Genomic DNA, 72,089 nt, shown 5'->3' on the forward strand with positions numbered 1-72,089 from the left:
TGAGTTACATGGCTTCATAAATGTTTAAATTTTCAATTAAAGATTAATAACTTCGGACTTAACTTTGAAATGTATCAAATAACTAAAATTCAGGCTTAAAAAATCTTCAGCATTAAGTATCTTATCATCATAATATCTAGATTATCTTCTAAATCACTTAAATTCTTAGAAAATTTTTAAAAAAAAAATTAAAAAAATTTGAAATTTTTTTAGGTCAAAAGTTCAAAAATTCAACACAAATGAAGATATTTCCACTTAGTCGTTTTGATGAGGCAAGACGTTGGGGAAATGGGGTCATAGGCATAGGCTCATGCTCTGGCTCTTTGTCATATGGAGCATAGCTAGTTTCACCATCATCATTTGAATCTTTGGATTCCTCAGGTTTCTCAACCTTCTTAGGAATCTCCTTGTTAATTTCTTTGCCACTTCTCAGGGTGATGATGGATTTAATATGTTCCACATATTGGGCTGAAGAATTGGGATCACTTATCTCGAATTGTCCCTTAGGCTGAGGTTTGGGTTGAAAAGGTCCATTTCTCCCTAAAATTTAGTTGTGTCTCAATTCTTGCAACCGAAGTTTTAAGTTCATTGATAGCTTGTGTTTTCCTTTGTATGAATGCATTCAATGTATCCTCAAGGATTCTCTTTGGTGGGGGTCCAGTAGATAGCCCTTGAATATTATTGGGTGCATTTGCAATTAGTCCATTCCTCAAATTGAAATTCGGATAATTCCGCCAATCGGGAGTGTACGTGTTAGAATTTGGTGCACTGAAGGGGTGTTAATACACGTTCATAGCATTCACTTGAGTATGCAACACCTTCTGAAAAGTAGGGATTATAGGACAATCCTAAGTTATTTGAGCATCGCTCTCGCAAATACCATATACGGTTTGAATGGCCTCAATGGGTTGAATTGCTTCCTTCCTAAGTTACAAGGCCTCAATCTTCATTGTGAGATCTGCCAACCTTGCACTAACATTATCCTCCTCTTTGAGCATGTTTATTCCCTTCGCTTTTGGTATTACCATGGGATTACTAGCTTGGTTGGATGTGTCCCATGATTGGGTGTTTTCAGCTAGCATGTCAAGGTAATCACAAGCATCATCTGGATCCTTGCTCATAAATTCTTCCTTACACATCATCTTTATGAATTAATGCATCTTTGAGCTTAGTCCATCATAAAAAAGCTAATCACCTACCAAATCTCGTAGCTATGGTGTGGGCAAGTGAGAAGTAAATCCCTAAACCATTCCCAACACTGGAAAAAAGTTTTCATCTCCTTTTTGGGAGAATTTCATAATCTCACCCCCGAGAGTGTTGGTTTTATGAGCTGGGAAGAACTTTTTAAGGAACTCCTGGGTTATCTCGACCCATGTGCCAATAGATCTTAGTCTTAAGGAGTGAAGCCATGCTTTGGCCTTCTCTATGAGAGAGAATGGAAATAACTTTAGTCTAATCACACCAGGAGGAATGCTGTTAAAGTGTGTGGTTGCGATAATTCCTTTGAACTCTTTTTTATGCGAGTATGGACTTTCTGAATCAAGTCCACAATTTAGGGAGTAATTGGATCACCCCTGGTTTAAAGTCCACATTTCCTTCATTGGTTGGGTAAATCATGCAGGAGGGGGTACTTGTTGTTGCTGGTTGTGTATAATCACGCAAGGTCCGAACAAGTGGAACTTGGTGTACCTCATTCTCATCACGCACTATCATAACTGATGGTGTGTTATGCATAGGATTCTCATCAAAGTATTGTTCAGTTTTAACCGTATTTTCATATGATGTTTTAGGAGTATTTAGGTGTTTTCTAACTAATCGATGGATTGCGAGCCTGTCGACCAAACCTCCTTTGCTCAGAAGTCTCAATGTATGGTCCCTTACCCACTTAGGCATGAACCACATAAAACCTAATTCTCACCCTAAGTCCTAACTCCTATAGCAATTAAGAAAGTATTGAAAATTGATGTCTTAAATTTGTAAATGTGTTACTCGATCGGTCGAGTGGACTGCTCGACCGGTCGAGGGGGCTGCTCGACCAGTCGAGGCCCGCTCGACTCGAAGTCCAGAGGCTATTGATTTTACTATTCCGCGCTGCTCGATCAGTCAAGGGGCTTGATCGACCGGTCGAGGGTCCGCTTGACCAGCGAAGCCCTCCTTCGACTAGTCGAGGGTTAAGTAGATTCTGCGCAGATTTTGTCCGGACTATGTAAATTTGAGGGGGTTTCGCAACGATGCGGAAGGGGAGTTTCCTAAACTATAAATAAGGGTCCTTAAGGCTATTCTAAGGCATGCTAAAGCTTCCTAAAGGGGTTCCAAAGGTTCCTAAAGGGTTTTAGGGTTTCTAAAGGGTGTAGCAAGGGTGAGATTCGAGGTTGTTCGAATCGGTTAAGTCATTTCGCTTTGTAATTTATGCTTTCATAGTGGAATTTTGTCGCTTTGTGCCATGGTTTTTTCCCGCAAGGGTTTTCCACATTAAATCTTTGTGTTCTCTTGTGATTGCTTGTTGCTCTTGGATTACTATCCTAGATCTAGATCTGTGTGATTCCGCAACACAAATCCCAACAAGTGGTATCAAAGCATTCGTTGGGGCACAGATCTAAATTTGAGGGATTAGCATCAATGGGAAGCACTAGGTATGATATTGAGAAGTACTCGAGGAAAAATAATTTTGAGTTATGGAACATCAAGATGATTAGTTCCTTAATCAAGCAAGGCGAAGATGGTGCTCTTGAAGAGCGAAAGTCTTCTATGACTAATGATGAATAGAATACTCTTGATAAGAAGGCTTTATCATCGATCCATTTATGTCTTACGGATGAGGTTCTCTACAATGTCATGAGGGAGAAAACTGGAGCTAAGTTATGGGCAAAGTTAGAGGATGTCTATGCGAAAAAATCTTCTAAAAATCACCTACACTTGAAGCGGCAGTGGTATAACTTTAAGATGGCAGAGGGTGGAGATCTGGAGGCTCATAACAGCAACTTTAATAAATTGGTTTGCAAATTACTGGATATGGATGAAGTGATGAAAGATGAAGAATAAGCTTGTATGTTGCTGAATTCTCTTCTGGCGTCGTATAAGTCATTCAAGGACACAATGTGCTCCACGAATAAAACCCTGAGTGTCGACACCGTTATCTCAGCCCTTCAAGGGAAGGCTAACGTCGACACAGGGATATCTTCTGAGGCACTGCTTATAAAGGGTAGGAATTTTGAACAAGGCACAGGTTCTTCAGGTTCTAGGTCCAAATTAAAGGGTAAGGGCAAAGGAAAGGTAAAGTGTTGAAATTGTGGGATAGAAGGACATGTGAAGAAGGATTGTACAAATCCTAAATCTGAGAGAGAAGATTATGGGGCTTCGTACAGGGAGGCTAATGCTGCCACATCAAATGGATCGAGTGGATGTGATGGTGATGTTTTGTCTGTATTTGCGATCAGACGGCCATACAATGATCGTAAGGACGAGTGGATGCTAGACACGGGCATCTTTTTACATGACTCATCATCGAAGTTTGTTCACCAGTTATAGGGAGTGCGATGGTGGACAGGTATTTATAGGCAATGACATTGCTTGTAATGTTGTGGCTGTTGGCACGGTGCGCATCAAAATGGTTGATGGGGTGGAGCGTACCTTGATTAATGTTAGGCATATTCCTGATTTGAAGAATAATCTAATTTCTCTTGGTGTACTTGAGGCAATGGGTTGCAAGTTCACAGGTATTGATGGTGCTCTTAAGGTATCTAAGGGGGCACGGGTAATCATGAAAGCGCAACGACTCGGTAACATATACAGGTTGATTGGGAGCACTTCAAAAGGTGGAGTTGCAATGGCTGTAGTAGATTCCACCTCTGCACGTGTGTGGCATGATGTGCATGGCCACAAGAGCGGGCAGGGCATGACGGCTGAGACGCGCGGACAGGGATACAGAGCAGGTGGAGCAGCCACCTATGAGAAGAATCACACGGCATAATCGCAGGATATCGACGAGGTACATGGACGACTCCAATATCGCAGGGGATTTATCTTCTATTCAGATGACTCTAGGTGAGCCTGACGCTGAGAAGTGAAAGGTGACTATGGGCGATGTGATGGACTCGTCGTATCAGACTGACATATGGGAGCTAGTGGAGCTTCCAGTGGGCTAGAAAGCGGTTGGATGCAGGTGAATCTTCATGAGGATACAACATAGATACAGAGCGAGGTTGGTAGTGAAGGGTTATGCTCATCAGAGAGAAGGGATCGACTTCTCATAGATATTCGCACCGACGGTATAGCAGGTGTTTATTAGATCCGTGATTGGCGCTGGTTGGCTAATGTGATCTTAAGCTGGAAGGATGGATGTAGAATCTGTACTTCTGTATGGGAAATTGGAAGAGCAGATCTACATGAAGTAACCAGAGCGGTTTGAAGTTAAAGGGGCTGAGAAAAGACTTTGCAGGAGGTCATGGTATGACTTATCGCTTAGGCAATTGTTTGATTCCTTCACGGTGGGTCAGGTATTGTATGTTAATGACATGTAGTTCACCAATTATGACATATCTGAAATCAATGTACTGGAGAGTCGGTTAAGTGGGATATTCAGGATGAAGGATCGGGGGGCTGCAAAGATGGTTCTTGGCATTGAGACTGAAAGAGGAGTAGGCTTTAGTTATCTCAGACAGAATACCTTGAGTAGGTATTGATTAAGGAGGTGATGGACCATGTAAAGCTGGAGAGCGTTCCCTACGCGTATCTCCTCAAGTTTTCCTTAGGACATGTCCCAAAATAGATGAGAAAAAGCAGGATATCTCATGAGCCTTATTCGAATGCGGTTGGCAGTGTATGCCATGGTCTAGATTAGACCGGTTATTTCACAGGCTATTAATGTTGTAAGCAAGTACCCCGGCAAGCAATATTAGGCAGCGGTGAGATGGTAAGAAGACTACGTCTTTCCTTTTGAGAAGACAGGAGCAAAGGTGGTTGGGCACGTGGATTCTGATTTGGCAAACATGCTCACCTAGAACGTTCCTGCAGAGAAGTTCAAGTTCTATGAAACTTCTCTGGGCTTGGCGATGACGAAAAAGAAGGACGGAGTATACATGAGAAGCTATGATGTGATGCAGAGATAAGAGAAGAGGTTAAGAAGCTACACAGTTGAAGATTGAAGACATGGTGGAGATTGTCGAAAATTGAATAAAGATGAAACTCCTTAAGTGTAGAGGTAGTCAGATTTGAGCAATTGAAAGATGAATACCCCATATGTCCTGATTTTGGGGGTACTTACACGTCGCTCTCTAGTGACCAGCATATTATGGGTGAATATGTTCTTAAAGATGGCTTTCTTTTCAAGGGAGACAGACTTTGTATTTCCCGTATGTCCCTTCGTGAATTCCTCATTTGGGAGCTTCATTCAGGAGGGATAGCTGGCCATTTTGGTCGTGATAAGACCATTGCCCTCGTGGAAGATCGTTTCTATTGGCCAAGCCTCAAGCGAGACGTAGCCAAAGTTTTAGGGCAGTGTCGAACATGTCAGCTGGCAAAGCAAAGAAAGCAAAATACCGGCCTGTACACGCCATTGCCAGTGCCATATGCTCCGTGGCAGGACATTAGTATAGACTTCGTGCTCGGGCTTCCCAAGACTATAAAAAAGCACGATTCCGTTTTTGTCATTGTGGTCCGTTTTTTCTAAAATGGCGCATTTCCTCCCATGTTCGAAGACGTCAGATGCGTCTCATGTTGCTCGTCTCTTTTTTTATGGTGTGGTGCGTCTCCATGGGTTACCTAAAACCATAGTGTCTGATCGTGATGTTCGATTTACTAGCTATTTTTGGAAGACACTGTGGCACATTATGGGAACTCGTTTGCAAGTTTCTACTGCTTACCACCCACAAACAGATGGTCAAACTGAAATGGTAAACCGTAGCCTTGGAAATCTTCTACGTTGTCTAGTGGGTGAACATGTTAAGACTTGGGACCTAATTTTACCAACTGCTGAACTTGCTTATAATGGGTCAGTTAATAGATCTACAGGGTTGAGTCCTTTTGAAATTGTAAGTGGTTATAAACCTAGAATGCCCATAGATTTCTTACCTATGTCTGTTACCCAAAGGTCTTCTGAGTCAGCCGATGCATTCGCACGCCATCTTCATGATTTGCATACACATATTAGACAGCGGTTAAATAAAAGCAATGATGATTATAAAGTTTCAGCTGATTCTCATCGTAGAGTGTAAGAATTTCAAGAAGGAGACTATAATGGTGCGAATAAGGCCAGAGCGATTCTCTCAAGGATCTGTAAAGAAATTACAAGCGCGTAGTGCTGGACCATTCAAGATATTACAAAAGGTTGGGTCCAACGCGTATCGGGTTGACCTTCCACCTGAAATGAGCATTAATCCAACTTTTAATGTGGAAGATCTAGTCCGTGCCCATACTCCCATTATTGATACATCGTCCCTTTCATAGCCTTTTTCTGAGTTTGCTACCCAACCCCTTCCACCCCCTCCTCCACCCATTACCCATAAAGAAGCAATTGAGGAAATCTTGGATGACGAGATAGTATCCACGAGAGATGGGGGTTTCCAAAGATATCTTGTCAAGTGGAAGAACAAACCATCGTCTGAATCTACGTGGCTGTCGGGTGACGCATTGCAGGGTATTGATCCAGATCTACTCGAGCGCTACAAAAGTTTCAACTCGTCAGAGTCGAGTTTTTCTCACCCGAGGGAAATTGATGCGGACACAAGCGCATTCAAGGTGTACCAACGAAGAAAGCGCCAACCACAAGTGCCGTCCTTATAGATAGGCGACTATTGAGGAGCTGATGACCTTTCACATGTGATTGGACATATAGAAGACCCCACTCAGGGAAGACACATGTGAAGGAAGATTGGAGAAAGAAGACCGAGCGCTCAAACTTTCTCGTACTTATGTTATTTGCGCGTTTTTGACTTAGTTAGGGGTCTTTTAGTAATTTTATACTTTATTTGCTTATTCTAGGGGTATTTTAGTAATTTTATGTCTTTATTTGCTTATTTAAGTGGGCTAAAGCCCTAAACTTGAATTTCAACTATTGATTAATGAAAAGCAAACCCTTTGGTTGCCTCCTTCCTCTCTTCTCTCTAATGGTGCTTCTTCTCTTCCCTTGATCTTCTTCTTCTAATTTCTTCTTGTGCCCCTCCAACTTCTTCAAGGTAATAATTTTCTTCCTTCTATTTTCCAGTTTTGGCTAATCCTTCTTCGATCAAAATCTTGAGAACCGATTTAAACCCTAAACCCCCAAATTCTCAAATCCCTAATCCGAGAAACTTCTTGGTTCTTCAGACTAGTGATCTTCATTGATCGATTGGGTGTGACCATGCAAGATCGAGAGGTCTCATCCCTCGCCGGATCCAACCCAAGTAGTAATTGAATTCCATAATCCATGGTTGTAGTGATGGCCCGCGTTGCATGTTTCCTTTATGATTTTCTCAATTATGATGATTACTGTTAGAATTTTAGATCATTTATTCATTTTATTTCCACTGTTTAATTATGTCCATGAGCATGCATCATAATTAGGGCTGTCCTGCGTCAATATTGAACCCATATTATTATATGGCTTGTATTGGACAAATTTTATTTATTTATTTTTTTGTGAATCCAATGGTGTATCGTGCTAGAGTGTTAGGTATGGCCGTTGATAGAGTGGACTGTCATAACAATATTCATGTAGACGACCCCATTTAATTAGGATAAGGCTTAGATGATGATAAAGATGTTTCAATGGTGTGTTAGACATTCTTTGATACGAGTGTTGCTTATCAGCTTATCTAGTCGAAAATCAAATAAATGAGGGTCTATTTGGTAAAACTTAATTTTGGACTTATCACTGAAATATTTTCAGTGATTTTGGCAATTCAGACCGTTTGGTAACTAAAAGAAATTAAGTACTTAATTGTAAATATCACTTGAAATTTCAGGGGTTTTTTTTTTTTTTTTGTAGCGATTGCCACTACACCTTAAACTTATCACCAAATACGGTAAGTCATTTCCTTTTAAATCTTTTAACAAATTTTGATGAAAATGTCCCTACCAACTTTTGAAAATGACAAGATTACCCTTTGAAAGTTTTTGTTCCCATCTTCTCCCACAAGAACTTGAGGAAAAAAAAAAATCTCTAAAGATCCGGAAGTGAAATCCTTCTCAAATCCCTCATTTCCTCCAGTTGATCTTCATTTGATTTAGAGTTTAGATTTCGATCTTTTTCTTTTTTTTAAAAAAGAAAAAAAAGACCTTCCTAGGCCCACCATGATGTTTATTTTCCATCCATATTGTTCATAAGGTCACATGGACCTGAATGAAGGGAAAACACAAATATTAGCTTGATCGAAAACTTGTGGCGCCCAAGAAGTTGTGAAAGGTAGAAATTTAATCCCATTGCTTTATGTGGTGTGGTTCCCTTAAGCTTTGGATTTGCCTCATCTTTGAGCTTGTGTGCTAAAATGATCTCGCCAAATGGATGAATGGTTTGGATATAACACATACATCATGGTAGGGCCCACAATACTTGGTGTCATCAACTGAAAGGGAGGTTGGTGGTGTGTGGCACACCAAACCAGACGTGGATTGCCTACTAACACTGGCTATTGGACAGTGCTTTGAGGGACCCACCATGATGATGTTGAGACACAAAAAACTTTTTCAAAGATGTAAGTTGCTCGACCGTGCAACAAGTATGAGTTGCGCGACCGAATAGAAGATAGAATCCAAGAAGGGAGATGAAGGGGAAATGGTTTGAGTTAATGAGAAGAAAACTATAGCGTGGCAACGCAACTAGGGTGAGTTGTGCGACCACGCAATCTTGGTAGAAGGTTGGTCCACCCACGCAACTTGGTTAAGTTGTGCGGAATTAGGGCATCACATTTACGGATGCCTGAGCATACCCCCTTCACCCTCTCATTTGAGTACTTTTTGAGAGTTCAGAGCTTCCTCAGAGATCTTATTTGAAAGGTATAAAGGAAAACTCATCAACAACTCCTTCCTGGGAGTTATGCACTAACCTTAGTCAGTGTATCCCAGGGTTGGAAGAAATCAGAGAAGAATTGAAGCAGAAGGAAGACTCCAGATGAGTTACATGACCACGCAACTCAGTAGTCTTGCGCGGCCCTACAACTGCTCTATAGTAACATTCGAATGGAAAAGCTTAATTGCATTTACAAACTTATAATGATTTTATTCCTATTTTGGAGCATGTAGGGAGGGTTTTAAATTGGACAACTCTTCTGTCATTTCGATGGATGCTCTACAGGAGCCGAGTGTTGCCGAAATTACTATCTTTAATTGTCATTTGTTATTGTACAATTGGTTGTATCCTGTTTTAGAATCAAGGGAAATGTAAGGAATGAAATAAGAACTCATATCAATAAAAATCTTTGACGATGAGCATTCTTCCATTTGATCTTTCTTTGTTATGTTAAAATATAGATATTCCAATTACCGAACTAAAAAAATAAAATTTTATTTTCCTAACAGTATGTGTTTTATCCATTCCGTCCATCCATTTTGGATAAATATTTTAGGGCATGATCCAAAAAATGATGCTGAACCAAGTCTCAGGCTGTAACGCCCCAGTTCCCGAAACTCGAGTATACGACTCATTTTCCAAAACCCGAGTGTTAACCTTTAAAGATAGCCAAATTTTAGGTTTTTTTCCTTTCTTTTCAGAGTGAGCAGTTTAGCAAAAGAGAAACAAATCAAACTTAAAGGAAATTTGCATACACATTCAGGATATACGAGCGGCTGCCTATAGGGCTTATACAAACCAATGTCTCAATACTTACAATTAGAAAATGAAATAATTTTAGCGTATGAAACAAAATAAATTGCAACTAGTCTTGAGTTGCAAGATCACGCAACTTCTCTTGGCAAACGCAGCCATGCATCCCTGATAATTGTACCCTGCTCCTCATCAATCTGGACATGAATATCATTTAAATCACCTTCACTACTTGTATGGATATATATTCGATGAATGAGTGGTCAGCTCAGTGTGAATTCCCCTCAAGATTATGATAACTGAAGAATTTGGAGATTTCTTCTTGAGTTTTTCTACATTGCTTTAATCCAAAGTTGGGTTTAAATAACCACTATACAAGTCTATACAAGGAAGCCTATTCAGAGCTTCTCTATACATAATATATTACAACTAACGATAACCCATGACAACTCATATACATAATGTTCTCACACCCCCCCTCAAACTAATGTGCGATAATGAACCAACATCAGTTTGCCACGGAGAATCCTATGACGGGATGAGGTCATAGTTTTGGTAAATAAATCAGTAAGTTGTAGTTTTAATGTCACATGAGGAAGAGAAATGATTCCAGCTGTGTATTTTTCTCTCACAAAGTAGCAGTCAACTTCAATGTATTTAGTGAGCTAGTGAAATACTAGATTGGAAGCCAGCTGAAGAGCACCAAGGTTGTCAGCATATAATGGAGTGAGCAAAGACGAATGAATCCCAAGATTTGTCAACAATCCCCGGAACCAAGTAATTTCACTACATGCCTCTGCTAGTGCATAGTATTCAGCTTCTGTGCTGGATCTAGATACCGTGGTTTGCTTCTTACACTTCTAGCTAACCAATGATTGTCCCAAGAAAATACAATAGCCAGTAGTGGACTATCGTGAAATGGGACAACCTACCCAATCTGTGTCAGAGTAAGCAGATAAAGGGCTAGGGTTGGCTCTATCAGCACCCAACAGCCGCTACTCTTTATCATTGACGGCTAGGATGAAGTGGCTGCACTTCTCATTTTTTTTTTGCATGGGAACAATCCATCATGTGGGATGGATTCCTATCATCATGGCCAACTAGACGAGTGCCTGAGATTGGGAAATGGGGCCCACATCATCATGGTGGGTTTCTCGGCTAAACGGAGGAGTTGTTGCTCATGGCATGTTTTTATCCACGGCCAAAACTGATGACCCAAACCATCTGGATGGACCGGATGGGTGCACTGACTTCTTTGGGGCCCACTAATCCCATCAAAATCGCAATGCCCTACATCTCGAGAGATCTCTTCTACCGCGGCTATTTTCTCGCGCCAATAGATTTTCGTGGAAAGTTGGTTGCCCTAACGGCCAAGGTAACAACTTCCCTAGCTTGAACGTTCGAGATTAATCGAACAAAACTCCATCAATCGTTGGAATCACGCCAGCTCGCGCACCCAAATGGAAGGCATCTTTCCTCCTTTTACAAGCCACGGAAAAACTTTCCCTCCGTGACGCCGAATAGAGGGCTGAGATTGTCGCTGCATGGAGGGTCGAAATCATAGGGAGGCGACCATACGCGGATAGCCAGCGTGGAGGAAGTTTCCATCCCTCTCTCGGAAATTAACCGCACGTATCCTTGGCTTGGGCTGGGTTCGTGTGCATGTACATGTATCTCATCGATCGAGGACGGGCAGGGTTTGGTTAAATCTCCCGTCCGATCATGATGGACGGCTTGGATTAATGAGCATTGATGGTGGGCCATAGATCAATGAAGACGAACGATGTCTGTTCGTCCACTGTGGCGGGAAATTTTGAAAGGAGGTAGAGTCCCTACCCTTTTCGCGTTTTGTGGGTCAACTAGGTTTGACTGAGTTGCTCCGACTGGTGCAACGCATGTGCACGCCTACTGGCTACACACAACAAATGTCGGCCCATCACGACGAGATTTCGAATCTACACCATCCATCCACTTACGAGGTCCCATCCTGGGCCTCTGATTAGAGCTGAGGCAAATACATGGTCTAGGTGGGCCACACTAGGTGATTTGGGTCCTATTTACGGATTTCCATCAATCTAATGGTCGGATCATCTCGAATTTGAACATCAACGGTTAAAAGGTCCTAAGGATCCTAAGGAATGTTCGAGTGTATTATAGAGGTTGATCTAAAACTTAGGGGGTTAAATTAGGGAAATCAAGTGTTGGGGTGATCGACGAAACATTGTAGATCTCTTTGTTCAGACTCCTAAATCTAAGATGAACGATTTGATGGTCGAGCTTGCAATTAAACAAGTTCCTAATCTGAACTAGTGATTGGTCTTATAACTGTATGGTTGGATTTGTACGAATTTGATTAGATTGTTAACGACCATGATATAAGCTGAACAAATAGTGGAGTGCGTGATCTAATGCCCGCGATAGACACTATGCGGTTCAATTGCCTAACAGGGTGGTTGAAATCCTAAATTATGTTTCTCTGATGACTTGATGATCTATCTTGAAGATCAATCGATGGATGGCTTAATATATGGATGGGGGTTGCTTTTAACAGTCGGATTTAGACAGGAAAGAATGTGAATGTCCAAATCAATTAGGTTGGTATTTATACTAAGGTCACACAGTAACACCCGAGTATTGAACAGTATGGGGTATTACACAAGCAGTGTTCAAAATATCGATATCGCGTTATGTATTGCACCCTTGGGATGTGGATATGTATCAGTTATAGCATGGGATTTATTGGCTGTCTCGCGTAATGTATCGCTATTGTTGGATACATGGGGAAACATTGGGAAATTGGTCGAATTTTTCAACAAAACTTCTGTGATTGTTAAAAAAGACATCAATACACACTTATAAGTCAAAACATTACAAAAAAAAAAAAAACAAGTGCACATAATGGGATTTCTTTGTATGGGGTCCTAATCTATGCATTGTCTATCTAAATTGATATAAGTATATTCAAGTCTATTCATGTAATTTATAAATGTAAGAAGACATGTGGAAACACAAGCAATACATTTAAAAGCAAAAGAAGAATCACCAGATCAAGTTACATAAATAATTGATTTTATGTTTGGACATAAAGATTGCAACCGATTTATGAGAAATTGGGAAATTTTATTTTATTTTTTCCAAATTTCTATAACTTTGCCCATCTCCAAATCTCAAAATCGAGTCTCCCAAGCCATTTTTTTTTGTTTTTGAAAAATCATGGATTTGTAAAATTTTGACATTGATTTAACATGATTTACGGAAAAAAGGGATTGAAAATCGAAAATGCTCACTGGATGGAACATTCGGGATATATCCCACTACTTACGTGTTTTATATTGTATAGGTAGGATACAAGATATACTGTGGGATATATTGGCTGATATCGTCGATATTTAAAACACTGGTCTCAGGTAGACCACACCATAGGAAAACAGTGGTGATTGAATGCCCACCATTAAAAACATCCTAGGGCCCATTGTAATGTTTAATCGTCATCTAAACAGATTTTCTATTACTTATAAGTACTTAAATTCAACACTTTAAGTTTTTAGCACTTAAATTAATTTTCATACCTTATTTTTTCAGTTTACCAAACCCAAGTCTTAATCAAAAAAAAAAATCAAGCATAATTTTGGGTCATAACACATAAATACAGCAAAATGAAGAAATTTGACGGTTTACACCTTCTGATACTTCCTATAAATGGTCCATTATGCTTCAATTTGTCGTAACTCACTCAAATCTTATGTTTTGAACCTTAAAATAGGCATAGATCTAGTAAAATTAGTTTCTAAGCTTCCTTTATGGTTGAAACGAAGAAAGAAGTGGAAAAATGAGAGGAAATTTTTTAAAAATGAGGGCTTTATGGTAGTATTTGGTCTGTAGTCTGTATTGATGCTGATATAGAGCATAGCTATTGGTTCATGTGGGTTGATATGGCCCTTCTTTCTGTAACGGGCTGGTTCATCTTCATAAACAATGTAACAAGGGTGACCAATATCATTACACAACAGCTGTCATGAAGGGGTATTTTCACACTGGGATCAAGTGGGGTGGCCTATGGGATGTAGGGGCACACTCGGGGTGGGCGGCCCATGTAAGGTGGGTGGCTCGTGTGAGAAAGAACTCATGTGATGTGGGGCCCACGAGGGGGTTCGACCAAGGACCTAACTCATGGGATGTGGGGCCTAGACTATGAGATAAAGGGATTGATTCACCACGCTTTATTAATTTGAGCTTTTAGAACAAGTGGTTGATTGTCCTGCATCAAAGTGGTATCAGAGGAGGTCTTGTGTTCAAGACTCCTCACCAGGGGCAAGTGGTTCGTATGAGGTGGGTTGTGGGCCCCACTCGTGTCAGGCCGGTGGCTCCTGTGAGGTGAAACCCATGTGATATGGGGCCTACGATGGGGGTTCGGGCAAGAACTTAACCCATGAGACGTAGGGCCTGGGCTATGAGATAAAGGGATTGATTTGTCATGCTATATCTGTTTGAGCTTTTAGAGCAAGTGGTTAAAGTGGATATGGCTGTAATGTAACAGATATTCAAAACCATGCTAGTAGTTGAATTGTGCTTATCGCAAAGTGTCATTGCTCAGGTTTAGGGTTGCTGGTTCAAGTGGTGCTTGTAAACAAAGTGATGCAGGACACATGATTTAATGCTAGCATGCAACATGAAAATTATGAAAGAGTTCATAAAGTAATTCAATTAACAAAAGAGGCTAACCTATCAATTAATTAAGAGTAAACAATAGGAAATAAAATCTGATTTAACCTAAATCACATGCTCGCATGCTAAGAAATCACATAAATCAATTAAAACTAAGACTAATAGAATGATAAAACTTCCAATTTAGCATGGGCACATTCCACACTCAATGGACAGATTTGTAGGTTTCATGATTAAGGTTAAGGAAGGGGAAAATATGAAATTAGGAAAATTAATGTTCATGGGAATTGGAGATTTTGGAATTAGGGTTTTTAGAAATTGGAGAAAATAGGAAATTGAAGATCTAGAGTTTAGAAGGTTGCAATGGGAAGGAAAAGAGGAAGACAAGAGAAGAAGAAGAAGAATACCTTGGGGAATCTACCACCAAACAAGTTTGTACCCTTCTACAAATCAATTGGAAGGGACGATTTAAAATTTATTTATTTATTTATTTTTTTTAAAAAAAAAAAAAAAAAACCTAGAAAGCAATAAGTAAAATTCCTTCACACAAGAGAGCTTCTCTCTCTCTCTCTCTCTCTCTCTCTCTCTCTCTCTCTCTTTCTTCTTAATAATACCATTAGGGTTGGAACTTCACCCCCCTGTGCTTTTATCATTGAAAATTTGGAATTAAAATCCAGCATAATTACAACTATGTCACTCACTTAAGTGACGTGGCCCATCATCCAAAATAAGAAAGCTAAAACATTTATTATCAATCTAAATCATCAAATAAATCTTAAAAATAACAAAAAACATAAAGAGAGCAAGAACAGAGTCCAGGGGGCCTAGATTAGGAAGATCTGGTAACCCGATGGCCTGATTGACAAGATCCAATGGTTGGATCGACACGAAATAGAAATCCTATGACTAGAATGCTCTCCTAAGCAGCCCACATTCATCATCCCAAAGTGGGGTCTTTCTGATGCACGTCTAATGCCTGTGGAGTCTTCAAAATGGCCCAGCGGACCCCATTTAGAACTCGTCTCCCATTCACAAAGAAAGCTGCACTGAGGTGGGTGGTTGTCTCCATCTTTGGTACATCTGAGTAGATCCTCCAATATCCTCATCACAAAGTATCGAAGACTCGGTGATTATCTAAGATAGTCTACAGAGTAGCCGAGCTTTACGTCGTTACATGCCTAAACCACTACCTAAAATTACTTGACCCGATCTAGTTAGTAGAATGTGTGAGCAGTCTCACAGGCAACTCTTGGGCCCTTAGCCATGTGCCTCAACATTAGGAAGATGAAATTAAATGTCACTACTTTAATGTTCAATCACAATAGTCACGAGTGATGCATTCGAATTGCATGCACTGTTACAAACGCATCATAATTGATTATGAATACATATTTGCGTGGTGAAGATCTAATGATCGTGACACCATGGTCATAGGAATCTAGTACACACTTATGATGCTTACCTTTATGGGCTCTATTGAGCTTTTGTATTTGTTTTTGCCATGATTTTCAAATATTATAAGAATATGTAAATATCGTATTAGCGTATATTCAAAATTTTTGTTTGTGAAACAAGATTTACTCAATAAGTTGGATAAGTATGTACATGTTTTAGATTTTGATTCTAGACTAAGAGTCTATTCACCCGGTTTGGTCACGGTGGTATGAGGTAGCCATTACAGATCATGGGATGTTATGTCTAGGAAGATGGTGGCTTAATACACCACAATCTCTGTTATAGAGATAGTTGAATCCTGGATGATCACTTCAGATTCATGTGCGAGAGACTGGGTTTATCATCTAAACTTGAGATATTTGCCACCCCTGTGGGATCGAGTATGACATGGTGGATGTGGGACACTGTGAGTCACTTGTACTAGAGTGTGTGGATCCGACATTACATGTGTACCATGTTTGGAAATTTCATTGTTCCTCTCTTTTGTTGTTTTTTTTTTTCTTTATACCAAATCTACTCTCATCTCCACTTTCCTTTATTGGACAAATCTCTGCTCTTACTCTAAGTAGTGCTTTCTCAAAATCCTATGCGGAGGAATCCCTCTCATATTTATGAAAGAGAGAAAAGGAAAGAAGTGTTTGAAACAGAGGAAAAGATAGAAAATAATTAAAAACAAGAGAGAGAAAGTGCCATTTTCTCTAGTCAATCTTGTCCATTGATCAATTTTGACCTTCCCCTTTGATTACATCCACACTGTAGATCACTGCACTGCTCCATGGTTTCGGCTTTGCATGTGGTCTAATTATCTTATCATTGTTGTGGCAGTTTAGATCCAAAAGCTTCTGTGGTTTGCACAATGCCTCTTATCTCTTAATGTGTGATGGTATTTCGATATGGAAACAATTGGATGAAGCTAGGAACTAAATTATTTGCTCACTAGACATGTTATGCTAAGAAACTTATCTCTCACATGAAATGTTTAACTAAATATCTACGTTACTATTGAAGTCTTTGTACTTGCAAAGAAGGATGCAGTAGAAGAAATATTTGAGAAAAAGGTGGATGCAGTAAAGTACAAGAGAATCATCTTAGGCTCCTCAATTACAGTGATGTTGACAGCATAAGGAAGGAAGAGAAAATTAAAAATCAAAATTCTTCTTCCCAAGAGATGAAAGAAGCAATATATAAGAAGTATGTGACAAGTCATCCCAAATACCAATGCAACAAGAACATTAAATACCAGACAGCATTCTTCTCTTCGGTCAGTAGGGGAATTATTTATTTACAACTGTTCATAAAATTAATTTATCTGATACTCTGGCTTCACCATTGAATTTGTATCATTTTCAGTACATGGCTAGTTGCAGAAGTCGAAAATCTTGCTATAAACTAGATGTTGGTTTTATTGCATGGAAAGTTGATGCTTTCCCATGTACGTGCTTGTTCCTTATGGTTTCATGCAAAAGCATCTTTCTTTACTTTGAGTCTGTACTAGTAGTGAACAATAGTCTATATAGAGTAAAGGCAAAAAAAAGGCAAAAAAGGAAGTAAATAGCAAACAACCTCAAATTCATAGATCATTGATTTTATTTTTAAATTTTTTTTTTTCGGGTAAAAAAGGAAGTAAAGAAGGAATTAAAAAAGAAATTCGGACGGTTTCTACGAAAGTATCATGCTTCCAAGAAAGGGTAAGGACTAATGCTTGTTGGTGAAAATTAATATTCTGTAAGAAGCCAATGGAAAGAACCCTTGTTCATGCTTTAAAAAGTATGAGATAATAGTTATGGTCAATAACTGTTTTTTTTTTTTTTTCCTTTCTTTCTTGCAGGCTTCATGGGAGGCAGATGCGTGAGTCGGCCTCAAGAACGTTACAACTCAAGTTTAGTAATGACATCTCTCTTCCAATCTTCACTTTGACAGAAATTGTAGGAAAGGACCCTTCTGCCTTAACTATAGCTTTAGTTGATGCTATGACTGGGCAAGTTGTTAGCTCAGGTCCCGAATCCTCGATGAAGGTGGAAATAGTAATTCTTGAAGGAAATTTTAAAGGCGATGAAGACAACAACTGGACATTTGAGCATTTTAGAGATAATATTGTAAGAGAAGGAAAAGACAATCAGACACTTCTTACTGGGGATGTGTTTCTGACTCTGAATGAGGGAATTGGTGTAGCAAGCAAGCTGAAAATTACAGATAATTCAAGCAGGACAAAGAAACGTAAATTCAGGTTAGCTGCAAGAGTTCCAGATGGTTATTTTAATGAAATGAGAGTGAAAGAAGCAATCACTGAACCTTTCGCAGTCAAGGAGCGTCGTGGAAAATGTGAGTATATTTTATTTGTGTTAATCTTTATCACTGTTTTCTTTTATAGAAAGGTGGGGAGCACACCACTGGAAATTTATGAAAGAAATAGAGAGATATCTCTGATATTATCTCCGATATTATCGAAATATCTCTGATATTATCTTTATCTCCAACTCAGCGATACCGATAACACTGGTAGCGATACCGATAATGCTGGCAATATCAGAAATTCCAAGTATTAGCAATGTATCACTAAGTATCGCTAATGTATCAATATCACTAATGTAATCACCAATATTTTCAACTATGTAAATTCTAGGTATCGCTTGTATTGCCAATGCATCAATATCGCCAATATTTTCGACTGTAAATTCTAGGTAATGCTTGTATCATAAGTTTATCGATGATATTTCAATAGTAAATTTTTATTTCAATTTTTTTTTTTCCATGGGCACATGGTTTTATGTAGTGTTCAATTTGTCATTGATAATATCTCGATATTATTGATATCGCAACATGTGTGATATTGAGACCACAATCTTTCGTTTCTTTTCCAATTGTTAATGATTTCTCGGTGAAATATCATGTGTTGTTGATATTTTGCAATATTGATAGAAGGTTGGATGGTTAAATAACTGGATGGGATGGTTGGACTGCTTACAATAGCACATGCTTTTAAGGCCCCATTAAATGGAAACTTGTTATGTATGCATTCTTTTGGCAAATTTTTTTTTTTTTTTTTTACATATGCAAATATGTCTATTTCTACATATGCAATTTTTTTTTAAAAAAAATTTTGATTTCGATTATTAGCGATATTATCGGCGATATCGATATTGTTTCCGTATCCCTGGCTAGCGAAACTTTTAGCGATACCGATACTTCGAACACTGCCAACAGCATATAATACATTAATGATTTAGCTGACCAGTCCACCTTGGATGCTAATTATGTCATCTTCCATGAAAATAGAAAATTACAAGGATGTATTTAAACAAAGAAACTGTTTAAACACCCAAATCTTTACAACCCTTTAATTTCTCAAACCTAGAAAAATTAAAATAATCCATTAGTTATTGATTGCATCCATTTCATCCATTCATCACCTCACATAATTGTAATCATAATAGAAAAAAACCACCCCTTAAAATTATTACATATGCCCAAATTAGCCCATGATGCAATTTTGACGGACGGTGATACAGAAAATTGAATCTAGTGGATCCAATCATACAAAACCCTGACCTAGCTGAATTTGAAACTCATGTTGCTTAGAACATGCTCTTCAAATTACAAATCAATTTAAGAAAAGCTCATCATCTTAAAAAAAAAAAAAAAAAATACAGTCCAAATCAATTCAGGAAAAACGGATTCAAATGTATGAGGTCAAGAAACTAGATACCAAAGATTGTGCCTCTAAAACGGTTCTTCATGGTGTTTTAGAAAGACAAACATAAACATGATTCTTGTAATTATTCTCTTTAACCTGAATAAGGACCAACCCAATGTGTATATCTTGAATTTCTAGAACAGAATAAAAAATGAATGGCTCATATCATATACTTCAGAACAATGTAGCGAAGGACAAGATTGCTGATGTCATCTTCTTGGAATTGAAGAAGTCACTCTATGATCTATCCCCAATGAAGAACGAATGCCCAAACGAATCCAGATCCCGCCACAGGACTGCAATCTGTATCCAAGGGTTGGGAGCCACCCAAGAGATGGACCTCACTTTCATAAACTAAAACCATGAGTATTCATGGGTATCCTCATGTCAAGTGTATCATATAATTCCTCCTTATCAAAATGGTCAATCTTGTATCTACTATGGGGTTGTTCTTCATAAATTCTTCTTTGTAATGTGCATAACTTGTAAACCCAGTATCCTCTAGTAGAAGTCATCTAACAGTTGGAAGGTATAAAACCAAACCCCTGGTTTCTCTTTGCAGCATACATGAAGAAGCATCCCCCGTCATTGGATGATAAAGTATGGCGCTTGGAGAAAATTGGTAAAGAGCTTAACAATCGTCTAAAGAGTGAGAAAGTCTATACTGTAAAGGACTTTCTGATAATGCTACATACAGATACTCCAAGGTTTCAAAAAGTATGACCTCATGTCACCTTCGTTGTAACTTACACCATCCGATTATGAATATACACGCACAGATATACACATGTGCATCTACATAATTGTGTCTGTGTCAAAGTTCTGATCCATTCATCAGGTGATACCCACCAAGTTGGTCCACTTATTTAGTGGGCAGCTGTGTACAAAATTAAATGGATTACTAAACCAAAACTTTTTAGCCACCCGTTAGTTACATATGCTATGGCCCACCTGATGAGTTGGTCAGTGGTCCGCCTGATTATTGGTCATGGACATCTCCACAATGTGGCTTGCTGATGTATGGATTAGATGTTCCATATAGGCACATGCATGGGAAAAGGAAACCTCATTGTTTAGGAAAACATGTGCAGGTCTTACGCCTTGGAATGAATGACAAGAGGTGGGAAGTTATAAAGAACCATGCAGAAGAATGTAATCCTGGTAGCGAAATGTGTGTCTACTACTCCAAGGATGAACCGGGAAAGGGAGTTGTCTTCAACATTGTGGGAACAGTGATAGGGTTCCTCCTAAAAGGGCAACTCATTCCCATCAACGAATTTTCAGAAATCCAAGAGGTACAACATTCTTCTATCTTTTTCTTTCATGAAGTTTCTTTTCCATACTCAAGTGATTACTTATGATAACTAGAATCTTCAAGTTACATGGGAGAATATGGGTATAGACGTGGGATCATATGGCTCAACCTTACCAGAATATTTTACATTCAAGAACATATAGAGATCCATTGAAAACCAAGAAAGTACGAAATCAGCAAGTATTTCCATTTCTTGTGCTTGGATCCCTAAAAATAATTAACAATGGCTTTTGTTGGGATCATTCAAGCAAAAGAGGTATTTTTCATCTTTTTTCTTTCTTTATTTTCATAAAGGCTAGCTCGAAAATTTTAGAGAAATAGATTCCTTACCAACATTCAGTTTTAAAGACTACCTCTCTGCACATGTTTTATTTTATTTTTTTTTTCAAAAATCCAAAGAATAGCTTTCCTAGTACCAAATCACACTAAGCACAATTCCACCTCCTAAGTTTATAGGGGGCTAAGAGTTTGGACGCTGGCCTAAATTACACCTGAATATGCGTGGTTCTGTATTGAGGTTTTCTAATATATATCCCTAATGGCCCAACTTTTACCTTGATCAAAAGCTCTGGTGGGCTATGGCAAAAGGAAATAGATTCCTTCCTTCATTTGCCTCTCTCTTTCGTCATGGCCCACCAAAGTTTTGGATCAGGGTAAATGTAACGCCCTGAAAATCGATCAGGGGTCAAACAGGAGCCCAACTCCCGAGTTCCAACACATCACTTATGCAACATAGATAAAGATGATTAAATGTTGTCCGTATTAGTGCATTAAGCATGAGTGGGATTATACCAAATCAGCATATCATACTCCAGAGACAGATTACGCAGGTGGAAGACTGTGATAGATATGTAAAGCATATAAGTAGTTGTAAGTCCCCAGAGTATGAACTTGTCACCAGGTCAAATAGTTACATGTATAATTCTAAAATATACAAAAAAAAATGATAAAGTGTAACATCATCTATCCATATCCCTGTAGCCCCGATGCGCAACTCTAGGTCTACATAGACCCGCCAAAGAGTTGCATGTAGGAGAACTCTTCGTCGTCATCATAAAAGTCAGGCTCCGCCCTATAAGCATCGCCGTCATCTGAAACTAAAACAGGGTCTGGTTGGTGTTTTAAAACACCGTCCCAGAACGTGGGAGTGAGTGATCAACTCAGTGGAGTTATAAGACAAAGGTTAACATGTTATCAATTCAATCAAGCAGTAATGATAAAGCAATACAACAAGCATTCCTAGGTACTCTGGTTAATGCAAGGATGATATGAGTTAATGATGCATGCCCTTGCCTACACTCCCTCTGCAACATCATCTCACGATTGCGGCATGCACCCCTCTCTCTGTGCTCAACTCCAACGCCAAAGGCACATGCAAATGCGGTGCATGTACATGATTAGCCAAGTTCTTAATTAGACTTATTCATACAACAAGTTTAGGAAGCTAAGGTACCTCCCTTGTATCATTTGCCCAAACAATGATCCATCTAGGGTCATCAATCCTAGTTAATCACATACGTTAGGCAAGTTCATGTCACTACCACCAACGCCCTACCAACTGACAGTATATTTTTGAAGGCTTGTCACCAACCCGACTGGGGACCACAGCCAGGCTGCGACGAGGTAGGCTTATTAATTCATACTCAAGGTCACTCCACCAACGCCCTACCAACTGGCAGTCTATTTTCGAAGGCTCGTCACTAACCCGACTGGAGACCACAGTCAGGCTGCGCCAGTGCAGGCCGACAACTCGAATACAGTGTCTCATACCATTGTATTCGGCTCACGAGTTTGGGTTGCTTACTGGTCACTACGGGGAGGCTCATCGCCTCAGTGTAGGCCGACAGTTCGACCACGGTGTCTCATACCACCATGCCTGGCTCATGAGTCTTAGCGGATCGTAGTACGATGGTTAAGACGAGTCTTTACATTGGTAAGGGGTACCTTAGGTTCAAGCAGTAATGTTCATACATGGTAAACACACAGTGGGCAAATCGGGTTACTTGACAAGTTCCATTGGTACGAGCGTATGCTGAATTAATCAACATGGAGCGCTAACCACTGTCGACAATCATTGTACGACTCGGATTCCCCAAACGCAACAAATGTGGTGAGACTAGCTCGGCCACTCAAACAGGAATTATTATCGATTAGATGACTACGTCGTAGTCCCGATCACAGTCAAATGCTAGAAATAAGCATACATGCTGGTCATACGACATTTAACAACCAATTTCAACGTACATATCATTTGAGCATATTATTTAACACATATAACATGATATTCTACATATACATTTGCTACACAAACATACACTTGAAATTAAAGCTGCATGAAGAAAAGTACACATATAGCTAAGGTAGTTGAGAATGCTATCTCAACAACCCTCGTAATTACAAAGCATCAACCAATTACTCATGCAGGCATTTTGTCAAACACTTATACTACATATTACACATACGTGTAATATACTAGTTCCAACAGACATTAGGGCAAATCCTTTCACAAAGGAGCTGTCACTCATACAACGATCATATATTCTCAATTTACAAGCATGACAAGCACAAATCATATTTCCATAGTCATTCAGACATTTCAACAAACACATAGAACGCATTATACTCAACATAGTTTATATCTATATGTAATATATGGAAAACATCGTATCTAAGCACATGTGACAACAATCAAGTCAGTTATAAACCATTACTGACATTGAAAGCCTTGAAAACCATAACCTAAACATTTATAGTCCGCACCTTTCACCGGTAGACTCATAACGAACTCAGTTTAAACACTAAGTCCTCACCTACGGCACAACGACAACCTATAGCATGAAATAGGTTAGCTATTTCACCATTTACTCTACTTAAATCCCTAAAACAGATTAGGGTTAGGATTTCTTACTTAAGAACGGAGTCGGAATCGCCGGAATAGCGATATAGATAGGGTGGTTAAGCACGTGGAGCAATGGGATCGAATCCCAGGAACTCTCTCCCACTTTCTCTCTCACTTTCTCTCTCTTTCCTTCTCTCTTTGCTCTCTTCTCTCTTAGGGTTGCAAATTCGTATGTGAAGGGAGAGAGAGGGTTTAAGGCACTTATATAGGCCCAGAATTGATGGGAATAGCCCCAAGGCCATGGTATACTTAGGTTATAGCCAAATGATGGCCGTTTCGGTCCAACGAAGTACATCTGGAGGCCCCTTTTCTACATGCGGTCGGACTTAAGCTTCCTGACATTGGATCTAGGTCAGGCTAAGATCTCGGCCCAATCGGATCAGTGGATCGGCCGCGAGGGACCTATTTCAGTTCAACGATCACCGATACTCGATCAGGGCCACGAGTACACCGACATGTGTTGAAAATTTTCCCTGATCCGAGGGTGTGATTGGGTCAGAATCTGACAGTCTGAAACCTCAGATTTGACCTACAAGCGAATGGCTCAATTCACTTAAGTTTCAGTTCATTTTCTAACGATATTTGTGTTTCTCACACACTTCGCTTCGGGATCAAGTTGTGCATTTCTAGATACCTTTAGGACTTGATTTCTGAGATGGTGGTCAAGTCCAACAAGGCAGTCATAATCGTATAGTTTCGCAGTCATCGGACTTTCGACGCGCGGTCTAGGTTCGATACGAAATTTCAACGCGCTCCCGAGAGCAACTGGGTTCTGAGATTGATCCTAAGTTTTTACATGATATAGCGTTAACGGTTCTACTTGTTTTGGGTCTTACAGATCGTATTTAAAGTGATTAGTGCTAATTTCACAGGTAATCTAGTTTAGCACTTAATAATTTTCGTCTAATTTCTAAAGGGTTCTATCCTTAATGATCTTTGCTTGAGGTGGTACTCGGGTCTTTGTACGGATTTTTTCGGGACATTACAATCTACCCCCCTTAAAGAAAAATTTCGTCCCCGAAATTGCCTAAGGGTAATAAGGTTTTATTATTTCATTTGCTTAACTCTATTGGTTTCAGGTTTATATACGTGTTAGGGCATATAATAACTACACTAGCCTAGCTCATACTGGTCTACCCCCCTTAAAGAGTTTCTACTTTTGAGGTTTGAAAACAATTGTCCAAATCATCATTATCATGCTAAATGTTTGATGATAAAGTTTACTTAAGGGTTATATAATCTACTCTTTATGATTGGGCTAATACGGAAAGACAGTTGTGGTAGGCTCAAATCCGATATGTCAATTGTCCACCTGACCAGGGCAGACAACGTTGTATCTCTTCCTAATCCTGATGGATCCTGGTCTTCTGCTCAGTCAAAGCAGTGAGTCCTTTAGTAATCACGCAGGATTGAGAATCGAGTTTAAGCCGCGAATGCCCCGTAGGGATATGGTTCTGAAATTCTGAAATCTGATCATCCCAAGTATTTAAGGAGTATTATAATTCATTAAGAGGTTCAAGCCTCATGTTTATAAGGTTGTCCTTTGGGTCTTGTTCAATGAGAGTTCTTGTTTAACCTATGTTTAACTTAGTGGATAATAAGTTCTTCCATGGTGCTCATAGTCAAAGATTATATTAGAAGGGTTCTCAATCTCTTAAAATTATATTTGTATGCACTTTGGTTTCATTAACTTCAAGAGAGAAGGAAGAGTCAAGAGTTCTAAAATATTTCAGAAGTTTGGGGTGTTAGCAACATAAGGCCGCAGGAAAGGAAAGAAGAGGGACATCTCCTTGATGCGGTATGAACCTTGACTTTACAAGGGAATAAGAAACTTATAATACTTTACTGTAGTCCGCCTCTAACATGAGCTTACGGAGTATCAAACTATGAAACTCAAATCCTACTCGAGGGTCCTAATTTAATTGTACAAAAATAATTAAAAATATATATATCTTTACGTAATCAAATTTAATCATAGGATAATTCCTAGTATGATTACAAATAATTCCTAAAAAGACACCACATACTAAACTTTAATATGAAAAGATATGACCAGTCTATTGGTAACTCGAAGTTGTAGAAATTTTTCCGTTTCAACCTTTCTATTATTTATAACATATTTGTCACCTCTAGATACCATATTATTTTTATAATTTTTATAGTAATCCATTGTTAGGCCTATTCTTTCACATGAATTGGTTTAATACTTGGATCCTAATTGCTTTCCTTCGACGACTTCATTATTGACCTTCTAAGGAAGATCCAGCTCCTGCTTAGTGACCTAACCTTAAGTATAACCTGGATCAATTTCCTTCGATCCTGGGCCAGTGGGCTATTAGCCCACCAAGCTCCCGTCGCGCCTATGAGCAGTTAGACTATCAGGTCAATGTGCATCGTTCTGTTTCCTAAGTCTATCGGGCAATCCTTACAAGGTTTGGTAGTGTTGGAGAAGGTCCCTGTTGTAATAAGGACTCTCAACACACCCATAAGGGTAGTGTTTAACCCCAAACGCTTGACTATAGAGCATGACACTATCAAAATAATTGACCCAATGCTACTAATAGGAATACAGGTGTACCTTGACCATGGGCAGTGACCTCAAAAGTCAAAGGTGCTGCAGTTGCTAACTCAGGTGTTTCAGCTACAAGTGCATGCACATGGGCTTGTTGAGGATAATTTGGCTGCGCTGCCATAGGTCGTTGAGGTGGCCTATTCTGAGGTATAGGCGATCGGTAAAATGGTTGCGCTAGTGGTGCAGATCGTAGAGGTGGAGTCGTTATACCACGTGGTGGCTGACGGTCAATCTTCTGAGGTGGTGTGATACCATTGTCTTTCATCTTGGTAAAACAGAAGGGGTCAGTGTGTCCCCCTTTGTCGCAATATATACACCAATGTTTTGTTCCTTTGCTCGGTCGGCAGAGCCACGAGCCTGGGAGGCGAGTCTACAGGTGGCCTCTTACCTAGGACTGGCCGGTGCTGCAATTCGGGCTGAGGCCTCGGACCCATTGGTATACGTGTCTGAGAATCTGTCTCCATCTTGTTTTGCTTATAGAGATATATTGACTAGCTCAACATAGTTGGAAATGCTAGCGCAACACATCTTAGCGCGAATTTCAGGCCGCAGACCATCTGAAAAACGCCGCATTTTCATTGGCTCATCTACTAGAATCAAAGGAGCGTATCTGGCTAGCTCCGTGAATTTGTTCTCATATTCTGACACAGTCATCCCTTCCTATCGGAGGCAAAGAAACTCTTCCTCTTTCTCATGGCGGTACGTGAGGGGGAAATACTTCTCGTGGAAGCGTGTCTCGAAGGCCTCCCACGTCCTACGTAACTGACAGCAATGGTCCGAAGAATGCTATCCCACTGGAGGTTGGCCTCCTCAAACATGTGGGTGACCAACTCCACCTGCTCTGCCTCAGTGCAGTGCAGCGGCTTCAGCATCTTAGAAATGTGGTCGAGCCAATACTCGGCCTCCTCGGGTCTGTGAGTACCCGCAAAAGTAGGAGGTCGAAAGCGCCAGAATTACTCAAATAGGCCACTAGCGCTCATATTGCCCGCAGGCTGCACAAGAGGTACAGGTGGAACCACACCCATGCTCTGGGCAAAGACTCCTGCGATGGTGGTCAAAAACTGTTGTTGCTGTTGTTGCTGCTGCGTCAAGAGCATCATCTGCTCCAACCTATCAGTAAGGGGAGTCGACTGAGGCACGTACGGCGCCGAAGTAGACTGTTCTGCTCAGGAACTGGTGGTGCAACAAGTGTCGGCCCATTAGTGGGGCCAGTGGCCGGCTGAAAATCCGGCATAGTATCGTGAGTCGGGCCCAAAATGGGGTCCGTTTGGCTATCGCTTAGGGGAGGTGCCCTATCAATCGAATCGCCAAGTGTGAGACATGTCGTACTCCGTGTGGCCTTAGGTAGCATTCCCTATATACAACATAGGGTGCAACCCAGGTCAGATTCAGCATACTCACAAACTCAACTACACAGCATTCACCTTTCAGCTCAAAGAAACTCCATGCATTTCATTTAACAAAATTGTCACAGTACATGAGATACAGCATTACATAAATCATGACAGAAGATGCATGTGAGCTAATCTAAGCAAGGTTCCTTACATTAAAACCTACAAACTGCTCTACCACCTTACTAAGCCTATCAGGGCTATACATGGAAACAAGCAAACAGGCAACAAAGCAAACTAAAAGATGACTACATGTATGGCTAGTCGTCCGAATCTGGCGACGGTGGAGGTGCATCCTTGTCCTGCACATAGCAAAGGATAGCCCTCAGGGTGCGAGACACCTTCTTGAATTTTCATTTCATGAAGGCCTCGTTCTCTTCAAGCTTCTGCTTCACTTCGGCCCGAATCTCCTGGATCTCCTGTCTCAGGGCGACTTGGCCCTCCTCGAGTTGAGCCAAGCGGGCTTCCATGGCAGCCCGATCATTGTCACACACCTGCGTAGTAGGAGGAGAGCCCTCATCAGTGTCCTGGGCCTCCTCTTCTTCTTCCTGCTCTCCTTCTTCCCTTATCTCATCTCCTTCTTCATCACTCTCCTCTTCTTCGCTCTCTGTCTCATCCTCACTCTCGTCGAGTCGGGCTTGACGCTGTCATGGCCCATTCTCCATATTGTTGAGAGTAGTGTCGTTGATGAAATGGATCAGTACAGGAACTTCTGCGCCAAGTCTGTAGCCGAATTCACGTACAAGCTTGCATATGAGTTGGCCGAATGGGAGTGAAATGGTCGTCCTAGTAGAGCGTGCGGTCAGAATTATCTATCGTAGTACATACGTAGGCACGCACAGCTTCTCTCCCTACCCAACATGGTACAGAAAGTCTACCATCAGGTGCCTGCATTCGCTGCGATTGCTCCACTTGGGGTACACATTGTACGTGAAGATGTGGTGGAGCAGGCGGAAGTCGTCGGTCATATTGAACGCTAGGAGGCTCTTGTTTGGATTCCAGTGGGCCAGTTGGCCACAAAGGAATCACGTAGGACGATCCCTTTCACGTGCACTCCGAAGACTCTTCTCACTAGCAACTGGGTTTTGAGATTGATCCTAAGTTTTTACGTGATATACAAGGTGTCCCATATCAGTATCGGTTGGCGTAACGGTGCCCTCCGAAACCGATACGGATACGGGGGCGTAACGGTCCGTAACGGCGCAAATTTTTTTTTTTGCCAAAACAATATGAAAAAATATGGATTAAATCCAGAATATTCTAAGCATTCCAAATATACATTCATTTATAAATTGGAACATGTTTATGGTGGTGTAACGGTCCACTCTTTGGTGAGAAGTTGTATCGGACTGTCTGATTAATTTTTTAACCAGGTAACTTGAATTTGACTACAAAATTCATATATTTAATTTTTTAAATATGTAATTTATATACTTAACATCTTGATATCATTTCTCCCAATAGTTCTTTAAAAAAATTAAATTAAATTCAGGTAGATGGCGTTGCCAATTTGGGGCTGACTTGGAGGACCAATTTATTCTCCAAATCAGCCTCAAATTCATGCCATTTATTGTCATTATCCCACTTATAAATTGGTGGACATTTATTGGATAGTGAATCATAAAAAATTAAAAAAAAAAATCAAAAGGCCCTATTTTAAAAAATAAAAGTTCACAAATTAACAATTAAAACTATTCAAATAATTTGATTTTGGCATTGTGAGTTAGCAATTGCAGTCCATAATTTAATTGTCAAATTTCAAGTTAATATATGTCTCGTGTACAATTTTTTAAGGTTTGAATTAGGAGGGACTCGAATGTAAAGTGCAGCACACGTGTCAAAGTTTTTTGGGCCTCACCCGTGATGAATGTGTTATATCTACACCATTCATCCATTTTGCCAAATAATTTTAGGGCATGAGCCCAAAAATGAGGCATATCCAAAGCTCGGGTGGATTGCACCGTAAGAAACAATAATAATTAAACGTTCACCATTAAAAATTTATTGAGGGCTAGAAAAGTTTTAGATCAAGCTGACATGGGTGTTTTCCCTTCATCCACGTCAATGTGACCCAATTAACAGGTTAGATTGAAAATAAACATTACAGTGGACTTTAGGAAATTTTTAATGGTGAGCATTCTATAACCACTATTTCCTATGGTGTGGTCCACCTGAGATTTGGATATTACTAATTTTTTGAATCCCGACTTAAAATGACGTTGCAAAATGGATGGACGATATGGATAAAATATATACATTATGGTGAGGCCCACTCGGGTCTGATATGATTGGATGGAAAATAAACGTTACGTGCGCCCTAGAAATTATTTAACCGTGAAAATCATTATCCCTGCTGCTATTTTTGGTGTGGTCCAGATGATCTCTGGATATAATTCATTTTTTGGCTGGTGCTCTAAAATGATCTCTGAAAATAGGTGAACGGTGTAGATGTAATAAATACATCACCGTGGAGCCCATATAACTTTGATCTCCTTTGAACCGTTCGTACAACTCGGAGCTCGAGGAGTGTCAGTGCTCGTCTTTGCGTGACACGTACTACAGCAGTCAGCTGCTGCAAATTAAAAAAAAAAACGGAGAGAGAGGCAAACGAAAAGAAAAAAAGAGGGAAAGAAAGAAAAGCAAAAAAGAGGGAAACGAGAAAGAAGAGATTGAGAGAGAGAGAGAGAGTGAGAGAGAGAGAGAGGAAGAAGAACAGGAAGAAGCCACAGCTGCAGCCGGGCGCAGCCGCAGCCGCAGCTGCTCGAGAAGAAGAAGAAGAAGAAGAAGAAAAGAAAGGAAAAAAAGGTAAGTTTTTTTTTTGTTTTTTGTTTTTTTTTTTTTCAAGGACCGTAACAGCCGTTATGGCCCGTAACGGCCGTTACGGTCACAGAATTCCATAACGACTGTTTCGACCCCATATCGCGTAACGGGTCCCACCGTTACCATTACGTATCGCCGTTACGGCCGATACGTAACCGATTTGGGATACCCTGGTGATATAGCGTTAACGGTTCTACTCGTTTTGGGTCCTACAGATCGTATTTAAAGTGATTAGTGCTAATTTCACAAGTAATCTAGTTTAGCACTAAATAATTTTCGTCTAATTTCTAAAGGGTTCGATCCTTAGTGATCTCTGCCTGAGGTGGTACTCAGGTCTTTGTACAGATTTTTCCGGGACGTTACAATTTACCCCCCTTAAAGAAAAATTTCATCTCCGAAATTGTCTAAGGGTAATAAGTAAGGTTTTATTATTTCATTTGTTTAGCTCTGTTGGTGTCAGGTTTATTTACGTGTTAGGGCATATAATAACTACACTAGCCTAGCTCATACTGGTCTACCCCCCTTAAAGAGTTTCTACCTTTGAGGTTTGAAAAAAAATGTTCAAATCTTCATTATCGTGCAAAATGTTTGAAGATAAAGTTTACGTAAGGATAGTATAATCTACTCTTTATGATTGGACTAATACGGAAAGACGGTTGTGGTAGGCTCAAATCCTACACTAAACATGTAACAATTGCAAGAGTCACTAAACAAGTTGTCTCAGAAGTCGGAGTCTTTGATTAAGCGCTTGGAATGGACCAATGCTTTGAACAACTTGATGTACGCATTACCCGATTAAAGACTATCGTCAGGACAAACCCCACCATTGGGGTAGATGTCCAATCTCAGCCAGGTGGCCTAGAGGATAGACCAATGAATGGAGTTAGTTAAGGAATCAATTATGAGTGTGCACCCATGCACCCACCCCATGAGAGACATCAAGACCACTATTTTGAGGGGTACAACGTGTGTGGCCTTGTGGCTGGAGAGAGTGCACCAGAGGCTAGTGTAGAGTTACCCATTGAGGCCATTCCAGTAATAGATGAGTTACGTGATATCTTTCCTGATGATCTACCGGATGAGTCTCCCCCTACGAGAGATATAAAATACACCAGAACATGGGACACCGTAATACCTATAGCCGAGTTTGCGTTTAATAGTTCTGTCGATAGGTTCACAGGTCTCAGTCCTTATGAAGTTGTTACTGGTTATAAACCTAGGAAACCTATTGATCTTGTCCCTATGTCACCGTCCCATAGGTCGTCAGAGCCTGCAGAGTCTTTTGCACATTACATTCATTCATGGCATCAAGAAATCAGGCAGAAGATCATGACTAGTAATGAACATTACAGACTTTTTGTAGACCAACATAAATGTTTCAAGGAATTAAATGTAACGGACTGTCATGATCCGCATCAGGTTAGAGCGGTACCCTCACGGAGCCGTTCGTAAGTTACACGCGCTTAGCGCTGGACCTTTCAAAATTATAAAACGAAACGGTCTCAATGTATATGAGGTAGATCTTCTATCTTCCATGGGAATTAGTTTCACATTCGATGTTGAGGATCTAGTTACTTTTCAGGGGACCACTGATACTTTGTCCGGCCCTTCGCCCACCCATCCTGATTCCCCAGATTTATCCGTTGATTCATGGCCCCCTCCCAACCCATTTTCCCAACTTTTACGTCTCATACCTACCCGTCCCAACCCATTTTCCCAGCCTCTACCTCCCACACCTACCCGTCCTGACCCATTTTTCCAGCCTCTACCTCCCATACCTACTCTTTCTGACATTTCTTCTTAGCCTCTGCCTCCCATACTTAACCTTCACACACCTAGAGAGGAAATAGAAGATATCCTAGACCATTAGATAGTTTCAACGTCGGACGGTGGGTTTCAGAAGTACCTAATCAAGTGGAAGTCAGTCCAGCTTCAACCAATACGTGGCTCGCTGAGGAGGAGCTTCAGAGACTTGATCCTTACATCTCGGAGCGGTTCAGGAGTTTTATTTCGTCAGTGGCGAAGTCTTCGCAACCGGGGAGAAATGATGGGGATATCCCACGTACGTCGTCCACACGTGCACGCACACCACCCCCCTACGCTCGTACGCAAAAAGGAGGGCCCCACCGTTGATCCGAATTGATGACGACGTCTAGGGAGGGCCTCCTAGCAAGAAGATGAAGTTTTGATTCAAAAGAGTGAGCCCGGTAGTTAAGAAAAGCCCATCATGGGATCTCATGATCGTGGTCGGCCTACTAGTCAGATTGATTTCATATTTTAGGTTTTGCTTACTAATATTATTTAGGACATCATGGACGCTTTAGATTTCTTTGATTAGTTTTTATTTTAGTTTACTTCATCGTCAAGTAATAGGTTGCGCACATGGCGCGAGTTTTGAGGTATGGGATTTTTTTATAAATAGGCACCCCTTGTAGTTTTTTCATTCATTGAAGATTAATAAAAATTCTGCGTTTTCCTACTCTCTGAGTTATGAAATTTAATTGGGTGTGAAGCCCTCCCTTCATCGAAGAGTTAACTACCGTGGTGCCAAGCCACATCTATCCCGATTCGCCCCCATCCATCGCCATTTCTACTACCCATCTTCTACCATCCATTCTTCTCACCTTACCCCATCATCTACACTTCAAATCAATTATCTATTGCAGCAATTCTCCTCCCCACATCAGAATTTCAGAATCTAGCCCTACAGGAGGGCTGAAACTTCGGCGGAGCACCACACACTAACCGTACATCGGATCGAGCTGAGATTTGGGAGTTTTGGAGTCAACTCCTGGCCGACCATGGCTAAGGTAGCCTTCTTCTAAATAGTGGGCCCCACACACGTGCGGCCGTGATCACATGCACATGCGTCTGGGCCATTGTTGTTGTCCACACGTGCGGTACTTCTCTGGTTTCTCTCTCTCCTCTCTGTCACTCCGCTTTCACCCAAAATCCCTAAACTTAACCCTAAATAACTCAAATTTCCAATTTTATGCTCATTTTCTCACTCTAGGGTTCCCTGAATTGGAATTTCTGAATCCCTTGGATTAGGGGCTGATTACCATGCATGTGTGGATGATTATTTCTTATCTTTGAGTATCTTTTGGTTCATAATTTTTATTGATCCAGCCCTATCATGTGTAGGCCTGGACTCGCATAGATTCCCCTTAATTGAATGTTTGGACTTTCATATGGGATATGGAATTTGTGTAATTGTTTATGAACTAACGTGATCTTAAGTCTGAAATCTTGCACATTTCATGTCCTGCATCAAATTTGGTATCAGAGCCTTGAGTTCTTGTAGGGAAATTCATTACATGTTTAGGGTTTGGTTGTTTATGTCCATTACACATCAATTCTCATCATATATGGATGTTTAGAGGTCCATAAACCCTGACATGAGCTGCTGAAATTTTCTGTTATCCTCGTATTTGAATTATTTTAGAAATTAACTTAGTTTTCTATTTCTAGGTTTAGAAACTTTCCTTTTCTGTTTTTTAGCAACTAATTTTTTAGAAACTTTCTTAATCTGTTTTTAGAAACTAATTTCCTTTCCTTTTTCTTTTTTAGAAACTAGTTTACTTTCCTTTTTCTTTTTTAGAAACGAACTTACTTTTTATTTTTAGAAACTTTCCTTTTTCTTTTTCTTTAGAAACTAGGTTGTTTTTTTTAGAAACTTTTCTAATTTGTTTTTTTTTTAGAAGCTTTCCTAATATGCTTCTTTAGAAACTTCCCTAATATGTTATTAGAAACTTTCCTTTTTCATTTTTAGAAACTAGGTTACTTTTCTTCAGAAACTTTCCTAATTTAATTTTTTAGAAACTTTCCTAATTTGTTTTTTTTAGAAACTTTTCTAATTTGTTTTTCTTAGAAACTTTTCTTTTTCGTTTTTAGAAACTAGGTTGCTTTTTTTTAGAAACTTTCCTAACCTGTTTTAAAAACTTTCCTTTTTCGTTTTTAGAAACTAGGTTGTTTTTTTAAAAAATAAAAATAAAAAATAAAAAAAATAAAAATTCTTATATTTTGACAACTATATTGCTGAATTTTGGTTGGCACCCTACACTAAACATGGAACAATTGCAAGAGTCACTAAACAAGTTGTCTCAGAAGTTGGAGTCTTTGATTAAGCGCTTGAAAATGGACCAATGCTTTGAACAGCTTGATGTACGCATTACCCGACTAAAGACCATTGCTAGGACAAACCCTACCATTGGGGTAGATGTCCAATCTTAGGCAGGTGGCCTGGATGATAGACCAATGAATGGAGTTGGTCAAGAAATCAATTATGGGTATGCACCCGTGCACCCACCCCATAAAAGACATCAAGACCACTATTTTGAGGGGTACAACATGTGCGGCCTTGTGGCTAGAGAGACTACACCAGAGGCTAGTGTAGAGTTACTGAGGCTATTCCGTTAATAGATGAGTTACGTGATATCCTTCATGATGATCTACCGGATGAGTCTCCCCTTAGGAGGGATATAGAGCACACCAGAACATGGGACACCGTAATACCTATAGCCGAGTTTGCGTTTAATAGTTCGGTCGATAGGTCCACAGGTCTCAGTCCTTATTAAGTCGTAACTGGTTATAAACCTGGGAAACCTATTGATCTTGTCCCTGTGTCACTATCCCATAGGCCGTCAGAGCCTGCGGAGTCTTTTGCACATCACATTCATTCATGGCATTAAGAAATCAGGCAGAAGATCATGACTAGTAATGAACATTACTCACTTTCTACAGACCAACATTAATGTTTCAAGGATTCAATGTAAGGGACTCTGTCATGATTCGTATCAGGTCAGAGCGGTACCCTCAGGGAGCCGTTCGTAAGTTACACGCGCATAGCGCTGGACCCTTCAAAATTATAAAACGAAACGATCTCAATGTGTATGAGGTAGATCTTCCATCTTCCATGAGAATTAGTTTCACATTCGATGTTGAGGATCTAATTACTTTTCAGGAGACCACTAATACTTTGTCCGGCCCTTTGCCCGCCCATCTTGATTCCCCATATTTATCCCTTGAACCATGGCCCCTTCCTAACCCATTTTCCCAGCTTCTACCTCCCATACCCATTCTTTCTGACCTGTCTTCTCAGCCTCTACCTCCCATACCTACCATTCCCAACCTCTACATCCCATACTTACCTGTCCCAACTCATTTTCCCAGCCTCTACCTCCTATACCTACCCGTCCCGACCCATTTTTCCAGCCTCTACCTCCCATACCTACTCTTCCTGATATTTCTTCTTAGCCTCTGCCTCCCATACCTAACCTTCACACAACCAGAGAGGAAATAGAAGATATCGTGGACCATCAGATAGTTTCAACATCAGATGGTGGGTTTCAGAAGTACCTAGTCAAGTGGAAATTACGTCCAGCTTCAACCAATACGTGGCTCGCTTGGGAGGAGCTTCAGAGACTCGATCCTTACATCTCGGAGCGGTTCAGGACTTTTATTTCACCAGTGGCGAAATCTTCGCAGCCGGGGAGAATTGATGGGGACATCCCGCGCACACCGTCCACACATGCACGCACACCACCCCGCTATGCTCGTACTCCAGAAGGAGGGCCCACCGTAGATCTGGAACGATGACGACGTCCAGGGAGGGCCTCCTAACTAGAAGATGAAGTTTTAATTCAAAAGAGTGAGCTTGTTAGTCAAGAAAAGTCTATCATGGGATCTCATGATCGTGGCCGGCACACTAGTTAAATTAATTTTATATTTTAGGTTTTGCTTATAATGTTATTTAGAACATCATTGACGCTTTAGATTTCTTTAATTAGTTTTTATTTTAGTTTACTTTATCGCCAAGTAATAGGTTGCGCACATGGCGCGGGTTTTGAGGTATATTGTTTTCTTATAAATAGGCACCCCTTGTAGCTTCTTTCATTCATTGAAGATTAATAAAAATTCTGCGTTTTCCTACTCTCTGAGTTGTGAAGCCTAATTAGGTATGAAGCCCTCCCTTCATCGAAAGGTTAACTACCGTGGTGCGAAGCCACATCTATCCCAATTTGCCCCCATCCATCGCCATCTCTACTACCCATCTTCTACCATCCCTTCTTCTCACCTTACCCCATCATCTACACTTCAAATCAATCATCTATTGCAACAATTCTCCTCCCCACATCAGAATTTCAGAATCTGGCCTTACAGGATGGATGAAACTTCGGCGGAGTACCACGCACAAACCGTACATCGGATCGAGCTGAGATTTGGGGGTTTTGGAGTCCATCCCTGGTCGACCATGGCCAAGGTAGCCTTTTTCTAAATAGTGGGCCCCACACACGTGCGGTCGTGATCACATGCACGTCTGTCTGGGCCATTGTTGTTGTCCACGCGTGCAGTACTTCTTTGGTTCGTCTCTCCTCTCTTTCACTCCGGTTTAACCCAAAATCCCTAAATTACTCAAATCTCCAATTTTATGCTCCTTTTCTCATTCTAGGGTTCCCCAAATTGGAATTTCTGAATCCCTTGAATTAGGGACTGATTACTACGCATGTGTGGATGATTATTTCTTATCTTTGAGTATCGTTTTGTTCATAATTTTTGTTGATCCAGCCCTATCATGTGTAGGCCTGGACTCGCATAAATTTCCCTTCATTGAATGTTTGGACTTTCATGTGGGATATGGAATTTGTGTAATTGTTTATGAACTAACGTGATCTTAAGCCTGAAATCTAGCACATCATATCTAAATTTCATGTCCTGCTTCAAATTTGGTATCAGAGCCTCGGGTTCTTGTAGGGGAATTTATTACATGTTTAGGGTTTGGTTGTTTATGTCCATTACACATCAATTCTCATCATATATGGATGTTTAGAGGTCCATAAACCCTGACATAAGCTGCTGAAATTTTCTGTTATCCCCTTATTTGAATTATTTTAGAAATTAACCTAGCTTTCTATTTATATGTTTAGAAACTTTCCTTTTCTGTTTTTTGGAAACTATTTTTTTTGAAACTTTCTTAATCTGTTTTTAGAAGCTAATTTCCTTTCCTTTTTCTTTTTTATAAACTAGTTTACTTTCCTTTTTCTTTTTTAGAAACTTACTTTCTATTTTTTAGAAACTTTCCTTTTTCTTTTTCTTTACAAACTAGGTTGTTTTTTTTAGAAACTTTCCTAATTTGTTTTTTTTAGAAACTTTCCTAATTTGTTTCTTTAGAAACTTTCCTAATTTGTTTTTTTTAGAAAGTTTCCTAATTTGTTTTTTTAGAAACTTTCCTTATTTGTTTTTCTTAAAAACTTTCCTTTTTCGCTTTTAGAAACTAGGTTGCATATATATATATATATATATATATAGATAAAGAGAGAGAGAGAGAAACTTTCCTTTTTCGTTTTTAGAAACTAGGTTGTTTCTAAAATAAATAAATAAATAATTCTTATATTTTGACAACTATATTGCTGAATTTTGGTTGGCACCCTACACTAAACATGGAACAATTGCAAGAGTCACTAAACAAGTTGTCTCAGAAGTTGGAGTCTTTGATTAAGCGCTTGGAAATGGACCAATGCTTTGAACAGCTTGATGTACGCATTACCCGACTAAAGACCATCGCCAGGACAAACCCCACCATTGGGGTAGATGTCCAATCTCAGGCAGGTGGCCTGGAGGATAGACCAATGAATGGAGTTGGTCAGGGAATCAATTATGAGTGTGCACCTGTGCACCCACCCCATCAGAGACATCAAGACCACTATTTTAAGGGGTACAACATGTGCGGCCTTGTGGCTGGAGAGAGTGCACCAGAGGCTACTGTAGAGTTACCCACTGAGGTCATTCCGGTAATGGATGAGTTACGTGATATCTTTCCTAATGTTCTACCGGATGAGTCTCCCCCTAGGAGGGATATAGAGCACACCAGAACATGAGACACCGTAATACCTATAGCCGAGTTTGCGTTTAATAATTCCGTCGATAGGTCCACAAGTCTCAGTCCTTATGAAGTCGTTACTAGTTATAAACCTGGGAAACCTATTGATCTTGTCCCGATGTCACTGTCCCATAAGTCGTCAGAGCCTGCGGAGTCGTTTGCACATCACAACCATTCATGGCATCAAGAAATCAGGCAGAAGATCATGACTAGTATTGAACATTACTCACTTTCTACAGACCAACATAAATGTTTCAAGGAATTCAATGTAAGGGACTCTGTCATGATCCGCATCAGGTCAGAGCGGTACCCTTAGGGAGTCGTTCGTAAGTTACACGCGTTAGCACTAGACCCTTCAAAATTATAAAACGAAACGGTCTCAATGTGTATGAGGTAGATCTTCCATCTTCCATGGGAATTAGTTTCACATTCGATGTTGAAGATCTAGTTACTTTTCAGGAGACCACTGATACTTTGTCCGGCCCTTCGCCCACCCATCCTGATTCCCCATATTTATCCCTTGAACCATGACCCCTTCCTGAACCATTTTCCCAGCCTCTACCTCCCAGACCCATTCTTCCTGACCTTTCTTCCCAGCCTCTACCTCCCATACCTACCATTTCCGACCCATTTTTCCAGCCACTATATCCCATACATACCCGTCCCGACCCATTTTACCAGCCTCTACCTCCCATACCTACCCGTACCGACTCATTTTCCCAGCCTCTACCTCCCATACCTACTCTTCCTGACATTTCTTCTAAGCCTCTGCCTCCCATACCTAACCTTCACACACCCAGAGAGGAAATAGAAGATATCCTGGACCATCAGATTGTTTCAACATCGGACGGTGGGTTTCAGAAGTACCTGGTCAAGTGAAAGTCACGTCCAGCTTCAACCAATACGTGGCTCGCTGAAGAAGAGCTTTAGAGACTTGATCCTTACATCTCGGAGCGGTTCAGGAGTTTTATTTCGCCAGTAGCGAAATCTTCGCAGCTGGGGAGAATTGATGGGGACATCCCGCGCACACCTTCTACACGTGCAAGCACACCACCCCCTATGCTCGTACCCCAGAAGGAGGGCTCCACCGTCGATCTGGATCGATGACGTCGTCCAGGGAGGACCTCCTACCTAGAAGATGAAGTTTTGATTCAAAAGAGTGGGCCCGTTAGTCAAGAAAAGCCCGTCATGGGATCTTATGATCGTGACCGGCCCACCAGTCAAATTGATTTCATATTTTAGGTTTTACTTATTAATGTTATTTAGAACATCATGAACACTTTAGAATTCTTTGATTAGTTTTTATTTTAGTTTAATTCATCGCCAAGTAATAGGTTGTGCACATGGCGCGAGTTTTAAGGTATAGGGTTTTCTTATAAATAGACACCCCTTGTAGCTTTTTTCATTCATTGAAGATTAATAAAAATTCTGCATTTTCCTACTCTCTGAGTTGTGAAGCCTAATTGGGTATGAAGCCCTCCCTTCATCAAAGGGTTAACTACCGTGGTGCGAAGCCACGTCTATCCCGATTCGCCCTTATCCATCATCATCTCTACTACCCATCTTCTACCATCCTTTCTTCTCACCTTACCCCATCATCTACGCTTCAAATCAATCATCTATTGCAGCAATTCTCCTCCCCACATCAGAATTTCAGAATCTAGCCCTACAGGAGGGCTAAAATTTCGTCGAAGCACCACGCACTAACCGTACATCGGATCGAGCTAAGATTTGGAGGTTTTGGAGTCCATCCCTAGCAAACCAGGGCTAAGGTGGCCTTTTTCTGAATAGTGGGCCCCACACACGTGCGGTCGTGATCACACGCACGTGCGTCTGAGCTATTGTTGTTGTCCACGCGTGCGGTACTTCTCTGGTTCGTCTCTCTCCTCTCTTTCACTCTGCTTTCACCCAAAATCCCTAAACCTAACCCTAAATTACTCAAATCTCCAATTTTATGCTCCTTTTCTCACTCTAGGGTTCCCCGAATTGGAATTTCTGAATCTCTTGGATTAGGGACTGATTACTATGCATGTGTGGATGATTATTTCTTATCTTCGAGTATCATTTGGTTCATAATTTTTATTGATCCAGCCCTATCATGTGTAGGCTTGGACTCGCATAGATTCCCCTTAATTGAATGTTTGGACTTTCATGTGGGATATGGAATTTGTGTAATTGTTTATGAACTAACGTGATCTTAAGCCTGAAATCTTGCACATCATATCTAAATTTCATGTCCTGCATCAAATTTGGTATCAGAGCCTCGGATTCTTGTAAGGGAATTAATTACATGTTTAGGGTTTGGTTGTTTATGTCCATTACACATCAATTCTCATCATATATGGATGTTTAGAGATCCATAAACCCTGACATAAGCTGCTGAAATTTTTTGTTATCCCCTTATTTGAATTATTTTAGAAATTAACGTAGCTCTATTTCTAGGTTTTGAAACTTTCCTTTTCTTTTTTTTAGAAACTTTCTTATTCTGTTTTTAGAAACTAATTTCCTTTCCTTTTTCTTTTTTAGAAACTAGTTTACTTTCCTTTTTCTTTTTTAAAAACTTACTTTCTATTTTTAGAAACTTTCCCTTTTTTTTTCTTTAAAAGCTAGGTTGTTTTTTTTTTTTAGAAACTTTTCTAATTTGGTTTTTTTAGAAGCTTTCCTAATTTATTTCTTTAGAAACTTTCCTAATATGTTTTAAGAAACTTTCCTTTTTCATTTTTAGAAACTAGGTTGCTTTTCTTTAGAAACTTTCCTAATTTGTTTTTTTAGAAACTTTCCTAATTTGTTTTTTTTAGAAACTTTCCTAATTTGTCTTTCTTAGAAACTTTCCTTTTTCGTTTTTACAAACTAGGTTACTTATATATATATATAGAAACTTTTCTAATTTGTTTTAAGAACTTTCCTTTTTCGTTTTTAGAAACTAGGTTGTTTCTAAAATAAATAAATAAATAATTCTTATATTTTGACAACTATATTGCTGAATTTTGGTTGGCACCCTACACTAAACATGGAACAATTGCAAGAGTCACTAAACAAGTTATTTCAGAAGTTGGACCCTTTGATTAAGCGCTTGGAAATAGACCAATGCTTTGAACAGCTTGATGTACGCATTACTCGACTAAAGACCATCACCAGGACAAACTCTACCATTGGGTAGATGTCCAATCTCAGGCCGGTAGCTGGGAGGAGAGACCAATGAATGGAGTTAGTCAAGGAATCAATTATGGGTGTGCACTCGTGCACCCACCCCATGAGAGACATCAAGACTACTATTTTGAGGGGTACAACATGTGCGGCCTTGTGGTCGGAGAGTGCACCAGAGGCTAGTGTAAATTTACCCACTGAGGCCATTCCGGTAATGGATGAGTTACGTGATATTTTTCCTGATGATCTACCGGATGAGTCTCCCCCTAGGAGGGATATAGAGCACACCAGAACATGGGACACCGTAATACCTATAGCCGAGTTTGCATTTAATACTTCTGTCGATAAGTCCACAGGTCTCAGTCCTTATGAAGTTGTTACTGGTTATAAACCTGAGAAACCTATTGATCTTGTTCATATGTCATTGTCTCATAGGCCGTCAGAGCCTACGGAGTCTTTTGCACATCACATTCATTCATGGCATCAAGAAACCAGGCAGAAGATCATGACTAGTAATAAACATTACACACTTTCTGCAGACCAACATAAATGTTTCAAGGAATTCAATATAAGGGACTCTGTCATGATCCGCATTAGGTCAGAGCGGTACCCTCAGGGAGCCATTCGTAAGTTACATGCGCGTAGCGCTGGATCCTTCAAAATTATAAAACGAAACGGTCTCAATGTGTATGAGGTAGATCTTCCATCTTCCATGAGAATTAGTTTCACATTCGATGTGGAGGATCTAACTACTTTTCAGGAGATCACTGATACTTTGTCCGGCCCTTCGCCCACCCATCCTGCTCCCCATATTTATCCCTTGAACCATGGCCCCTTTCCGACCCATTTTCCCAGCCTCTACCTCCCATACCCTCTCTTCCTGACATTTCTTCCCGGCGTCTACCTCCCATACCAATCCTTCCCGACCCATTTTCCCAGCCTCTATGTCCCATACCTACCAGTCCCGACCCATTTTTCCAGCCTCTACCTCCCATAGCTACCCATCCCGACCCATTTTTCCAGCGTCTACCTCCCATACCTACTCTTTCTGACATTTCTTCTCAGCCTTTGCCTCTCATACCTAACCTTCACACACCCAGAGAGGAAACAGAGGATATCTTGAACCATCAGATAGTTTCAACATCGGACGGCGGGTTTCAGAAGTACCTGGTCAAGTAGACTTCAACCAATACGTGGCTCGCTGAGGAGGAGTTTCAGAGACTTGATCCTTACATCTCGGAGTGCTTCAGGAGTTTTTTTTCGCCAATGGCGAAATCTTCGCAGCCGAGGAAAATTGATGGGGACATCCCGTGCATGCACATCACCCACCTACGCTTGTACGCTAGAAGGAGGGCCCCACCGTCGATCTGAATTGATGATGACGTCCAGGGAGGGCCTCCTAGTTAGAAGATGAAGTTTTGATTCAAAAGAGTGGGCCCGTTAGTCAAGAAAAGCTCATCATGAGATCTTATGATCGTGGCGCATTAGTCAGATTAATTTCATATTTTAGGTTTTGCTTATTCATGTTATTTAGAACATCATGGATGCTCTAGATTTCTTTGATTAGTTTTTATTTTGGTTTACTTCATCGCCAAGTAATAGGTTGCGCACATAGCGCGAGTTTTGGGGTATAGGGTTTTCTTATATATAAGCACCCCTTGTAGCTTTTTTCATTCATTGAAGATTAATAAAAATTCTACGTTTTCCTACTCTCTGAGTTGTGAAGCCTAATTGGGTGTGAAGCCCTCCCTTCATCGAAGGGTTAACTACCGTGGTGCGAAGCCACATCATCCCGATTCGCCCCCATCTATCGCCATCTCTACTACCCATCTTCCATCATCTCTTCTTCTTACCTTACCCCATCATCTACACTTCAAATCAATTATCTATTGCAACAATTCTCCTCCCCACATCAGAATTTCAGAATCTGGTTCTATATGAGGGCTAAAACTTCGGCGGAGCACTACGCATAAACCGTATATCGGATCGAGCTGAGATTTGGGGGTTTTGAAGTCCATCCCTGGCCGACCATGGGCAAGGTGGCCTTTTTCTAAATAGTGAGCCCCACACATGTGCGGCCGTGATCATATGCACGTGGGTCTGGGCCATTGTTGTTGTCCACGCAAGCGGTACTTCTCTGGTTTGTCTCTCTCCTCTCTTTCACTCCGCTTTCACCCAAAATCAATAAACCTAACCCTAAATTACTCAAATCTCCAATTTTATGCTCCTTTTCTCACTCTAGGGTTCCCCAAATTGAAATTTCTGAATCCCTTGGATTAGGGACTGATTACTATGCATGTGTGGATGATTATTTCTTATCTTTGAGTATCGTTTGGTTCATAATTTTTATTGATCCAGCCCTATCATGTGTAGGCCTGGACTCGCATAGATTCCCCTTAATTGAATGTTTGGACTTTCATGTGGGATATGTAATTTGTGTAATTGTTTATGAACTAACGTGATCTTAAGCCTGAAATCTTGCACATCATATCTGAATTTCATGTCCTGCATTAGGCCTTGCACCCAAACATTCCAATAACGTCACATAATCTAACAATTTGTTGATGGCATAAAACAGTAAGGGTAGGTATAGACTATTTAAGATGAAGATAGAGAGAAAGTAGGTGTGGAACATATTTACCTCGTTACCAAAGGTGCCTTTACCCGAACAATGGGGGAATAACTTATAATACACCCAACACACACACACACACACACACACACACACACACACATATATACCTCATTACCAAAGGTGTCTTTACTGTTATCACCGGCTAGCGAGACAAAACCCATCAAAAGTCAAAACCCATCAAAAGTCCTAGAAATAATTTATATATATATATATATATATATATATATATATATATATATATATATAGATTTTTGTATCGTGTGATATATCATACAATATCGCACATTTTTTTGCGAAATCCCCAATATTAGCAATACTATCGCACATTACAGAGCCAACAACCATTGGAGGAGAGAATTCCGACAATAAAAGGCCGGGAATGTCGGGTTGGCAATATTATCAAAAAAATTTATAAAAAAATCCAAAAAAAAAGTGGAAAATCTATGTAATAGAGGGGATTTCGGTACCTGCAGAAGATGTGAGTGTGATTGGAAGTTGAATCTGGTGGGCCACTTGATCGAGAGGTAGTGGTGCACCGTAAGTGCAAAAAAAAACCTCGATTTTCCTTTTTTTTTCGTCGAATAGGAGAGATTTTCTGCGAAATGGAGATTTCAGCCAAAATCGTAGGGATTTGGGATTTGGGATTTGAGATTCAGGGTTCCGGAAAGACCCAAACCCTTTCTTGCTACAAAATTGGCTTCTGATGCCATTTATGGAAGCAGATCGGGTGGCGTACCGCACACCAACAACCTGGCTGGTGAGTTGGCTAGTTCTGTGGGCCCTACCATGAGGTATATGTTATATCCAAACCGTTTGTCCATTTTCATGAGATCGTTCCAGGAGCTGACCTAAAAATAAGACAGATCCAAAGAACAAGTGGACCACACCGCATTAAGTAGTAGGAGATTAAACGTCTACCATTGAAACTTTCTTGGGGTTGCAGGAGTTTTTTATCAATCTGATATTTGTTTTTTCTCTTCATCTAGTGTGGCCTTATGAATAGATTGGATGGAGAAGAAACATTACGGTGGGCCCTACGAATGTTTTAACAGTGGGAATCATTGTCCAGCTGCTATTTGTGATGTCGTCCACTTGAGCTTTGGATATGACTCATTTTTGGTTACTTGCCCTAAAATGATCTCGCCAAATGGATGGTTGGTATAGATATAATAAATACATCATGATGGGGCCCATAGAGCTGAAATCCTCTTTCCATCGTTCATATGTACGTACAAAGAATGCCTCTAGTGTGCGGTACAACAACTAATTCGCTTACTTTACAAACGGGCTTTGTGGGGTCCACCTTGATATATATGTTTTATCCATGTTGTCCATCCGGTTTTTCATATCCTTTAAGGACATTAGGCCAAAACTTCAGCAGATCCCAATCTCATGTGAACCACACCATAAAAAGTGGTGAATAACCATTAAAAGCATTTTATAGGCCACGAAAGTTTTAAGTTAAGCTCATCTTTGTATATTCCCTTCATTCACTTCTGGTTGACCTTATTAACGGGTTGGATGACAAATAAACATGATGGATCTACTTAAAGTGGGCTTTCGTATGTTTTTAATGGTGAACATTTAATCATCGTTGTTTCATGTGGTGTGGTCCACTTAAAATTTAGATGTACTTAATGTTTGGGACAACATCTAAAATTGAGTTGAAAAATTGAATGGACGGAGTGGATATACAACATATCATCATGGTGGGCCCTACAAAAGCACCTAATCCGCTCTCCTAAGGAGTTTGGATTCTGCACTCAAACGGTGCAACCCTTACGGTGGGGCTCGCATTTATGTATGTATTGTCTATCCATTCCATCCATTCATACGGAGAGAGAATTTTATATCATGAGAAAAAAAATGTGTCAAATCCAAAGCTCAAGTGGACCCCACCACATAAAACAATGGGAATTGAATGCCTACCATTAAAAACTTAGAGAGGGCCATAGAAGTTTTCGATCAAGTTGATATTTGTGTGTTCCCTTTGCCCATATCTACATGAACTTATGAATAGGATGGATCTCAAATAAACATCATGGTGGGCCCCACATAAGTGGTTTAAAGTTTCAACAGTGTGTCATTGTCCCCACTGTTTTCTGTGGTAGGGTCCACTTGAGTATTGGATCAGCCTCATTCTTTGGCTCGGGCCCTAAAATGGTCTCTCCAAATGGATGGACGGTGTGGATATAACACATAATGGGTGGGGCCACAATCAAGGTTCAACACACATCATTCTCTGGCTCATGCTCTAAATTGATCTCTTAAAATGGATGGATGGTATGGATACAATACATACATCACGGTGGGCCCATAGTCATGGTCCACCCTCAGTGCGGCCTTGAGAAGTTTTTAATGGTGGCGTTCAAGAATCACTGTTTCCTATGGTGTGGTCCACATGAGATTTGAATTTGCCTCATGGTTCTATCGGGCCGTAGTGGGGCCCACCATGATGTTTGTGAGAAATCCACTATGTTCATCCTTTTTTTAATGGCATATTAGTTGTCCATTATGCATCATATTTGAATATAGTTAGTTGTCTTAGTTCAATCAAACAACGCATAGCTTAGGACCTTATACAAAGGAAACCTATTATGTGCACTTCTTTTTCAAGATTTTATAATTTAAAAGTGTGTATTAAGGTATTTTTTAATAATTCTTGAAGTTTCATTGAATTATTCAACCATTTTTGCAATGTTTCCCCATGTTTCCCAAAAAGTGCAATAAATTACGCGATACAAATGATATATCCCGTGCGATAACTGATACGTATCTGCATCCCAAGGATGTGATACATTACGCGATACCGATATTTCAAACACTGTATACAACCTTCTTCAATTATTGTCTTTGTAGAATCTCCGGTTGTAGTGGCACTTGGAATTCAAGAAGTAAGTTGAAACCCAACATGATATAAATATTTACACATCCCTACAATAAAATAGCCACACATGCTACGTGAAGAAATAACAAAGTATTGAAACATATAAATAAAAAAATAAATCATGTAACAACTTACCAGCTTGATGAAGTGGGTGAGAAAGAGTCATTGTCCGATGGTGGTTGATTATTGTTGCATCCATTTATATAACGTGGGGGCTTTATCATGCATGGTGTCTTTCATCAACTGTGTGGATGCATACAACGATCTCATCGACGAATATATCTCATTATCGACCGTCCTTAACACTGCATAAATAGACTCTAGAATAGCCATCACATTGCACATGTGCTCCTAGAATGCATTGCTCAACACAAGCTCCTCAATTCACATTTAGCATCTTATAACTAAAAAATCATCTCAAAAGCATTTTCAAACCACAGAGACCAAGTGCTACTTCATTGTTTTTTTGGCATTGAAGTCGGTAGATCGAAGTCAGTATTAATCTTTTCTCGAAAAGTATGTTCTTGATTTGAGTGAATGAGACCTTGATATGCTTGGATGTAGACACAGATATGCCCATAGAAATTTAGTGAGAAGCTATTGGATAATTAGGAGGAGTATTTAATGACAGATAGATATAAAAGAGAAAAGGATGTTTAGTAACTTGATATATATCTGCGGTCACTCGATTGAATATTACCATATGCGGCCAGTATTATAAGTAGACGCATGCATGTGAGAGTTCCCACATTGGGAATAGTTCTCGAAAATTCTTAGATATCTCCATAAAGCATCGGCTAGGAATGTCTTTTACGAGCTAATGATTAGCTTCAGGTAGAGGTATTTTCAAATGCTGATTGGTATATTCCATCATAGATAGGCAGTCTACTTTGGGATACTGTACTTTTGTTGGGGATAATTTGATTACTCAGAAGTATAAGAAGCAAAATATGGTGGTTCATTTTAGTGCGTCAATAGAGTGTAGAGCCAGATGTCATGCAGTTTGTGAATTGTTACCTCTCAAATCTTTATTACAAGAACTCCAGTTGTTTTGAGGCAGGCCTATGATGGTTTATTGCGATGATCAAGCAAGGACCCATATCCAGTCTTCCATGAGAGGACTAAGCATATAAAAGCTGATGCAAATTCATACAAGAGAAGATCCCTTCCAAGTAGATTGCCATAACTTATATCAGTCCAAATCATATATTGCAAATATCCTCACTAAGGCCTCATCATGTGCACGATTTTCTCTACTACGTTCCAAGCTAGTATGACAAATATCTATGCTTGAGCGGGAGTGTTAAAGTGAAAATCATTGTTTTTTTAGGTCGTCCTCTAAACTATTATAACAAAATATGGTATTATTAATATAAATAAATAAGAGAGAATGGAATTAGCCCTAATCTATCGCTTAACATCAATTCACAGGTAGAAAGTTCTTTTGAACACTCATACCATCAAACCATTTATATATTAGATTAAGATATATACATATATATATATATATATATAACCGTTGATCTCAAGTACATGTGACATCTGAGTCATGCAAAAGGTGGGCCTTGCCATCAAGGTCAATGAAGAATAATATAGAAAGTATAGATGGTTAAAATAAGACCTCCCATCAATCCGCAACCCTTCCTTTTCTATGGATCTGACCACGTGTTTATGAAAGTAAAACATTGCTCGTTACCTCCACCTTTTTTGAATCACTCTTCACTTCACACCTTCCCATGTAGCATTTTCTTTTGAACACACGTGTACCATCAAACATGATTCATAGATTTTCTGAGATGATCGCTGCTAGAGTACTATTTTTCATCTTGAAGCTAATTCTTTCCATTTGATGACAGTAATTCCTTCAATTATTTAGAAAGCTTTGGCACAGAGTCCTTAACTCACCTATTCAACTAAAATTCATCCATTAAAAAAATGGCTTCTTAGTACTGTTTGCTTGTTCACGAACGTGTTTAAACAATTCAAAGCATCTTTTGCTGATTTCAATTCTATTACGTAGGAAAGTATCTCCATTCAACATGAAATTTGGGCTGCGCGTATAGCCTTTCTATTGTTCTTTCCCCATTTTGCAAGTTCCTACAGGCGACTATATCCAAAAAACCTTGACCCAACAAGTAGCTTCTTAGCACACTTTCCTATTTATATAGTTCTTCATTGTAGAACTTTGGGAACAACTGCACTCAATGTTGATGTGATCGAGCTCACCAACACTGACGAAAATTGCAGTGGAGAATTAACAGAAGGTGAAAGCATAAAAAATTCAAAATCACAATCACACTTACCTACTGTGGAGAAGAGATGGGTGTTAGGTGTATGTGTGGTAATATAAAGAGAAAAGTGGAGAGAGAGGACTAGTAGTGTATTCCAATGGTTTAAGAAAAAAGAAAAGAAAACTCCCGATTCATGCTTTCTTATATAAGCATAGTAATCTAATTGAATCTATTTAACTAACTACTATCATATGCAACTAGCCTAAACCAAATAAAACTCAAACATTCCACCATATAGATTCCATGGGGCAAAAGTAGACCGGTCCCCTCATTGGGTGAGCCTAAAAAAATGGTGGTTAAAAAATGACCAATAGACCATATTCAACATGGATGTGTGCCCACCACATGGTCGTCAGCCAACCTAACTTTTGGGCCAGCTAACCTATGTGGTGAGGCCCACCAATTGAGTGTGGCTTCTTTCTCCCACGACTAAATGCATATTAGTGGCTTCTCATTCTCATGATTGAATGCAGATTATATAGATCTAATATTTATTTTGCGACTGATTCACATCTATAACATCAAACTCCCTTCTGATTTCTTAGTGCAAGTGGAAACTCAGATCTGAAATTTCCAAAGAAGAAGAAGAAGAAGATTGGTCTTATAGTGGGCCTCACCATCGGAATGCTGATTGTTGTTGTGGTTCTTTGCCTCATAGTCACAGCATTTCTCCGTCGATCAAGGAAAAGAAGAGAACAAGAAGCAGCAAGAGGAGAACCTCGTCACCTTCAAGTACTCAATGATCATGAGGACTCAGAGGTGGGCCAATACGGGCAACTGGCCAAATAGAATACCATAAGCTGCTCAGCCCTTCTGCCTCACCATGTGATAATTTAGACTATTCGTCTGTAAGGTCCCACCATGAATGGGCCACATGGAAAATATCTTGCTCATTATTCTTATGGATCGTATGACATAATTTAGGAAAAAAAAATCGTCCAGGAAAGCAATTTCTGACTTTAGGCTCCTAATGGTTAGGAGCTCCAATCAGTGAGAATTTTCATTGTGGGCCATATATGGTGGAGCCTTTTAAAAGAGCGGTATGATCGTAATGTGGTGGGATAGAAGGGCGGAGCCTTTATATGTACGTAGTAAGTATAATGCCATACGCTTACGCTTAGATGGTGAAACCATTTCATCAATGTGATACTGTGTCGTTAAGTTCTCTATGTATATTTGAGGCCACATGTATGGGATTCCAGCTGTTAATCCGATCGACCCTAATGTTGATGGCCAAAAGAAGCTCACAGACCTGACAATCTCAGCAAACTATTGGTAGACTTTTGATGATTAGAATGGATTAATTGTGAGGAAAATTGCAAGCATTGGTGGCAATGGACCGAGTTCTGGTCAGGTCAGGCTAGGACTAGAACTGGCCCCCTACTTGACATGACATGGCTAGATCCAAAATTTTATGAAATCCCCATTCTTCACTTGAATGTTGTCGCAGGGAGGGATGTGATGAGTCGATCATTGTCTTCCCCAGGCAATAACTACTCTGAATTTATAGAGTTCTCTGGACTTATCATAGAGCTTCCTCGAATCCACAAGGGATAAAAGTAGGAATAATTTCTAATAAATTCAAAATAACTTGATTGATCATAAAAAATAAAATTACAATTATTTAAATAAAGAACTCAAACCTAGGATGAAGTTTTAGACTTAGACTCCAACTTAAACACCCTAAAAATGTGACTTACTATAAATAGTAAACTTACTATTTACAGACGACCTCTATTCCTACTAGACTTCGTGATTTTCGGCCAAAAATAGTAAGTGTCCAATTTAGTCCAACCATGTTATTCTCCTAACTTTTCTAAGCCCTTTTCATTCTAGGAACAGCTTCTACAACTCAAAGGATCAAAAGTTATGCTAGAACTAAAACTTACTATTTATAGTAAAAACAAAACTAAACGTGACTTTTGACCGTCAATCTGATGGAATCTCGCAAATCCAGCATGTGTAACCTAACTTAGTGGGGTTAGTTGGCTTAAGTAGATCATCCTACCTCAAAATCATATATAATATGTCGAAAGTTCATCCCGTTTTGCGAGATACGGCTGATTTAAAGTTCTAATAGTTCAGATTATTTCTGCCTCTGATCGGGCCTTCTTTGGTCCATCCTTTCCAAGAAAGTGTCCACAACCCGCTCTACATCAAATGTTCACTATCTGTTGATCAAATGAACTGCACATGCACAAAGAAATAGACATTTTGTATTTTTATTACCAACAAAACCAGCAGTCTACATACAAGATGGATGGGTTACCCACCGTGAGATTGAAATGACATTTATAAGATATGGCACATACATATAAAGTTAGATCAAGCAGTACTAAGTTGGGCTTAAAATGATTGAGCTACTGGAAGGGGAAATTGATTGGGCCTTGAATGCAAGGGCCAAGCTAATTAGCCCAAGCCAGGTCAGGCGCATCAGGTCAATCGGGCTACTTACTCATTGTGATGCTGATCCGAACTAGAAAAATAAAATAATAATAATAATTATTAATAAATAAATAAAATGTTCAAGCAAGTGGCAGAGAGAAGAAAAAAAAAGATGATTCCTTGATAAGAAATGGAGGTGACAATATACTATATATGCCTTGGGGAATCACTCACCCAAATATAAGAGAGAACTAAGTCATTCTCCAAGACGATCTAAAGATCTCATAAACAAAAAAAAAAATACAGCTTTGTCTTTTCTCCTCTTACAAAAATATATTTATAGAAAGAAGGGAGATTATCATGAGAGAGAGAGAGAGAGAGAGAGAGAGAGAGAGAGAGAAAGTGTGTGTGTGTGTAGATGAGGGTGGGGGGTAACTGTTGGCCTCACTTCCTAGGCAACTACATTAGTCTCTAGTCATCAAAAGAACTCGTTCTCAAGTTTAACTTTTAAATCCTCTCACACAATTTTTTGTGAAGATTTTCCAACTCATCTTAATTAATTCAAGTATCTTTAGATCGGGCATTAAGTGAAAAGGCGGAAGGCTGTCGAATTTTTGAAAATTCGACGGATATGGATGCGGGGGTCAAAAACCGCTTTCAAATTTTTTCAAGTCGAAAACCAAATTCAACGGCCCTAAACAATCTGATTATTTTCATTGGTTCAAAGGTTCTAATAAAATAGCTAGAACAATTAAATTTACAGTAAGACAACTACAGGATATGAAAGAACACACAATTCCTTACTGCTCTCGCATCTACTAATATCATGACAAAAACTCCGTATATCACAACAAGTAGTGAAGTTGACGTAAGCAATAAAATTAAGTCACTAAGGTTATAACGGAAAAGATCATAATAATATAGTTCAATCTACACACCATTTTTTTTTATTTATTTATCTATAACAAGCAATAAAATTTATTAAAAAAGAATCGAAGAAAAATTTGACTTGTTCGGAATGTGTATCTTTTACAAAAGCAGCCTAATCTACTAACCTTCTTTATTTGTGAAGGTGGGTTTCTTTTCCTGCCTTTAGGCGGCCCTCTTAACTCTTAGCAACTTTTCAGTTCTCTCTCTAAAAAATAAAAAATAAAAATTGTAACTTGTTATTAAGACAGACTAGTACCATAACTAGTTCGTAGTGAGGGTTTGAGTTTAATTTATTTTTATTTTTTTTAAACAAACTCTCTGTAACCAATGAGAGAGCAGCCTACATACTTATCATTGTGATAAGATCGGGTTATTGTACTTCATCTTTCTCTTTTACTAAGGGCCTGTTTGATTTTTCCACTCAACTATAATTACCATATAAATGGGTAATAATTATTTTCCTAGGTAATTACATCTTTCCCAATGCAGATGTGACAACTTACTTTTTTAACACTTAAATTGAGAAATTTACAAAATCAATGTGGACCCATCATGCTATATAACATCTTGAATTTTCATGACCAGAGTTTATACTCATGCTCGAGAAAACCGGGTGTTAATAATTGAATAGATTGGATGCTTTAAAAATTGCACCATGTTTTTTTTTATTTTTTCATTTAAATCACATTCAGTTACATTCATGAAGGTAACCGTTCGCGAAAATAAAATTGACTGTATTTAAAAAGAACTTAACAAATTATCAAATACCCTCTCAATGGGAGCTTATTACATAATCAAGTTGTAGCGGAAACATAAATAAAGCTAAATCATAAAACTATTTTCTTGTTTATTCAATATAATCTTCCATAGAAAGGTGTTCCTCTGGGTCTTCAATCTGTACATCACCTGCATCATGTGTACGGTTGGAGAGGGTCAACGCCCTACTCATAGTGATAGTTATTCCTTTAAAGTTTACAATAATTAAATTAATTAACAAGGATATCGAAAGGGCACCGATACTTCTCGTATTCCACATATGCGAGGGTATCGATATGTGCAACATTCTATATGGCATGTATTCCTAGCAAAATATATGTGATCCATCACACTCAGCAATCATGATCACAATGTAAAATGTAGTTTAATACATCTGACTTGCCCCACATTCTTATATTATGGAGATTCGCCGGCGTGTCCCACATCAGCATGGATTTATGCGAACATTTCAAGGTGGCGCAACAATGCGATAAAGGGATTTTCGTGATAAGATGTGTTTATGGAGCGACTATTTACGACATCCAATCCCAAGAAGTGATGTAACACGCATGGCGATTTGTTTACATTGATTGTACATCATGCCAACCATATACGGAACTACATGTTGACTAAGAGGGCCACTACTCGTAATGCATTACGTCCACGAATTTATGATGATTACCTAGGGTGGGATGCCCAACACAATACTTGCGTGCAGGATAATAAAATGATGTAAATTTCTATAGTGTTGATTCATAAGGAGATTATAAAAATAAATAAATTTGAAATGGGGAAAAGAGGTGTAACCAATTAAATTGCAAAGTTTAAAGGAAAGTTCCTCACCTTTTTACATTGAAGCGCCCTCTCATGTTGTTAAAACTTAGTGCATGCACTTTAAATTCAACTTCTACTATATATTACACAAGTTATATGATTAGGGTTTAATCTAAGATTTCATCTTTCATCCATGTGTAAGTTAAACTAATTATTAGTCAAATTAAAAACTTAATATAAATCGCTATGTAAATGGCTAACTTACCTTGATCAACACCTAAGTCTCAACTTGAAAACGTGCTTAGTGCTACTATTTCCCTGAGTTGACTCGGTCACAATCTACCCATGCTTTGGAACTTTATGGTTATTGAAGGTTTGGATGGTAACGTTGATTGAAATCTATCTCCTATAGAATATCACAGGAGTGATCAAACAAACTGACTAACCTCCGAAGTTTGTAGGGCTTAACTCGGATCTAAACTCGATCTTGTGATTTGAAGAATCACCGCACAACGCAGGGCATCCCTCGTGTTTATTCTTCTCCTTCTTCTTCTTGGAAAGTTGGGCAAGAAATCTTCATGGCCAGCCCGAACCCAACTCTTACTGGAGGTTGGTCGAAATGGATTCTTGCTGGACTTCGGGGGTTTGGGCGCTGTTCACAACGCCCGGTCCTTCTTTCTCTCTCTCTCTTTGTTGCTTCTTTCTCTCTTTCTAACGTTTTTTTGTGCTAGGAACACATAAAGGAAGTGCTTATATAGAGATTTTGGACAAGGCTTCGTGTCGGAGAGGGTTTCCAACTCCAATTACGTCGGTTTCCAACTCCAGTTACGTGGTCGTGCGAAGCTTCTTGCGCACGGCTAGATGTTCAATCGTCCACGTCACAATGTGGTCCCGTTCTTTCCCTCTCGATTACAAAAGTCATTTGCTGAGAATGTGGGCCACTTTGTGGTTGGTTAAGATCCAAAAATGATGGTCAGATGGCTTCCTACAGCTGCTACTTCTTGGCGAAGAAGATAGCTGACATCGATGGCAGATTTGCATGGGCACCTCCTCTCCACATTCTGGCTTCACTGGAAGGTTCGGATTGGTTGTTGGAAGCTACGGGGTGCTTCAGATTGAAGCTTCAAGGCCATTTGCTTAGTGGGTTTCCCATCCCACTGAATGACGGTTTTTATTTCGCACGCTGCTGCAACTGGAGTCCACAAGGTTCGCTAGTGCGATCATGTGTGGATCTCTTACCTCCTCTGAATTCTTCAGATTGGATCAGGATCCTCCAGAGTGGGATGTGGACGGTGCAGATTGCATCAAAGTCGAGAGTTCTTGGTGGAAAAACTTCTTGTGAGAGCAAGATTCTCAGACGCTGTTACAGCAAGCGAAGAAGTGCCGACCCTGTTTTGCTTGCTGGATCAGGTGGGGTCCACTTGTGATGACGTAGAGGGAAATCCACTCCCTTCATTAGCTCCCTTACGTCGTGTTGACCCAGGACCCAAAATGTGAGCTAGATTCGAGCTTCGGGCGAACCACACGATCTGTCAAGCTGTGAGATGATGCGTCGGAGGTCAGTTCGGTTTGCACGTAACTTGAATGCAGGAATCTATTATTGCTTTGGTTTCAGATGCCCGGGACGTAGTTGGCTTCAAATCCACAGACGGATCCCCTATCTTATTATGAAAATCCATTCCGTTCATCAGTTGCTTCGACTCGTGTTGACTCTCGAGTCCAAATATTAAGTCCAACTGATCTTTAGGTGGGCCACACGTTATAAAACAATAGGGAGCATCATCCTTTGTTAAAATTTTCTACAGCAAAGCACCTAAGATGTCATGCACATGACATCCATTATTTACGAACTTGCCCTTTTTCCTCGTCCTACCTTCTGTCATCCATAACATTTGGATGCACTGTCCGAATGTTGTGATATTTTCTGCCCTCCTTTAGGTCTAGAGTGGACCCGATCTTTCCAGATAGCCAACATGATCTTTTAAGGACTAACTCACTCCATAATTCAAAATAATATTTGTATATATATAATTTACAGGTTACTAGGTAGTTTGAATATATAACCTAAGATTTTCATGATGATCGGTTTACCATGATATTTGCGTGGCTCGTTTGATAGATCTAAACATGATGGATGGTCAAATGATTAGCTAAAAATAAGAGAACTTGATGGTTAGTACTCTTACCATGTATGTAGGTGGATGTACAGTTAGTTTTGTAAATGGATGAACCCAAGTGGATTTTTGGAGCCATCAAGAGGTAGAACATGTATACCGTTCGATTCGAGTAGTTTGTTGATATATGTAAGTTCTGCATATTGTAGTTCAAATGGTGAGTTAAACATATTAATATGGGGTAAACAATATGAACGGATCAAAATCTCAATCTGATATGTGTATGGACGGATGTGGAGATTAGATAGTTAGTTTACTATGATCGGGTGGTCCAAAATTAAAGTGTACGGTCAGATGTCTCTATCTAATAGTGAACATTTGATTGAGCAATTTGTTATGATAGAGACATAAGAATACTTAGTTATATGGTGATCCTATGTCAAAATCAATGATCAGATGGCTTGATCTATGAACGGAGATTATTCCCAACAGTCAGATTCGTGTTGGAGAATAGATGTAAGGTTATAATAGCTAAATTGGTATTGTACGGTGGGGTATGGTTTGGGTTCCAACAACCATGTAGAATTCAGAGCTATTTGGAATGGGGTGACCCATTGCCTTTCGTTGGGCCTATCTCGGATTGTGGTGAAATCTAATTCCAAATTGGTTGTCGATATTCTCAATCTTTCTTCCAAGCCATTGTGAATTTGGACAGTTGTCCTTCATCCACACCCTTCGGGAAGGCAATGGTCCTAGATGGCCTAGCACACATCGGGAGTGAGTCCCAAGTCTCGTGTAAGACCCGTATCCTAGTCCGTACTATTTTGTAGGCTTTCGCAGTCCTCTCGATCGAATTTCGGCAAACCTCTGAAAAGGCCTAGCTATATGTCCTAGAGGGGGGGTGGGGGTGAATAGGACTATGTCAAATTAAAACTTTAACAGCGGAATATAAATGAATTAAGGAAAGATAACACTTTAAACAAATTATAATACGGAAATGTAAAGCAACCTCAAATAGATACCAATGTTATTCTAAGGACAACCTTGCACTATAAAAACCAAGAGTTTATGGCAGGAAAACCTTAATAGAATAATTTGAATATCAAAAACTCTAACTGAAAGGAAATAAAGGAAATAGCAAGAAATAAATTCTAAACTATTACAATATTCCCCACAATTCTTGAAATATAAATATTACAACATTCACATCCACACACACATCCCACAAATTTGAATGATAAAAGAAATAGAAATTAAACAAACATTCAAATCACAAGACACAAAGAATTATAGTGGTTCGCCTGTGTGTTCACAAACTGTTAAACAACAGCCACATAGCTTACTACTCCACTCCTAATATCCTCATACAGGGGATATTAGCGTTCACTATGAAGATAGGTTTCTCAGGTTCACCTAAAACCCTCACAATTGTGTCTTTCAAATGGGCTTACACAATTCAAAAACCCCAACCTCTTAAGTTTTCTGGCTTTCCTCAAATAACCAACACAATGAGATTTTTCTGACTTAATCTCAAAAGAAACCAAAATAAGAAAATTTATAATAATGTAAAATAACTGAATTTCTCCTTTTGTAGCAGCCTGGAAGAACCAATCGGAGTAGATGTTTAAATATAAAAGTTCAATGTTCAATACTCACTTTAAAATGATTCCAAGTTCTAATTGATTTTAAATTAAATCAAGTTGGGCTAGCTCTATTTGATTTTGATTGTAAGAAATGGAATATCCTAATTCCTCTTTCAAATTAGATTGGAATGCAAAAACAAAATCAAATAAGAAAATCTAACAAAAGAGAATATTAAATATGCACAATGTAGCTTAAAAAGAACACAAACTTATCTCTGAGAGTGATGCTTTGATTTTACTTGAATTTGATATGAAACTCTAAAATTCGTGCTCTATTTATAGTTGCAGAAATCGCATCTACGACTGGTCCTGAGGACACTACGACTGGTCGTAGGATGAACTGCATTTTGAAATTTTGAGCACGATCGGATAAAACCGTTCCACGACTGGTCGTAAGCCTTGCACGACCGGTCGTAACACCTCCACGACTGGTCGTGACCATCTTATGACTGGTCATGAGGCACCAGGTTTGTTCGTTGTAGTTTGAGTTGTAGATCCTGGACTGGTCGTAGGACGAGTCGTGCACTGTTCACACGACTGGTCGAACAGAGTCCAGGACTGGTCGTAGCTCAACCAAAAAATTCTGAAATTTTGCAACAAACTTAGGACTGGTCTTGGAATTTCTTGGACTAGTCGAGGCAGTTTTAGGACTAGTCGAACAAGGTCTAGGACTAGTCTTAGAACAGACCAAATACTTATAAAATGATTCAATTGACTTATGTATACAAAATGACCTACCCTAAGGTCAATCTAAGGTCATTCATACCTTAAATGTGAAGTATGGACATTGAATCTTCATTTCTTCAGATGATAGTTGACCTTTGAAGATTATGAAGCTTTGAGATCTCTATATGATGTAGCTTGAACTTGAGATCTTCTAAAGCTTGGATTTGTCGTTCTTGAGTTGTACTTGATCTTGAGTTGAACATTATCTTAAGTCTTGAACAAGTACTCGTCTTTTCGATGTAGCTTTAAAACTCTGAACATTGAAACTTACAAAAGTGGACAAAGTACTTGACCTTGCATTTCTTGAGGTAGATCACCGTTCCTAACTTGAAGCATTGTGATGGAGTGTCTTAAACATATAAATCAACATGCTACACAAGACACAGATTGTATTTTTGGTACCACAAAATTTTACAACTGAAGGAGCAGGAAACCATAGCACTTACAATCTCCCCCTTTGTCAAATTTGTGACAAAACACACTCCAATCAAAATAAGAAAAGCACAACATACTCAATAAAGAATCATGCATCAGTCATATATAAGAGAACCAGTTACAGCCTAGTTAAAGAATCATGCACCAGTTATTATTAACTAACACAAATTCAAACTCCTCCTTACTTACTCCCCCTGACTAGCACACATAATTATGTTACTCTACTCCCCCTCAATACATATCCATAAGTATTCAATCTAACTTAATATACTCCCCATTTTTGTCACAATATGACAAAGGAAACAAATAATAAATGGAAGAAGAAGACCAATAAGAGAATAATAAAGGAGTTAAATAGGTAAAAGATATAAAAGTAAATTCAAAGTGCACATATCATAAACCAGTATAATCCAAAGTAAGTCTAGCACACTGAAAGAAACCAAAGTAGTATAGGAGTTATTACAGACCATAGGATAAAAACACCTAATCAGATCTTGAAGAAGAAGTAGGTATGGTAGAATCAAGTTGATGAAGGCCCTTGTTTAAGCGCCTAAGATACTTGCGCATATATTTAAATTGTAAATCATGGGTAACATTTATGCTCTCTACCTTCTCCTCAAGTGCATGAAGATGAGCATCAAAATCAGATGGCTCATAGTCAGGATCATTAGTAGAGTCTGATTTAATTTCATCAAAGATGTCATCCATATTAATATCATCAGGAGGAAGATCACCAGCCTCATCTGCATTCCCTACTTTAGCTCCACCACCACCAACATCCACTTGGCCAGGAGCCAATTCCAATTTCATCTTTTTTATATTAAAGTTGTTGAAAATAAGATGATGTATAGGAGCCTTTCCAACGGGCATATCAACTAGCATGTGAGTAGCTAACACAGTCATAAGATAGGCAAATAGAATATCACTGTGTCCTGGATGGAGACAAAACTGAATGATGGAATGACATATTAAAGAAGGCAAACAGACATTTACACCAGTGATGACAGAATGCAAAACCCGAACCATAAAGGAAGTTAGTTCTGTTTTATTACCAGAACGTGGATATAGATTTGAAATAAAGATTCTGTAGAGAACCCTGTATCTGGGTAACAAGTACTTTGAGGGGAGCGCATTCCTTTTATGAGTCCATTGCACATCCATATTGCATGGTGCTCTAATGAGCATGTGTTTTTTTGATTCTAAGGGTTTCTCAACTAGAGTATGAATAAGAATACCCTCGTCATTAAGTGGTACATCTATTAGACCCGAAATCAAATGACGGTCTATTTCAAATGGACCTTCTCTAGCATCAATTTTAAAAGTTAAATTCTCAATCGAAAAGTCAGAAATGCATGCAAACATGGATTGAGCAATAGATTGGTATGCAGGCCCACCCCAATGTAAGATGTTAGCCCATCCTACAACTTGGAGAAGAGGAAGGATACCAAAAGGAGCGAATGTGGTCAAGATCAACAGGTCGTTCAATAATGACATTGCGCATTCGTAAATCCCGCACATGTGAGGGATCATCTTCGGGTGACCGAAGATGGCGCCAAGAGATAAGAGTTAATCTAGAAGATGATGAACCACGGGAAGTTTTCTTTTTACCTCTAGCATCCATTTGCAACTAAGATTATAAAGAATCAAGAGATTACAAAGGATGTAGAGTGGGGTTTGGCTAGAACAGATTTTTCAAAAGAAAATCTCCAAATCGCAATGAATCCCAAAATAAATTACTCCAAGAGTGAAAATGAAGTAATATTGACTAGAATCTAAAAGAAAAACGTAAATGACGCACTAACCTTGAAGATCTAGGAAGGTGGGTACGACTGGTCGGGCATCGGCTCGTTGGAGAGGAAATAGGAAATGAGGAAGATGACTTTTTTCCAAATTTTAAAAGGTCCAGCGCACTACACGACTGGTCGTGGGTCGTCCTAGACCGGTCGTGCCACGACTGGTCGAGCACGTCCACGGCTGGTCGTGTACCATCAAAAACATGCATTTTCCATAAAAATTTAAAATTTAAACCAATAAATTATCATATATATATATATATATACAGTATGATACAAATATACATGAATATTCAATTTAGATTACACATACCAAGATCAAATTTCAATTTACTAAACCTTCTTTTGTCGAGCGGCTTAGTAAAAATGTCAGCAAGTTGATTCTCGGTCGGAATATATTCCAAAGATATTTTTTTTCTTCCACTAATTCACGAATGTAATAGTACCTAATGTCAACGTGCTTGGTACGTGAATGCTGAATTGGAATTTTAGAAATATTTATTGCACTGGAATTATCACAATATAAAACCATTGACTCCTGTGCAATTCCATAATCGCTTAACATTCTATTCATCCAAACAAGCTGAGTACATGCATTTCTAGCTGCGATATATTCAGCCTCAGCAGTTGAGAGTGATACAGAACTTTGCTTCTTGCTAAACCAAAAAACTAAACAATTTCTAATATAGAAACAACCACCACTGGTTGATTTCCTATCATCGATATTACCAGCTCAATCAGCATCAGTTTACCCAGCCAACTAAACACTAGTATCATATGGATAACAGAGACCCAAATTAACAATACTTGCGACATATCGAATAATTTGCTTAACAATAGTTAGATGTGACTCTTTAGGGTCAGATTGACATCTAGCGCAAATACCAACACTAAAAGCAACATCAGGTCTACTTGCAGTTAAATAAAGTAAACTACCAATCATACTACGATATAATTTAGGATTTACATTTTTACCTGTAAAATCTTTTGAGAGTCTTAATGCTGTACTCGTAGGAGTACCAAAATTCATACCATTCTCAAATCCGAACTTTTTAATCAAGTTCAGAGCATATTTGGTCTGAGAAATGAAAATACCATCAGGTTGTTGTTTTATTTGCAACCCTATGAAATAATTCAATTCCCCAACCATGCTCATTTCGAACTTAGATTTCATTAAATCTGCAAACTCAACAATCATGTTAGTATAGGTAGATCCATAAATAATATCATCAACATAGATTTGTACCATTAAGATATCATTGTTATGTTTTTAATAAAAAGAGTCTTATCAACACTTCCCATTTGAAATTTATGACTTAGTAAAAACTTAGTCAACTTTTTGTACCATGCCCTGGGAGCTTGTTTCAATCCGTAGAGAGCCTTTTTAAGGCGGTAGACATGATCAATGTTCTTAGGGTCTTCAAAACCTATTGGTTGTTCAACATAAACTTCTTTATGCAGATCGCCATTTAAGAAGGCACTCTTTACATCCATTTGATGAATTTTGAATTTTCTAAAGCAAGTAATGGATATGAATAGTCTGATTGATTCAAGAAGAGCTACTGGGGCAAAGGTTTCATCATAATCGATGCCTTCAATTTGAGTATACCCTTGTACAACCAGTCTAGCCTTGTTTCGAAATATATTACCAAGTTCATCAGACTTATTTTTAAAAATCCACTTAGTTCCGATAATATGTTTATCTTTAGGTCTAGGAACAAGATACCAAACATCATTTCTCACAAATTGGTTAAGCTCTTCTTGCATCGCTACTATCCAGATTTCGTCAGTAAGAGCTTCTTTTACGTTAACCGGTTCTATTTGGGATGTAAAACATACGTAATTACATATATCTTCTAGTTATCTACGAGTACGCACACCACCGAGAGGGTTTCTAAGAATTTGAGTAGTTGGATGATCTTTAACAGTCCTCAGTTCTGAATTGTTTTGACTTGATGAAGTATTTGATTTGTCAAATAAAAGAACTTCATCATTATCTGAACTTGGGGCAGGTGTATTCAAGTGATCGTCAATGACCACATTGATGGACTCTTGAATCATACCGGTCCTCTTTTCAGTACTCGATATGCTCGACTGTTTAAAGAATATCCTAAAAAGATACCTTCATCACTTTTAGTGTCGAACTTACCCAGATTTTCACGGTTACGTAAAATATACCACTTGCTGTAAAAAACTCGAAAGTATTTGACAGTAGGCTTCTTATCAAACCATAGTTTATAAGCAGTTTTATTATAAGTTTTACTTTTATAAACCTGGTTGATTGTATAGCATGCAGTATTTACAGCTTCAGCCCAAAGATTTTTAGGGAGCTTTATACTATTCAACATTACATTTGCCATTTCTTGAAGCACTTTATTTTTTCTTTCAACAATTCCATTTTGTTGTGGTGTTTTAGGTGCAGAGAATTCATGTGATACTCCTTGATCGCAACAGAATTTCTCAAAACTGATATTTTCGAATTCTGATTTATGATCATTACGGATCTTACTAACTTGAGAACCTTTTCAGTTTAGATCCGTTTGAGAATCCTTTTTACTTCATCAAGGGTTTCTGATTTATCCCTTAAGAAGGCTACCCAAGTAAATCTAGTATAATCATCCACGACTACCAGTATATATTTTTTGCCACCTCGACTCTTCGTCCTGGTTGGTCCTATAAGATCCATATGGAGAAGCTCAAGTGGTTTTGATGTGGCAATGAAGTTCACCTTTTTGTGAGTGCTCCTAGTTTGCTTGCCAATTTGGCATTCACCACATATCTTGTCTACTTTTTGTAGTTTAGGTAGACCTCTTATTAGTTCTCTTTTGCTCAATCTATACAGATTGCGGTAGTGTAAATGTCCAAGGTGTTTATGTCATAATTCAGTCTCATCGGTATGGACCATGTAACACGATTGAATAGATGAGATAGAATCACTTACGATGTAGCAGTTTTAGAAGTTTTACGACTAGTTAATATTACTGAACCATTTTTGTTTAAAATTTCACACCCTAGGTTAGAAAATTTAACACTGATTTTTATTGCATATTTGAGAAATGCTTAACAATTTATGTTTTAAACCTTCAACGTACAGAACATTCTCAAATAAGGGGAGGTTAGAAAGTTGAACCGTACCTTGGCCAATAATCCTGCAGTTGCTACCATCACCAAATGTGACTGAACCATCAGTCATGTCTTTAAGAGTGGTGAACAGACCTTTGTCACCAGTCATGTGCCTGGAGCATCCACTGTCTAGGTACCACTTTGAATGGCTTGAAGCATTGAAAGCCGTGTGGGAAACCAAGCAAGTAACCTTCGGAACTCATTTCATAATTATTTTGGGTTTAGGAGTATAATTGGTCTTCTTATCTTTGTAGTTGTTGTAAGAATGACCCATTGAGTTAGATTTTAAGAGCTCCTTAAGTAAATCAACTATTTTCTCAACCAAAGGGTTATGATTACCTTTAGGTTTGAAAGATTGAAAAGTTTTAGTATTTTTAGAAAACATTTGATTAGAACTTTTCTCTTTTGAGTTTGAGGACTCTCCTTTTACAAACTTAGGAGAAGTATTCTTCTGTTTAGGAGGAACACTTTTATCGTAGCCCAAACCGGATCGGTCGCCGCATTTTCTTGATCCAGACAAAAGTTTTTCTAATTTTGTATCACCTTGGGTATACCTCCATGTATCCTTTAAACTCAAAAGTGAAGAGATTTCAAGTTTAAGTTTTTCATTTTCAGATTTTAGATTTTCAATCAGGGAAGTTTTGAAATCTAAATCGCATTTTAATTTTTCAAAACAATCTAAAATGTGGGATTTTTCTAAAATAAGTTAATCAAAATTTTCTTTAAGTTTTAAAAACTTTGCTTTTTAAAGTTTTAGTTTTACGGCAATTTTACAACTTTCCTTGTATAGGGCATTGTAAGCATCTTGAAGATCTTCTTCATTTTCATGATCACTATTCAGATTTTCTTCACTAGTTAAATCATCATGATCTGAAAAAGTGAACTTGGTTAGAGTCATAAGGGCTTTAACTTTATTACCCGACTCGGTTTCAGAATCTTCTGATTCAGAAGAGGCTTCAGTGTCAGAAGATTCATCCCAAGTAGCCAACATTCCTTTCTTTTTAAGTTTGTCCTTTCTAGGACACTTGTTTGCTAAATGCCCATATTCTTGGTAGTTGTAACATTAACTATCTTTTAAAGATTTCCAAGTTTTAGATTTAGATTTAGAACTTTTCTTATCATTTGATTTCTGAAAATCAACCCTCTTTTTACTTTTGAAATCTTGTAAAACTTTTTCACTAAAAGGGTCATATCATCTTCAGAATTTTCAAAATTAGAATTTTCTTGAGAAATACATTTATAAGATTTAAGGGCAGTAGATTTACCTTTAGGAGCTTTAAAATTTAACTCATAGGTTTGTAAAGACCCAACTAGTTCTTCTACCCTCATATTGTCCGTATCACGAAGTTCCTGGATCGCGGTAACATTTGAGTTGAACCATTCAAGTAGTGAACGTAATATCTTTATACACACTTTACTTTCTGGGATTTTATTGTCAAGACCCCACATAGAGTTCACAATGTCATTTAATCTTGTATAAAAGTCCATGAACATTTCATTTTCCTCCATATGTATTTCCTCAAATTTGGTTATGAGGAGTTGGACTTTAGATTTCCTGACAATTGATGTTCCCTCGTGTGTCATCTTTAAAATATCTGAAGCTTGCTTTACAGTATCGGATATAATTCTTTTGAATTCATCCGGTGATAGTGCGTAAGTGATTGCATTTAGTGCTTTTGCATTGGCACTACTCTCACTTTTCTGCAGTGTGGTCCAAGAAAAATAAGGTGAGACTTTCATTGATTTGGATCCATCGATACCAGTTACTTTAATGGTAGGAGTGGTCCATTCAGTCATTGTGGATTGCCACACACTCTCATCCATGGATTTAAAGAAAATCCTCATCCTGGCTTTCCAATAAGCATAATTGGAACCATCAAATGCTGGAGGCCTAGTGGCTGAAAGGTTATCAAAATTTGACATCTTATAAATAGCTTAGATCGATTAGCTCAGGAAACAAATCCAAAAATATAACAATTAAAATGACCTATTAGGCTCTGATACCACTTGAAAAGGCCTAATTATATGTCCTAGAAGGGGGGTGAATAAGACTATGCCAAATTAAAACTTTAACAACAGAATATAAATGAATAAAGTAAAGATAGCACTTTAAACTAATCACTACACGGAAATGCAAAGCAACCTCAAATAGAGAGATTGATAACAATGTTATTCTAAGGACAACCTTGCACCATAAAAAACAAGGGTTTATGGCAGGACAACCTTACTAAAACAATTTGAATATCAAAAACTCAAATTGAAAGGAAATAAAGGAAATAGCAAGAAATAAATTCTAAACTATTACAACATTCCCCACAATGCTTGGAATGTAAATATTACAACATTCACGTTCACACATACATCCCACAAATTTGAATGATAAAAGAAATAGAAATTAAACAAACATTTAAATCACAAGACACAAAGAATTATAGTGGTTCGCATGTGTGTTCACCAACTGTTAAACAACAGCCACAAAGCTTGCTACTCCACTCCAAATATCCTCACATAGGGAATATTAGCGTTCATTATGAAAATTGGTTTCTCAAGTTCACCTAAAACCCTCACAACTGTGTCTTTCAAATGAGCTTACACAATTCAAAAACCTCAACCTCTAAGTTTTCTGGCTCTCCTCAGATAACCAACATAATGAGATTTTTCTGGCTTAATCTCAAAAGAAACCAAAATAAGGAAATTTACAATTATGTTAAATACCTCAATTTCTCCTTTTGTAACAACCCGAAAGAACCAATCGGAGTAAAAGTTCGAATATAGAAGTTCAATGTCCAATACTCACTTTGAAATGGTTCTAAGTTCTAATTGATTTTAAATTAAATCAAGTTGGGCTAGCTCTATTTGATTTTGATTCCAAGAAGTGGAATATCCCAATTCCTCTTTCAAATTAGATTGGAATGCAGAAACAAAATCAAATAAGAAAAACTAACAAAAGAGAATATTAAATATGCACAGTGTAGCTTAAAAAAAACACAAACTTATCTCTTAGAGTGATGCTTTGATTTTACTTGAATTCGATATGAAACTCAAAAATTCATGCTCTATTTATAGTTGCAGAAATTGCATCTACGACTGGTCCTGAGGACACTACGACTGGTCGTAGGACGAACTGCATTTTGAAATTTTGAGCGCGATCAGATAAAACCGTTCCACGACTAGTCGTAGGACTTGCACGACCAGTCGTAAGGCCTTGTACGACCAGTCGTAACATCTCCACGACTGGTCGTGACCATCTTACAACTGGTCGTGAGGCACTAGGTTTGTACTTTGTAGTTTGAGTCGTAGATCCTAGACTGGTTGTAGGACGAGTCGTGCACTGTTCACACGACTGGTCGAACAGAGTCCTGGACTGGTCGTAGCTCAACCAAAAAATTCTGAAATTTTACAACAAACTTAGGACTAGTCTTGGAATTTCTTGAACTGGTCGAGCCAGTTCTAGGACTAGTTGAACAGAGTCCAGGACTAGTCTTAGAATAGACCAAACACTTCTAAAAAGATTCAATTTGAATTATCTATACAAAATGACATACCCTAAGGTCAATATAAGGTCATTCATACCTTAAATGTGAAGTATGGACATTGAATCTTCATTTCTTCAAATGATAGTTGACCTTTGAAGATTATAAAGCTTTAAGATTTCTACATGATGTAGCTTGAACTTGAGATCTTCTAAAGTTTGGATTTGTCGTTCTTGAGTTGTACTTGATCTTGAGTTGAACATTATCTTGAGTCTTGAATAAACACTCGTCTTTTCGATGTAGCTTTGGAAACTCTGAACATTGAAGCTTACAGAAGTGGACAAAGTACTTGACCTTGCATTTCTTGAAGTAGATCACCATTCTTAACTTGAAGCATTATGATGCGGTATCTTGAACATATAAATCAACATGCTACACAAGACACAGATTGTGTTTTTGGCACCACAAAATTTGACAACTAAAGGAGGAGGAAACCATAACACTTACAACATCGACCTGTATCTGACGTTTATGCACGATCCTAAGCCGAGTCCTGCATATTGAAGTCGGCTCGACCCGAATCTTGTACCCTAGCGACCGCGTCATCACCGCGGTTCCAACGCCAAGGCATGCGTACCGAACCGATACCCGGGCCAGGAGATATGGGCCCATGTTCATTCTTAAGAAACGCTGCGTGTTGCAAATTTCAAGGGAATCTCTATAGCATGTCTCATCAATCAATCAAGTCAAGTTAAGTACACACCATACCTCAAGTACAACAATCCATCCCTCCTTTTTCCACAAGTCAACTCTCTCTCTCCCCTACCCATCCCTCCTTTACAAAAATTCAAACACACTCATACCTCTCCATCCCCTTTCTTTACAATACCCATCTCTTATCAATCTATCACCTCTCCCTCTCTCATTTCTCAAACTCATTTTTCAAGCCACAAAAATTCCAAACGTCCAACCCTTCCAAGAGCAAGCCAAGTGTGGCCCACTTCTCTACCACCCAATCTCTCATCCCCACCATCAAAACTCCATCATCCACCGTCAAAAGTTAAGCATAGGAGCTAAGGAGGCTAATGGAGCAAGGAGGAGGCCAATAGGTGGGTGATCCACCATTGATTTCAATTTTAGGGCCACTTGTTGTAGGACCCACAATGATGTATGCAATGTAGTGAGGGGCCCATAGTGGCGGGGTCCCTCTATCTCACTAGCTCTCTCTCTCTCTCATTTGTTTTATATGAGATGATGTGATTGTGTGGCCTACTCGGATGGACCCCACCATGATGTATGTCTTATCCAAACCATCCAAGCCATGTGAGCCCTACCTTAATGGAGATGGGAAAAACACAATATCAGATTGATCTAGGTGGGCCACATCCACGTGGGACCCACCTTGAATATGTGTTGTATTAACAAAAAATATTTGGTTTTAAGGTTTTTAGGTGGGCCACTCATACAGGCCGCACCTTGATGTATATATTTAATCCAAGTCGTTCATACCATTCCCTAGAGCATTTTAGGCGTTGGGCCGAAGAATGAAGCCAATCCTACTATCTGGCGGGCCATAGCATAGAAAACAGTGTTTTTAGCGTCGAAATCCACCCTGATGTTTCTGTACCCCAAAATATGTCAAATATTGGGCTTGATGGGTCTATCTTACGCCATAAAAACCAATGGCTGGGTCGGATTCCCGTGATGCGGGCCCCACCTAGGAAATACCTTGGAAAAATAATATATATATATATATAATAAGCAGAAACGCCCTGCTGTTGGTGACCATCAGAGGACATGCAGCGCAGGACACTGTTGCGCATGGCGTGAAGAGGCAGGGACCGTTGGGTCCCAGCTGTGGGCCCCACCATGATGTGTACTGCACATCAACACCATGATGGGTCCCCTTTACATATGGGGTGCCCCCAAATATCAGCCGTGTACACAGCTCAGATGGCCCATGTCACAAGATATAGTGAGGATGGAACGTTTGCCATTGAAATCCTTTTTGGATTCCAAAAGCTTTGGATCATTTTGAAATTTGTCTTTCCTCTTCATCCAGGTTTGTGTGACCTTCTCAACAAATTGGGTGGAAAATAAACATTATGGTGGGCCCCACATGGGACCCACTGATGTTGTGAGTGGGACGTCTAGTGTACCTCACTCCAGCTACCTAGCTGTTGTAGTGGCGTTACCAAGTTCTGTGGGACCCACCTGCTTCATCCATGCCATCTATGGGACCCACCATGATGCGTGTGTTGCATCCAAACCGTCCAACCATTTTGAAGGTCATTTTAAGGCTTGAAATAAAAAATAAGAAGATCTAGTACCACGTGGACCACACTATAGAAATAGTGGGATTGAACATCTACCATTGAAACCCTTGGATTCCAGAAGTTTTGGACTAATAGGGGATTTGTTTTTCCTCTTAATTCAGGTCTATGTGACCTTATGATCAGATTGGATGGATCATAAATGTTATGGTGGGCCTTGAGAAATTTAATGGTGGAAATCATTATCACCACTTATATTTGGGTATGGCCCATTTGATATACATGGGGCCCATTGGTGTAGCCCATTTGATGTATATATGGCCCATGTGATGCGGCTCACTTGCCATATGAGGGCCCATTGTGATGTATTCAAGGCCCATGGGTTATGGCCCATTGCAATGTACATAAGGCCCATTGGTGTGGCCAATTGATGCGGCCCACTTGATGAAGATAAGGCCCATGTGATGTGGCCCATTTGATGTATTTAAGGGCCAATGGAATGTATTTAGGTCTATTGCAATGTGTGATTTCATCGTGGTGTATATAATGATGTTTATAATGGGTCGTGCCCTGGGAGCAATAATGGTTTGACGTCCATATTGTAAGGATAATATTGGTTAAATGTCTGTAATATGACTCTCCCTAGGGCCCATTGATAGGCCCATACTTGTAGTGTGTAGGCCGTCTAAGCCCATCTTCATTATTAACAGAGTCCATCACCATATAACATGTTTAGTATAATTCCAGGATTCATGCTCATACGCATCATATGTATGCTTGATATGAGGAGTGACTGATCATAGCATATGCCTTCAGGTAGATTGTTTATGGGCTCCCTGATAGGCGGAGTTGTCCTACATGAGTGCGCGGTACATGCAGGATTTGCTGCATGACTGGTAGTGTGATTCATGCACTTCGCATTTGTATGACATAATTACTGCTCACCTTGTGACATCGGGGATGCAGCCTCTACAGGCACATCGTGGATGGCAGGATCGGACATAGAAAATACTTTTTCTAGCATCGGGGCGCCATAGATGTCCCTAGGTGAAAATCTCTAAACCCGATGGTAGCAGAGGATGACTCCAACGTCGAGATCGAGTGGATACATGAGCACACGAGGGCCGTATACCAGTAGGTCGCGTCTCCCACTACGTCATGGTAGGTTGGAAAGGGGTGTCACCTTACTCGCCTGAGTGAGGGGGCAATTTCTAGGTTGAGTTTGACCAGCTTGAGGAATGGGTCTGCTATTGACGAGCCGGGCCTGATATTGGTAGGCGGATAGTAAGGTCTTTTCCACTCTCCTAGTTGTGTGTTCAGATAGGGGAGATAAGCTGGCGTTGAGTGTACTAGACCCTGGTGATTATCCAGACTAAGAACTATACTGATATTGATAAGTCGTATGAGGATTTGGATGAGGATTGGCATGCTTGAGTTACATCTTCCATCGCATGGTCTTGATATAGCCGATAGCATTCATATTTTGCACCGCGTAGTCTTGGTATGGCTGATTGCATTCATGTACCCATCAGCATGATTCCGCATTACTCTGGCATTGCATTCTGAGCACGTTCATATTACGTACACACTTACACCACCCTCTAAGTTTTCTATAAGCTTATGCACCATTGATGCGTGCAAGTGACGCCAGGACGCAGTCATAGTCTCGCCGCAGTTGGAGTGTGCAGTCGAGCTTCTCGAGTTTCTGTTATATATTTTCATTATCTTGTATTTCCCTTTCATACGCATTGTACTCAAAGTTTTTGATCATAGTGGATTTTGTGATGGTATTCTTGTGGTTATTGTTCGTGAGTTATGCTTATGGTTATGCTCATTATGAATCAAATCATGTTTGAAATCGTCTTTGTAGGATCCCAGGATCGGAACCTAGTGTATGGGTGTCGAGAGCCGAGAATGGGGTACTATAGAAGCTGTCAGCACTGGATTCGGTGATCAAGAATTTTGTGAGCTCGATTTTCAAGTTTGGGGCATGACAGAAGTTGGTATCAGAGCATAACTTGGGAATAACCGAGAACAACATCACATGTTTGCTATGAGTTTAAGACGATTAGGTTCTGAGTGCGTAACCTTCCGATTTAGTTCCCTAAAGTGCGTACCTTCAAAAATTCTTTAGGTTAATTGGCATCCTTATTCTTTCCTATAGGACATGTCACCCAGGAGGGCGACCCAAGCGAATACCGCTCTACCACCTGAGGCTCTCGCTTTGCCACCTGCGACTCCCGTTTCACCCCGTGAGATCCATGTTCTCCAGCCTGAG

The 72,089-nt window shown here is 39.4% G+C and overlaps 1 protein-coding gene across 1 annotated transcript; it reads left to right on the forward strand.

Annotated features, from left to right (window-relative positions):
• The first annotated feature begins 17,484 nt into the window (after positions 1–17,484).
• LOC131255002 (calmodulin-binding protein 60 A-like) lies at positions 17,485–50,185 on the forward strand. The gene is made up of 5 exons (XM_058255703.1): positions 17,485–17,544; positions 17,685–18,178; positions 20,113–20,267; positions 20,642–20,845; positions 50,045–50,185. Exons 2-5 carry the CDS (start codon positions 17,701–17,703, stop codon positions 50,183–50,185), a joined length of 978 nt encoding a protein of 325 aa, XP_058111686.1. The 5' UTR covers positions 17,485–17,544; positions 17,685–17,700.
• The last annotated feature ends 21,904 nt before the right edge of the window (positions 50,186–72,089 follow it).

The sequence above is a fragment of the Magnolia sinica genome, chromosome 9, assembly GCF_029962835.1.
Source record: "Magnolia sinica isolate HGM2019 chromosome 9, MsV1, whole genome shotgun sequence".
Lineage (NCBI taxonomy): Eukaryota > Viridiplantae > Streptophyta > Magnoliopsida > Magnoliales > Magnoliaceae > Magnolia > Magnolia sinica.

What these genes read in the sequence shown, in the direction of transcription:
- LOC131255002 (XM_058255703.1), top strand. Translation starts at nt 17,701, where the DNA reads ATGCGTGAGTCGGCCTCAAGAACGTTACAACTCAAGTTTAGTAATGAC. An exon ending in CAAGGAGCGTCGTGGAAAAT is followed by an intron (nt 18,179 to 20,112) that starts GTGAGTATATTT and finishes TTCTCTTTGCAG; the next exon opens with CATACATGAAGAAGCATCCC. An exon ending in AATTTTCAGAAATCCAAGAG is followed by an intron (nt 20,846 to 50,044) that starts GTACAACATTCT and finishes TTTGCCTCATAG; the next exon opens with TCACAGCATTTCTCCGTCGA.